Source organism: Stegodyphus dumicola, chromosome 8 (genome assembly GCF_044657685.1).
Source record: "Stegodyphus dumicola isolate Sdum_Otavi_A_Nest chromosome 8, ASM4465768v1".
In the NCBI taxonomy this organism is placed as follows: Eukaryota; Metazoa; Arthropoda; class Arachnida; order Araneae; family Eresidae; genus Stegodyphus; species Stegodyphus dumicola.
The window spans coordinates 157566956-157639044 of NC_140775.1; positions in this window are offsets into that span (position 1 = coordinate 157566956).

Sequence of the window (72089 nt, forward strand, 5' to 3'; positions counted from 1 at the left end):
AACAAGAGGTTTTTTTATCAATATTTATGAGAACGAATGGCACTATGGTTTTTACATACATACTTAAAAGAAATAAATGTGCTGTTATTCAAAACGCTCTACATTCTGAAGAAAAGTTGACACTTCAGGATTTAAAAAAACTGCAAGCAACTCTTGATTGCAACTTTGCGAGATGTGTTGTAGGCACTTTAAATAAAAAGATTTCATATTACATGTGTAGAAGAAAACCTAATGGGCGATTGTTCATTATATTTTCAAATGTTCGTCACATTTCAGTGGTAAATTCATATATACCTTTCCTGTAGTGCATCCTGATTTAGAGCAAAAATCACAGAGCAAACGACGAGTTTTCACTGAAGCACTACGTGTGGCGTTATTACAAGACTAGCATAAAAACATCGGCTAGCATAAACAGGACTTGTCTAGCATAAGCAGAAAAAGGAGTCGTTATTATGACTGTAAATCAAGCAATAAATTTTAAAATACATTCATAAAGCATGATAAATACATATATATATCGCAATAGCCCAGCGATGAACATTTTACGATATTAAATATATGATTACAAAGTAGTTAACTTTATCCATATAGATGTCATAAACATATTGAACTGAATGGTAGATTTGGAAGAAGCGAATTTTCTTTTGAAATGCTGAAGATAATTGATAATAGTGACACAAGTTTACCTTGTATAGCTTATAATTTTACCTTACATTTCTTTAACATGAAAAATTTAAATTTTCCTTATTTTTACATTTATTTTTGGTACCATCTTGGATGAAAAATGTATAAACATACATACAATTGTATTTTATTTTTTATGTAGAATACGTTCTTAAAAACCAGGAAAAATGTTTAAATAATTTAGTTCAAAACTATAAAATGAAAGTTTTATTATTTATTGAAATTAGATACATTTCAACCATTTGAACCCGAACACAGTGTATATATGTTCGAAATGAAAGCAGCAGCAAGATTAAGTCAGCGGAGAAAACTCGCCCGAAAACTAACAATTAGGTAAATAGCAAATGAGTTAGCTTAGGTTAGATTAAAATACAGGTAAATGCTAGGAATTAATAACTGGTAGAACTTTGTAATGGGCATTTTTGATTGCAAGGTAAAAATAAAGTTAGAAAGATGGAAACAGATGTTGTACAGAAAAAGTCGTCGTATTAGATAGGTATCTTAATGACAAAGAAAAGAGATGGATTTATGCTGGACATGTCTCATGATTTATCAATGGAATCAGCCATTAAACCCTCTAAGCGACATGATCGCCTTTATCATGTCATGAGATGCTTTCTCTCCTGGCAAATATTAATTATTATTTCAAAATATTTTGCTTTCTTACTTTCTTTAATGATATTTATATCATCTTAATGAATAAAAGCCTATGCAAACAGAGACTAAAGTAAGTAATTATAAAAATTTAGCTATTAAATGCGGTTTCAGTACAGATCTTTATGGATAGATTCAAAACCCCGTTCCGCCCAGAGGGTAAAAATAAAATACCGAGATCCTTATCCTTTTTAAACATAAAATTGAAACTGGTGATATATGACGAATTTAGCTCTTGAAATAACGTCCTCATATTTAATAGAAGTGTTGCGAACAGAAAACCAATATGCCCGATATTTTGTGATAGAGTTATATCACCTAAAAATGAACTTAAAATCTAATTTATGTGTTTACGAAAAGCCAAATTTTAATTTTTTAAACTTTGGGCAAAATTGCCCCGAATTAAACTAAGAAAAATTTTGAAAGAATAATTTAAAATCTTTTATATTACACAGAGTTACGCTCAGACGGAAAAGTGGTTCGTGACTCTGACTGCCGTACCAAAGATCGGAGCTCAAATCTAGGAGAAGGCATGGCTGTAATTTGTTTGTCCCTTTAAAAAGATAGCGTGGTCTATCTATTAGGTGACTCCATAATAAAGAGACTACATCTTTCGGCCCAAGTAGTAGCCAATGGCTAGGGCCCACCATTGAAACAAAAAAAAAATAAATAAATAAATAAATAAAAAAAAAAATAAAACTTCAGAGTTACTATGTCGTCGATATTGCGCAATTATTTACTATTGTAATTTGTGATTATACGAACAACTTTCACAGAGATTGTCATTAGAACTTGAAATAAGACAAGATGCATGTGAAATTATCAGGAAGCGTCAACTCCGATTTTTAAACTGGATGTCAGACAGTTGAATCGACTTTCTGGCAAATAAACCACTGCCTGATAGGATCCCTACCAATAACATTTTGTAATAGAAACCTAAAAAGAAATTATTTACAGATACCTAAGTTTTATTCTTCCGACTGGATTTAGAAGATTGTGAGATAATTTAAGAAAAGATCTTAAATCCGCAAATCATTCATGTAATTCCTTCAGAAAATGAAGCACTAATCCCAGGTTCTAACATAACAGTGCATTGGAGCTTTGGAACCAACTCTTAAATAACAATTGACTAGGATCTTACTCAGGATTTTCGTCATAGAAACGAGCATTAAATTAAGCCACTACTGAGAATTGTCTTCCTGTGTACAATGTACTGCATTAGGTTAACCAGAGTTAAGCACATTAACTTCTATTTCCATGAAATATATAGACTTCAGAAAAGAAGATTGGTAAGTACTCCGTTTAATCTTTTATGCGATTTATATACGAGGTTCACGCTTTTTGAACTGGTGTCAAATGACTGAATTTGTAAGAAAACGAAAAATAATTTAATTCAAAATGCGTACAAGTAGTTTCCTCTGAAATTAATACTTTCTTAATTAATAATTCGCATTCAGATGAGCTACACAGTGCTTTAATTCACTGTGTAGCTCATCTGAATGCAAATGTCGGATGCGTTTTATTTAAACCTTTGACTTATGCAAGTTTAGAGTCATTAAGCTATTTTTGAAGTAAGAGGCGTTAAAAATGTGAAGCATCCTCGTCAGGATTCGAACGTTGGACCTCTCGAATAGGCGTCGGATATGCTCCCAATTACATCACGAAGGCATACGAAAGGGGGGAGAACATACACCTTATAGTGCCATCGGTAACTAAATAATTCTTACAGAAGGTTTTAAATGGTGATTCGAATGGTTGGAAACGTAGAACTGAAAGCACTCGCCGAGAAGTCAGTACCCACAACTCTCTTTCGTCTCATCACCGAGAACTATGCTCAAGGTACTTTACCATTTTGCACCCGCGAGAACGGGAATGTTCTGCCTCAGTTTTGATCTGGAATATCTTGAAGACCGATAAGAAGCTTTTTCCACTCCTCTTTTCCTATCACCAGACCACTCGACAGTACCTTTGGTTCGCCAGTCTTTTAACTACTGTCAGGAAACTCAGACATTATACATTTAAGAAAAGTCCTAGCTTTCTTCCGGATTCAAACCCAGACCGAAGGATGCGGTGACCGGTAGCGCTAACCTTTATATCGATTAGGGCGGCAGTACTTGAATGTAAAACAATGCAGATTTATTCATTGGTTAAGGATAATGAGTAGTTTCTTTAAAATCCTCCCTCTTTCAGTATGGTATTAGCCAAGAAGTGAGACGGCCGAGCACTGGCATCTCAACTCAAGCTCAATCTCTGACAAAGCCTAACCAGTGGCCAGGTGCTGGGAATTCGATATGGATTCGATAAGAGAAGAATAGCTGGCTGCTTGGTTAGTTTTTGTGATTTCCCCATGTAACGTTAACACGAGCCAGATATTCTTAGACTGCTCCCCGTGAACGTATCCCTTTCCTTCGGCAAATATGTTTCGATTGCTTTGCCATATTCAAATAACCTAATCAAACCCTGGTATTCCAGACTTTACACAATGTATTAATCTCTAACTTGAATATGAGCCAGTTTTTTTTGCAATATCATCCACAAAGGCATTCATTAGGCAGAGCGTCGCCACTTCATTAGGCAGACGCTCTATTTTATTTTGTCGTAATCTAGATAATCCAACGCACTTACTTACCTTGGCAGCTACGTTTTTAAATCTATGATACATTTATTAGCTCAAAAGTAACTATTAGTCTTGAACTGGGATTTTGAGTCGAATCACTATAAATTTGTCCACTGTTCCTTTGAATCTGTTGCCATTCTGCAAAATTTAAGATGTGTGATTTTCTGACAGAATCTGCATGCTATGTATTAACAAACTAAGCTATTTAAAAAGTAATATATATATTAGTTCTTAAGAATAATCGCTTCTTACATCTGAATCAGATTGATTTAAATAATAAAAATGCATTTAATTTATAATCAATTTAATTAAAAATATTCAGTACTTACACAGAATGACAATATATAGTTTTTTATTATTTTTTTCACACTTTGTAAAACTTTAATTAATTTTTAGTTAACAAACTCAACGATTTGAAAGCGAGCAAACGCAACTCTGAAAGGAATTAAACATGTTTACCTCCAGCACGAAACTTCCTGTCGGAAGTTCTAAAGATTATGCTGTTTTAAAAAATTTCTTGATTTTATTATCTACTTTATTATTACTTATTATTATTATGATTACTTATGGTCGGCCTTTTACAAAATTTTAAACCACATTAAAATGTTTATGCCTTCAAAATAAAAAATTCTTAGAACTAACATTTGTTAACATTTTTTATGTGTATAGTGTATGCTGTCGCCAACAAAGTTTGTTTGGCGAGATTTTCACCGGCGAAACGGAAAAGTACCTGAAATTTTATTCATTGGCATATGAATTATTTGTTTTTGTTTCACAACTTTTGTTTCATAAGCTTGGGCAGTGAGACAAAATTGAGTACTGCGCTCCTTTAAATGTTAAGTAGAGTTGAAATTATATAAAATTTAAAGTAGAGGTAAATTTTCTCGAAACCAAAATTGATATCTAGAAAATTGTTGAATAATTATAGCTTTGGAATATTAAAACTCTCAAATTCTTCAAAGAAGAGTAACAAAAAAAAAAAATTACAATATTTTCTTAGTTTTAAAAATTTTAATTGAAAGAATATTAGAAATTTAAGTTTAATGAAAACCAAATTAAATTTAAGTTTAATGAAAATTTAAGTTTAATGAAAATTTAAGTTTAATGAAAACCAAATTAAATTTAAGTTTAATGAAAACCAAATTAAATTTAAGTTTAATGAAAAACAAACTTAGGAATAATAGATTAAAAATATATTTTTATTTATTAAGGGGATAAAAATGAAGTGCAATAAATGAAATATATTATAAACTGAATGTTTCGATTCATCTTTCATGCACTCTGTTAGTATCATTACTTGATGCACTGTTCTTCGGAAAATTTTTGATTATCATATGTGAGGAAGTCAGGGCTTCAGTAGTGGTAAGTGAATTTGTTAAGCATTGTTTCTCTGAATCACTATGCAATCGAGCCACGGACCTCCGGAATACGCTTCCAGCGTGCTGACCACTACACTACGAAGACATGTGAAGAAGGCGGGAGAAATATCTTATATATTCCCTCTTTCAAAGGGCAACTGGGGATTTTAGAGGACCCAATCGCCAAATCCTGGTGATCCGCCACCACCAGAAATTGGTGGATGTGTCTCCTAATCTCCATCGCCTTTTAAAAGGGGGAGTATTTATGGTATTTTCTCCCTCCTTTGAGCATTCCTTGTGATATGATTGGAAGCATACTCGGCGCGTATTCGAGAGGTTGAAATTTGGAGTCCTGAGGAGGGCGCTGCGTATTTTAAGTCTTCCACTTCAGGAAAAAGAACTTTACGAGGATATATAAACATGATTTCCTTAATATAGGGTGTATCTGAAATGCTTCAAGAAACTAAGATGCATGATAGAGCTCATCAAGACGAACAAAAAATGCAACGGAACATGGGGTAGCAAATGACGTTGAAAGGGTGAAAATCGAGAAAATGCGTCTGGAGATGGACAAATTGAGATAAGAAAGGAACACCCCAGAAAATTATTTATTGCACAGAATAGGTACAACACAGCTCGTGATGTGCAGAGAAAACAAACATTTTATAGCAATTGTTTCAAAGTGTCGACCGCGGACATTATCACATAGAGTACATCGACGGAGTAACGACTGGTCGACACACTCGATGATTACGGGAGTTTCCTGGATTTCTGCTGCAGCGGTCACAATATGTGCTTCTTCTGGCGTTTCTACTGGCGTCTCATAAATGCGGGATTTCATCTGTCCCCAGAAGAAGAAATCCAAAGAGTTCAGGTCCGGTGAGGGTGAAGGCCAAGCAACAGGGCCACCGCGTCGAATCCATCTTGCTGGACAAACTGCATTAAGGTGGTTACGAATGTCGCAATGAGACTACCAAACGTCTTTGGCGGATCATGTACTTACAACGCATGCTTGCTACAAAGTTGCGTTTATTGATCTGTTTCTAAGAATATGAAAAATTTGCATATTTGGATTCCTGCTCACAGATTATTTGTCTTTCTACCAGTTTTTGTTATCTCTTTTTCACCGAATATGCACAAAGTGAAAAGAAAACCAACTGCGTGCTAGCCAATTCTACAAAAAAGCAGCATGCGATGTTTCGATGTTTTTATAGTTTTTGCATTTTCGCCCTTTAAACGTTATTTGCGACCCCATGTTCCATTGCATTTTTTGTTTATCTTGATGATTACTATCATCCCTCTAAATTTGTTGAAGCATTTCAGATACACCCTGTATAATTTTCTTATTCCTCATTTAAATATTTTATTTTATTTATTATGATAAATTTGCTTATATTTCCCCAGGATAATTATTGATGTAAAACATGATATATTTATTTAAACAGTCAGTCACAAAATGGGTATAGTTAGTTAGAAATGGAAACTCAGTAATGTGCGAATCAGTTAAACTATCGTCAGTAATCATTAGAAAAGGAAGCTCAATTGAAACGAAACGATCATTTAATAATAGATTATAAGAGATCATGAAGTAGTTTCAGGATCTAATGTAAATTATGTTCTAAATTCTCTGTCTCCGCATATAATGACTCATTTAAAGAACAAAAATGAGTAGAAATATTATAAATTGATGATGCCCACCGTTAGAAAATGTCCCTGTATTCTGATTGGTAAGTATTCCTTTCTTGAGTCCGCTGAGGCGGAATGAAGGCATCAACTTACCTGGTTCTGAAGACATCTGTCTAATAATTCTTAAGTGGTATATTAGTCTCAAACGTAAAATATTTATACATTCTGTGTAAAAGCTTCTTACATCTGAGTTAAATGAACATTTATGCTTTAAAAACATTAAAAATATTTGTCAGCACTATTAATACCCAGCTAGAATGATTGATTTGGAAAAGTATGGATTTAAAGAATTTTATAGGAAATACTAAGATTTATTTTGAAAAATTGGAAATCGTTTTAGAAATATTCGGAAATTGTCTATTTTTTCAGCTAGGCGATTTTTGGAAGGTGACATTTCTACTAATTTCACATAAAAAAAATGAAAGGTTTCATATTTTAAATCACGTCTAAAGGTGCGTTTTTTAACGTTTTCTATTATTTATTAAATATCATGTTCTTTGCACTTAAACCATAAAATTCAGTTCAAGAGCAATATCGCAAAATAATGTTAAATTAAGCATATCTTTAGAATTTCCGATATACACAGTCTCGCGAGCTGGAGATAAAAAGGTTCCCCCCCCCGTAGATTGTTGCCATCGCTCGCTTTCAAATCCTTGAGTTTGTTAATCAAAATTTCGTTAAAGTTTTACAAAATATGAAATCGATAATAAACCAAATTCCAAATTCCAAATTTGGTCTTCCGCATGCCCATATTCGTAGGAGGATTACGTCATTCAAAATTCGATGGCTCTATGTACCGTTGTTTTATCACAATGCGAGAAATATACAGACATTTATGCAGATTTTTCATTATTTAATTTTTTCAAGTATAATGCAGGACTCTAACATCTGGTGGCAACAGTTTGAAAAGTGATTGCAAAACGGAAAACAATAGTCCTTCAGGGACAAAGCCCCTTTGGACTCATAATCTAAACTAATTAGATACAAGTCAGCTTCCGATTTGGTTTGCAGATTAGCCCTCCCTGCCTAAAAGAAAAACGTTTGTTTATTACAGAATGATGGAAAATTTATTATCACAAATCATCAGCTCCAAACAAAACAGTTTACATAAAACATGAAAATATGACAAAAATGATCGCGTTATAACACTCATAGCAGATGACATCATAACATCTGGAAGCTATTTTTATCAATGATAAAGCTTTGCAAATAATTTCTTTTATAGTATTTGCTCTTCTCGGATTAACTGCATTTTTAAGTCTACGTGGACATCTTCCCTAGTTTTATTTCTCACACACAACTGACCGAATCAGTGACAGTAGAATTTTGGCATCGTAAATTCTAAACTGGATTTAATGCTGACGTCTCGTTCACAAGCATGTTTTATGGACTGTTCAGCGTAGATCTATAATAACATGTTATCACAAATATTATATCAACCTGCTGTATCATTAAGAAACCCTACATTGCGCGAATTAAAATTTCTGATATAGTATTACATGCATATTTCAACAAAATAAAACGTATTATTAGATCATCCAATCCTTCCAGTGGAGGATAGTCAATAATTGCTTTCTACCAAAACATTTTCTCTGCCATGCGGGAATGTTTATATTAATAAACTAGGTTCTAACGGCTTATTATCTAGGAGAAACCAGATCACGCAGGAAAGGCAACATTCGATACTGGTAGGCGCATTCAGCTGCTTTGAGGCGTGAAAGTGTTCAGACGATCTTTTTCTTATTTATCCTTTCGCTATATCTGTCGCATAAATGTTAAGTTCAAACCGTACTTTAATATGTAAAAATATAATCAGTATTCAGTACTCAAACATTAAAACTGAGGCTTTCAGATAGAAAGGTTAAATGTTTCTCAGAATGATTTTTCATTTCGCCTTAGAATAGACCTCCTAGTTTAGTTCTATAATAAATAATTTTTCTGATACTGAAATATATAAATAAAAGTTAAACTTTTACCAAAAGGTATTTAACATCGACAAGGCATTATGTTGTATAACTAATGTGTCTAAGCTTTGGAACGTTTTCTGAATTTTTTTCCTTCTAGCCCAGGGGCCGCAACGCAGTGCTGGCGAAATAACTTTAAATTACCTGCTGTTCAAAAATCTAAAATCTAAATTTTAGGTATTTGAGTAAAACGCATTTGTAGTTGTAATGAATAATTTTAACAACAATTATTGTGTTACTCTTTGCATCCTAACCTCTCTTTGTGCATAAAATTCCATGGATTTGTCTTTCGAGGTGTAAGCAGAGTACGCATTCTTCTTTCCAAATTAAATGTTAAAAAAATATACAGGTAACACTAATTTTCAAATGGTTGGTATTAAAAAAAGCTGACCACTTAGCTGACTGTTGCGTGCGAACAACTTATTTCAGATGCAAAACAACCACAGTTTGCAGTTTTCTTGCTTAGCTAAATAACATTTTTTCATGTGTATTTTTCATAAAGTTTTACGTAATAGCAAAATAAATTGTTTTAACATTACACCTTTTACAATCCACATAAATTAATTCTCTTTTAATGTAGTTTTGTATTCATTATTAGTACTTTAATGATTAAACCAATGGGGCTTTATCCCTGAAGGACTATTGTTTTCCTTTAGCGATTTTGCGTCGGAACCCTATACACGACGTATCACTTTTCAAATCGTTGCCCCCAAATACTATCGCCCTGTAGTATATTTGAAGAAACTAAATAATGAAGAATCTGCATAAATGTATGTATATTTCTCGCATTGTGATAAAACAACGGTACCTACAGCCATCCAGTTTTTGAATGACGGAATCCTACTGCGAATATGGGCATCTAAAAGCCTCAAATTTGAAATTTGGAATTTGTTTTATTATCGATTTCATATCTTGTAAAACTTTAACGCATTTTTATTAACAAACTCAACGATCAACGATTTAAAAGCGAGCAATGGCAACACTCGACGGGGCCGGGGAACCTCCAGGGCGCGGAACTGTGTATCGGAAATTCTAAAGATATGCTCATTTTAGAATTATTTTGCGACATTGCTGTTGATGTGAATTTTATGGTTTAAGTGCAAAGAACATAGTATTTAATAAATAAAGGTAACACACAAAACGTTAAAGAAACGCTCCTTTGGACGTAATTTAAAATCTGAAACCTTTCAGATTTTTTTTATTTATATTTATTATTATCATGATTATAAATATATTGTTATTTAATATTTATTGTTATTAAAATTTTCGCCGCTCTATAGTACCGTTGTACACGCCGAACTCCCACGTTTCTGTTGTATGCTCTCTTAATAAAAAAATGTTGCTGACCTCAGGAAATAATAGTATAATAATATAAGCACAAATTTATCATCTTTAATTTAAATATAATTATTTAAAAATTACACATTTAAATGTAAATGAAAAATACAAACTTTCTATTATGGAAAAAGGAGAATTTCGAATAGAAATCCGAGTTATTAAGACGAAGAATGTTTACTAAACATAACATCATGTATTCCTTGTTCTCATGTCTATTGTGAGGCTTCAAATTTATGGATAATTCATATGTAATTTAATTTGTGTTTCGCTTTCAGATACAGCTTGGACAATGATTAAATTCATATTTAAGTTCATATTTTACTAAGAATCTTAAAACATATAAGAAATGAACTTGAAAAATTAAGAAAATGAGTCAACTAGTGCCATCATGAATATGAATCCTCTTGGGTCTTAATTCATGTAATACGCGTAACTTCAGAAAAACATAATCAATTATTCCTTTACTGCGGCATTAAAAGCTTTCATAGCTAAAGCGTTGTTAAAAATTGCATCAAAACACTTGATTTATCTATTGCTTTAGTGAAGAAACAAAAATGTAACGTTAAGAGTTCATCTGCTCTCAGTTCTCGTAAAATATTTCCCAAGCGTTAATTTTATTATTGTAGCACACGGAGTAATAAAAGCAAAGCGACATTTTGGATATTGCTAAAGGAATTAAATAAGCAAATGCCGGATTAAAACACCTTTTCCGATAAGTGTCTCTAAAAACAAGTTTTATAGTGTTAAATGCAATTAAAAAGTACGAAACATAAGTACAAGTTTTTTCATTATCGTTTAACATACTTTAGTTTAAGCGTTGAAATAAACAAAAACGGCATAAACAGAATCAGTGATACATTATTTTAAATCAGTCATTTAAAGTAGAATTTAAGTATTCGCAATAATATGAAAGTGTAGAGTAAAAATCTTTAAAAGCTTTTACGGTGACTTCCTCGCATCGATAAAGCAAAATAAAAGGATCGTGGACATTCATTTTGATTTAATTGGTACCTGGATATCTTTATTCAATTTTACTTAATTATTGCTCTGCTCACTTATTTACTTATTTTTGCATAAAGTAGTTGTTGTCTGGGTGTCGTCTAGAGTTTTAAATATATTTTATTTACAACGCTTCTTTCATTAGTTTAAAATGATCATTAAGAATTTGAGGAGGTTCTGGAGACCGTTAATTACAAATGCGCTAAATTTGTTGGGATTTCTGTCATTTTTCTTACATGTCAGTTAAATATCTGTATAATGTTTCATGTTTTTATCTTTTGATTAATAATTATTGCTTTAAAATGTTTAAATCTAATTTTATTGGAAGTGATTAAATGTGAAGTTATAAATCATAGCATTTATTGAGAAACGTTTAAGAGATGTCTCAATAAAAATAATTTTGTACGTTCAGTAACTAATTTTAATATTAATATTTACAGATGGTATTAGTTTTCAGGCTATTATTTTAATGTAGAAGAAATGAAATATAAATTAGTGATTTGAGCAATTTTATTCAATTTTTTTTCAGTCTGGTGGGTCACAATAGTATGGTTACAAATACTTCGAAATGTGCTGTCCATATACACTGGTTATCATAAATTAAGGAAAAATTACAAAAATCACGATTACTGAAAAAGTTACATGTAGAATTTTATGAAACTTACCCACAATATACAACACATAGTAAGGTATCAAATAACATAAAAAGAAATTACCAGACAATTATGGTAGTATAGAAATTAGCACATGTGTAAAATGAACAAATCGAAGATGTTAGTTTGCTATAGTAAAAGTACCTTCAATATGAAATATAATCGCCTCTAGAAGCAATACCGCACATTCAGCGATGTGTGATGCTTTCAATTATGCGGTCTATCAGTTCCATAGGAAGCGAGAGCCATTGCTCTTGCAAAGCAATTGCAAGCGCAGCAAGGGTCTAAGGAGGCGGATTGAGAGCAGATAGACGTCTTCGTAAAGCATCCCAAACGTGCTCGATATGATTCAAGTCCGGGGATCGAGCTGGCCACTTCATGCGCATATTTGTTTCCTGTTGAAGATATTCATCTACAGTGCGAACCCTGTGTGGTCTTGCGTTGTCATCATGTAACAGGAAAGCATCACCTATTGCCCCGGCACATGGGCGCACATAAGTATCAAGGATGTCATTTCTATAAACATGAGCATTCACGGTATCCCTTGGAAAGACATGCAGGTCTGCGCGTCCACCCAAAGAGGTACCACCCCAAACACAGACACTGCCTCTTCCGTATGCATCTCTTTCACGGATGTTTGACGGATGATAACAGGTTCCAGGTTCTCTTCATATCAAATAATGCCTACTATCGCGCTCTAGACCAAACCTGGACTCATCCGTAAAGAGAATAGCCCCCATTGCTCAGGCATCCAGTGGACATGTTGTCGTGCCCACTGCAAACGGGCCTTCCTATGGCGTGACCTGAGCGGCACGCAAATGGTTGTACTCCTCGCATACAGAGCCCCTCCGTGAAGTCTTCTACGCGCAGTTCACGTTGACACCAACCTTCCGGTGGCTGTAGCAAGGAAGGATCTAAGAAGAGTCTGAGTAGCGATTCCATTCCTGAGTGAACATAATGTCAAATATCGGTCATCGGCGCTCGTCGTAGCATTTGACCGTCCTTGGCTGAACCTCCTAGGTGCCGAATCTGTGATTTGAAATTGCCTGCAAAGTCTATGAACCACAGAAGGACTCACATTTAGCCATCTGGCCACTTCTATTTGACTTTATCCTGCCTCTAGCCTCCCAATGGCTTTCTATCGTAGTTCAGCAGGCAAATGATGCCTGGACATCATTGTTACGAATTGGTTATCTCAGATTTCTGATGTCACTATCACAGTTAAATATGTGGGCTTGCTATCAAACATGGACTTTTATGCTCCTCGCAGATGACGTATTCCGAGTGCAGCGCCACTAATTTGCATATTGGAGTTTTACTCAGCTACTCTTACTTGGCAACATATTCAAATTTTACACGGTTTGGCTTATTTTTGAGGGAGTTATCGCTATTTTTGTGATTTTTCCTTAATTTATGATAACCAGTGTATTTTCTTTTGCACATAACATAACGATTTAAAGTTATTTTTAACCTTGTTGATCGAAGTGTTAATTTAGGAGTATTGTTTGATAATAAGCTTACTACATGGAATCCTCATGTTATAAATATTGCAGGAAGAATAACCTGATGATTAAAAATCTTAAAAGGCGTAAGTGGCTGTCGATGAGGATGGGCTTGTTCAGTGCTAGAAATTACATAGAAAATGTTTGTATGTTCACTTTTAACGTTATGCTGTGAGGCTTTAAATACTGCACCTCAGAGTATTTAAAACAAATTTGATCAGTTGGTCCCAGCACTTTAAAGTCTACTCCCATAAACTTTAATTTATCTTTACTTCTATTACGATATTTAATTGATCTTCACTTCTGATATATTTAATTTAGCTTTAATTTTATTATTTTGTTTTTACTCTTTAGCCCAAAGAGCATTAGCCCAGAACAGCTATTGATTTCGTTTTGGCATCTTGCGTTGGTTTACTATAAATGTCGGTTCACTTTTCGAATTTTTGCCACCAAATATTAGAGCCCTGTGTTATATTTAACTAAATTAAATAATGAATTATCAGCATAAATGTATGTCTGTTTCTCGCATTGTGATAAAACAACGGTACTTAGAGACATCAAATTTTGAATAACGTACGTTTCCACCCGAGTATGTGTTTCTGGAAGCCTAATTTGCTTTATTATCTCTTTCATATTTTGGAAAACTATAACGAATTTTTGAAACTCAGCGATTTCAAAGCGAGCAATGGCAACACTGTACGAAAACAAAAAACATTTTTACTCCAGCGCGCGAGACTGTGAATCGGAAATTCTAAAGACATGCTCATTTTAAAATTATTTTGCGATATTGCTGTTGAACTGAATTCTATGGTTTAAGTTAGAAGAACATGATATTTAATAAAAAAGGGCGGCACACAAAACGTTAAAAAAATTTTAAAAAAACTTTAGGCGTTATGTAAAATTTGATAGCTGTCAGAATTTTTTATATGTTTAATTTATCTACTACTTTAATTTATCTTCAGTTATAAAGAGAAAAATTCACTATTTCGTTCTTTCCGGAGATAAATTAAATCACTCATAGAGGTAAAAAAACCTATTACTTTATACAAAACTAATAAATATATCCCTATAGATTTTACCTAGACTGGAGTTTAACGTGTACCACAGATTACTCAAGAACCGTATGGAATTCGTGAAATTTGTTCTGACAGCAACACGAACACTTGATGAAGGCCACAAGGAACGCCACAGCAACCTCATTACTTGTCAATTCACGTGAGACTGTCCCACATACACCTCTGTTTACATCTGGAGTCCATATAGTTTAAGCTTCCAGCAAGTGAATGAATGCATAGTAGTATATACACCTTTAGATTAATAAATGACGAATTTTGATTTTTAAACGTCGGTGCGAAGTTTTCAGCGAAGAGTTTGCGTTTTACATTCCTGTTAGGAACTTCACGGACTTAAAACGCTTGAAATGTACAGTGGTGGCCCAAATTGTGAACACTTTTGGAAATCAAAATCGTAAAAAACAACCTTATATTTAGCGTAGGTATAATGAAACACTCAATCGATTTCGAGGGCAGCTAAAGGTCCCTTCTCATCAGGAGAAAGAAATACATAGAAAGAAGAAAATAGGAATCACAGAAACACGTGGTGCTTATCAGCACTGCACGTGGTCTTGATGAGGAGGGACCTTTAGCTGTCCTCGAAATCGATTGAGTGTTTCATTATACCTACGCTAAATATAAGGTTGTTTTTTACGATTTTGATTGTCACATTAGCGTGTTTCTCTTCTAGTCTACTTTTGGAAATGTTTATGTTTTCGAACTTTGTATGCTTATAGAAAATGTTGCGTTTCACAAAATGCAAACTTGTATATATCATTTTAAAGAGAATTTATTACTGAATTCAATAAAAACACAAAATTCTATTATTTGCAATCAAAAACGTTAAACGATAATAGTTATCGATATACATTAGATAGTGATAATTGCAGTGAGTTATCAGTACTTAGTAGGGTACCCTTTATATTTGATTACAGCTTCACATCGATGTTTCATTGAGCTAACAAGAGTTTTAAGCTCTTCTTTCGTTATTACATGATACCAAGAAACAATTATAGCCCCAATTAGTTCCTTTTTATTTGATGGACGCCTCATTCGAACAAGAGTTTTCAAACGGTGCCACAAATTTTCGATAGGATAACTGCGACGCATCATTTGCTAAAATACCAGCATTTTCCAGCAAATATAATAGACTTATTTACAATACCAAACATTTGTAGTAGATTTATAAAGCTGTATGCTGGGATGCTACAGCTATTGTATTCTGGTATTATTTATAAGTCTATTATAGAATTTTGTGACAAGAATGCATTAATGAGAGATCAGAACAGGAAAACTCGCAGGCTTGGGGGTGATAGATGGAGTCAATAGTACCGACAGAGCACGGATATCGGACTATATAACATATTTATCAGAAATAATTACAGTAGTGGCCAAAATTGTGGACAATTTTGGAAATTTTTATGTTTTTGAATTTTGCATGCTTATAGAAAATATTACGTTTCGCAAAATGCAAGCTTGTATATATCGTTTTAAAGAGAATTTATTACTGAATTCAATATGAAACACCAAATTCAATTATTTGCAATACAAAAAACGTTATATAAACTTTAATATAAATAAAAAACACAGTTATGAAGTGGTTTGTTATTTCCAACTTTCCTGGCCAATCACTGTTCTTGTTCTGAGAACCAATCAAATGTAAGTAACTGCCAGTAGAAGCGGACATCATGTTTACACTTGAAACAATTCATTATCTTGCTTTGTTCTGTAGAAGGAGAACCTGTTTTTTATACACTGCAATTACAAGTACGAATTTTTGTAAAAATTTTAAATATTTAGTCAAGAAGCAATGACATCAAATAAAAGATTAGATTGGACACCTAGAAAGAGATGTAATTATTATTGTGTTACGAGAAAGTGGTCTTTCCTATGCTGAAATTGCAAGACAGGTGGGTGGTTCAGTGACTACATCTGGAGTCCGAAAGTTTTGTTTACGATATCAGGAGACAAATTCAATAAAAAACAAAGAAGAAAAGGGCCGAAAAAGGTGCACCACATCTATTGATGACAGAAGAATAAAAAGACTATGTCTCCAAGATAGCAAAATGTCATTAGCGGCCATCAGAAGTGACCTGAATGATGCTGGTGTTTCTGTCAGTTCAAGAAAAATTAGGAGAAGATTAACAGATGTTGCACTGAGAGGTAAAATTCCACGAAAAAAGCCTTATCTTAATTTTCAGCAACGGAAAAAAGACTACAGTGGGCAAAGGAACACATTAATTGGACAGATGATCAGTGGTCACAAATTATATGGAGTGATGAAACTAAGATATCGTTATTCGGTATTGATGGGCGAAAATATGTAAGACGTAGAATAGGAGAAGAGCTACATCCTGACTGCATTCAAGAAACTGTGAAGAACCCAGTTAGTGTTATTATTTGGTCATGCATGTCAGCAGATGGTATTGGTCGCCTTCATGTCATCGATGGGACACTGAATGCCAGAAAATACATTGACACTATTCTAGAACCAAAACTTCTACCTTCCATCAGAGATCTCTTTCCCAACAATGCTTCATTTATTTTTCAGCAGGATTCTGCTCCTTGCCACAAGGCCAAAATATCTAAAGAGACGTTTCGTACAAAGAGCATTAAATTGTTGCGATGGCCAAGAAACAGTAGTAATATTTTCTATAAGCATGCAAAATTCAAAAACATAAAAATTTCCAAAATTGTCCACAATTTTGGCCACTACTGTAATTATTTCTGATAAATATGTTATATAGTCCGATATCCGTGCTCTGTCGGTACTATTGACTCCATCTATCACCCCCAAGCCTGCGAGTTTTCCTGTTCTGATCTCTCATTAATGCATTCTTGTCACAAAATTCTATAATAGACTTATAAATAATACCAGAATACAATAGCTGTAGCATCCCAGCATACAGCTTTATAAATCTACTACAAATGTTTGGTATTGTAAATAAGTCTATTATATTTGCTGGAAAATGCTGGTATTTTAGCAAATGATGCGTCGCAGTTATTCAGACCCCAGTTATTCTTATCTAATTCCACGAATCAATACATAAAAGGACATTAAAAGCTTTAATTCTGGATTTAACTTCCAAAATTAAGACTTGTATTTAGGACTAGAGAACTGTTGTATTTTAGGCTGAAGATTTGTTAGTGATAGCCTTATGGCTAATAGTATTGCTATAACAAATGTCTTAACCGATCATTTAGAGAAAACAACCTTTCCATCTGAAAATTCTAAATTCCTTCTTTTGTTGTCTGTACCAAAGTCCAAGATATGGATTTTCGCTGTCTGCAAACATGTTTAAAGCTATCTGGACCAAAGCTCTGCGGTCGTTGCTGTTAAGCTAAAATGCCAAAGCAGTTAATGAAATTTCTTAGTCTCTACTTGTTATTGTATGTTCGATTATTTTATTATGTTTTTCTGCCTTCCGTTGGAAATAGTAAAATTAAAAATTACAATAGAATGGCAGAAAGTGTCGCTCGTGGAATGCCTTAATTTGTATCCCGGCTTTGATTCTAAGTTTAGTCTTCCTAATAATACGTTTTCAACCATTTGACCAAAATTTGGTAGTAGTAAATTAAATCTGACCTTATTCCTTTCCCAACAAGTGTGATCTCTCAGTTTTATTTCCACAGGCAAATCTATGAAAGAGGGAACTGGCCTTTAAATGCAATACGTGCAGCTGTTCAAATCTACAGAATGTGATTTGTGTCGAGATCTTTAACGCTGTAAAATCCAGATATAAGCTGCTATACCTAAAAATGTGTTAATGGTTGCGTGTAGTAAATCAGTAGCTGCTAAACTGCGTTAAGAGTATTTGATTCAAAATGAAAAAAAGTATCAAGGAATGCCAAATATCTGAAATCATTTGCTGCTTGAAATATTCTTTAAACATTTATGTGAGTGAATATTTAGTCGAAAAAGCAGCCTTAGCAAGTTAACCTAATCCTTCCCGTTTACATTTGATATCTTTGTTTTGAGAGAATTGCAAATGAAACGAAATTCTCTCCTGAACGCAATGTATCCATCATAGGCTGTTTAACAGCTTGTATTATAGAAAGTGAAGACCTTAAAGATATTCATCTTTAATGTTTAAGGAATGGCAAACAAATTGCCAAAATGATATCAGGTCTATTTCTGTCTTCGGAAGTGACTGCATATGACTCAGAATTAAAAGTCTGACTACCCAATTCTCTTCGTCTAAATTTCAAACAGACACGCGATATGAAATTCATCAATGAAAATGTTTTTTTTTTTTGCAGCTCAAAGTGCCTCTAGCTTTCATCTCTAGATAACAAAACATTTGAAATGAGAATATCCACAGACATACATACACACACATCTTCACATCACTTGAAAAACACAAATATGAAAGTTATTATAACAAGTATTCATGGGGGGATAGGCAATAAAACAGACCGTAAATAATTTTAATAATTAATAATTTCTCCTTTCATGATTTTTGCAAATGTCCCATAAAATTTAATTGTATGTTTCACGGATGCTAGAGATTGTGGCGTTTCTTAAACACGTGGGCTCACTGATTTTGTACGATAATTTTTTTCATTTTATAAATGCTTACTATTTTACTAGGGCTTATTATTTTTTTTAAATTTTAACAAAATTTCTTATTTAGAAGCAAAAAAAAAAAAAAAATACTGCTTTATTTTTCACAAATAAAATTTTTAAAGAAAAATTACTTCGAAAGATATTTAAAAACATTTTGAAAGTATTCCAGACGTCCTATTTCGCTTGATTTACAATCGCAGATGTTCTTGAAAAGGGGAATCAAGATAGTAAACGCGTCACAGGGGGAAGCGGTGCAGTCTTCTTAAAGATTTTAACAGTTTACCAAAATAGCAGCAAAATATGTTTTACATTTTATTAGTCTGAAATGTAATTAGTAGCAATTAAAATTATTGTAACTGCATAGTGCATATGACCTCACATTTAGCTATGAATTAAATATTTATGTTTTTTATATAAAATTGCAATATTGCTTAAGTCCATGTTAATTGTCTTTTGGAAAGGATGTTTAATGAAATCGCATTAGTAGTGAGAAAAGTTAAGGAAAAGGAAAAAAAGAGTAGTTGCAAGAACTAATAAAAATTTAAAATTTATATTAAATTTCTTATTTTTAATATTTAAAACGTTTTAACAATGAAAACGAAAATTTCTTTAATTAGTTTAAACAGCATAAATATTTTTTTCTCATTTGGATTTAAAAATTAATGAAGGAAATTCTTTTGTAATTTGTTCTTAAAGTTCTTGAAGACATTTAGTTTTCTTGAATGAGAACCCTAGTGAACTCAACAATTGATAAATTTTGACAATGCTCCAAATTACGGGCATTTATAAAAACGCATTTAAGTTAATTTTCTTTTTCTGTTACAAATAATATTCTACATACTTTGCTTCAGCGAAAAGTATACAAATATTTATGATTTATTGCAAATATAAACATGCAGTTACATGTTTCAATGTTTTGGTGTGAAAACTATGGAGTTAAAATATTAAATAAAATGTGGAATTTTAAGGGTTAGATATATCAGCATTCTGTGCATCTAATTTTATGACGAAAGGGTATGGTAATTTCTTTCTGATATAAATAGTGTTATGAATTTTGCATTTAGTTAGCTATTTTTAGTAGAAATGTAATTAAATTGTTTTATTTCCCTGTGCAATGCAGCGCGTCACGAGTTTTAAGAGAAAGCTACGCCGAAAAAGTCAAAATACAAGAGTACGTGCATTTGACATTTAATAAATAGATATCTCGTAATTGCTTTTGCTTTCCAGAAATCTCGAGAAAATAAAAATTACCAGAATATTCTCGTACATGATTAAAAAGTTTTAAAACGCCGGAGGTAAACATCTCAGTTCAGTTGTTTACTAAGTTTTTGTTGTTGATTGTAGCGAATTCGCGGTGAGATTAGCTTTCTCTGTGTTTTGGATTGCGTTCTATTTAACGTTTTAATAGTTTAAAATATAACTACTTTTGTGATATTGTACGAATATATCTGAGGAAAAAATTTCAGCATTTTGTTTTTATTCGTTGTGATAAGAATAAATTTTATTAACTTTTTATCAGCTTTGTGCAATCAATCTATTACAAACCCGTTAGCACGCAACAATAATATATTGCATCTGCGCCTCTTTATAGTTATGAATTTTTAACCGAATGAAAAATAACAAGATAATTTTAACTGCACCTTAACTCCAAATTTAAAGATTACACTTTATAAGATTTCATTATAAATATAGAACTATGTAGGTTAAAAAAAGAGAGAGAAATAAAAATAGATGCTTATAAACATGCAAAAATAATTTTGACTGCAAAAGTAATTTTGAATACTCAAATGAGCACTAAGGTCTTTTTTTCATCTTTTATGTCGAAGAGTTATGGAGCTTGAAAGAAACCATATGATGACAATGAATTTAGATGCTCTCTCTGCAAGGAATGTTAGGTACGGTAGTTTTTTCTACAGAAAGAGAGTAAGGGAGGCATGTTCATCCCATGCATTATTCTTACCATGGATAAATTCTTTATCCACAGTAAGAACAATTCGTTTTTTCATCACTTATATTTGTTTTCTTAAGCAAATATGAACAACATAAATTAATATATTTTAAATTTAGCGGATTTCGAGAAATTTGAAGATAAAAATTAAATTAATTAATTCATATGTATAATTGTATGTAATACCTGTTTCTGGCTTGCTTTGTGTAATGACTTACAAAAATAATAACGAACACAATTTCTAAAAATGGCGCTACATCAGTTTTTGATTTTACTTTCAAGCTCTTTCACGTAGCTCCTAATGAATATAAACTTTCGCTATTTTCAACTTTTCAAGCTGTCAGATTAGCCTCATTGTCAAGGATTAGGCGTCTAGTTGGATATGTCATCCCAAACTTATATTCATCTGTTTTTGGATCCTCTTCTTAGAAGGCCATCTCGAAGAGTTTCTGTTGGAGGTTTCCCAAATTTTTTCTTGTAGCATTTATGACTTCAGTATGGCAGTATATCGTATTAGATTATTTGTTTTATGTTTAAATTTAAAATCCGAATTTCTGTTTTGATACTTCATATAATATGTTACCTAATTTTGAGGAATATTTAATAGCTTCCAAAAGTTTTATTTTCTGTAGCCTTTGTTCAGCTTTGTTCTTTTTATTGAATGCATGCAACGGATTCAGAAATTAATTGCAGTTTCAGCCAAATATAATTTAAAGAATTTAGCGTTCAAATCTTCCGCAAAATGTTGGATATATTTGTTCTACGCTTTAGCATTATGATTATGAGATCATTGTGCATTGCGAAAATGAGCTCCGTTTTACTTTCTTTGAATTCATTTCCTGATATTGTCATAGCGGTATTCAAAGTTTTATTTTTATTTTGACCTGCTTTTGTTTCATTTCTTTTATTCATACACACCATTCATAAAGTCTGTTCTTCGCATACTGTATTTGTTCTTAAATTTAATATGTTTCACAAACAATAATCAATCAACAAATGGACTGTATTCCTACACTTTTATTAAATTACACTTGTCAACGATGTATAATTGATACAAAATAAGCGAGCCATTCTACATGGCTGTCACAAACACAATTCTATCAATCAATTATCTTGTTGCCACACATAAAGTTCAAAACTAAAAGAAGAAAAACAAAAGGAATTTACGCTGTTTGCAACAATAAAATGAAGCAAACGATACTCACATAAACAGTATTTGTACTTACAAATAATTTTGAAATCCCTTTCTTAAAAGTAAATGAATAAATAATTAAAAAATATATTTTAAAAAATTCATTAATCGTTAGCAAATAATATAGTATAACGGTATAATTAGATATTTAAATTATTTTACATTTGTTCATTATGTGAAGCAATCTCGAAACAATTATGAATACAGCTTGACTCATAAGAGTATGTCTTCAGATTTGAAAAGTAACGAGTGTGATCACTCAAAGCCCCGTTCAACCTACAAAGACTCTAACCCTTGAATGTGACAGGAGCTTTCGAACTGTGCTCTCACGTATTGCCAGCGGTCATATCATCAGCCTCTCATTCAAAGGAGGGAATGAAAAGCTTTGGCATATGCACCAAGTGTCGAGAACATCAGGCGTCTGCCAAGCACATATTAGGCTGGTACGGCCTCTCTAGGGAGGATACTTACTCCGTTTCCATCTTTGGGCTCGACTTTCTTAGAGTCAACTATCTTTTGGACCTTGTCTGACTTCGTCAGAAACCGGAGGAAAAGCAACAACAAATATAAAAAAACAGTCCCCGATTGGAAAGCGAGTGAATTTCTTCCCTAATTAATGGTAATTTAGTGGGTGAAATATTTCATTAATTATTAGAAACATATAATAGTAATACATTTTGCTTTCTTGTGAGGGAAGCTGGTATAGAATTTTCTGTCCACTCTTTCAGCAAAACATTATTATTTAACATTATTATTAGCAAGCAAAATCATGCCATATATCAAACTATGTGTTTGAAATCCTTGTTACAAATGATTGTTAAATGTTTCATATTTGCACATCTCTCCTTCATATAAAAAACATACACTATGCATGCACTGGTATTTATAATTTGCTTTTTTATTTTATTTTCAAAATAAACAAAATAGGTTTTTTATATCGAACTTGTATGAATTACCTATTTTGATTGTCAAATTCTAGGACGAAATAAATAAACCGAAGGAATATTAAAAATATTAAACTATTTTTCCTGCTTTCTGTGTAAAAATTGTGAAAGCTTATAATTACACTTGTAAATAAAATACCTGACTCGTCAATAACGAAAAAGGTAACAAATGGAATTAGCTTTATATTATTATATTTTAGAAAATAATGCCTAAATAAGCATTGTCTTACACTGATACTAGTAATCGCTTAAGATTTCAAACTGCTTCATTTCTACTCGTTTGTCCTTTTCTTTTTCATTTTTCTTGAATTGTGCCACTCCCTCCTATAATAATATAAAATAGGATGAAAGGTGGTAAATGATGTTCAAATTAACTTCTTGTAATTTAGAACTTAGGGAGACTAAACAGAATGCAGCTAAAGCTACTCCTTTATAGCAGAAAGATCAGAAACCTATTTTTGTGCGCAGATACCAATTGCTACGATATCTGTATACCAAAAATTCAAGGAATTATTGGCTTGAGATTTGCGCAAGATTTTATACAGAATTTTACTCAGTTTTGTTTAACTGAAAATTTAACCATTAGCTAAAATATATTAATTACATTTTGCTAGTATTTAGGCTTATTTAATGAGTTCAGGTTTCTCGAAAAGTAACGCGTCAGTGGTAGTCTGAGATTAATGAGGTAGAGGAATGAGTTAATTAATGAGCTTGAGTTTAGAGATATGCTTTACAGTTGTGTAACTACAGAAAATGGAACGTTTTGGCGATATATGATGGTATTTGATAAGAATTAATCATTTTCGTGGCGACAAAATCTTTCACTATTAAAGCCTTGATTATTCAAATGATTGCTTATCCAAACTAATTAATACAGGTTTCGATAACCATTGGTAATACGTATTTAAGTGACAGATCATATTTATAGGAAAGGAATATTTTGGAAATTATCCTTTTTTTAACCCCGATTTCAATAATTTGATCTTTGTATTTATTGGATTTCTTCCATAATTCATTCCTAATAACTTCTACTGAAATAAAATAATATTCCACTGGAAATGAAAACATCTTAAACGCTTAAATGAAACTCGAAGTGCGCCCCTGAAGGAGATGACGATACTGCTAGTAATGGTGAGAATATTTAGATTTCTACAGCTGGGTAGAAGTTTTGAAAAATAATTAAATGGGATGAGGCAAAAAAGCTCAAAATAGGCAGACTCAAGCCACTTCGAAGAACTGATTGGATGGAAAGTATTTGTTGAATAAAACAAAGAAAAGATTGCAACGTACTTAGTAAGCAAGGATAAAACTTGTACACAGAGCAAAATATAATTTCTCTAATTCTAGCTGTTAGATACAAGCCATGTTAGATAAATGAATTATTATTTTTATTGCTACAACTTAAAAAGCTACACATGTCTCATGTTTACACATTTTGTCACGTTCATGCTCAATTCTCAGACCAGAAACTACTTTATAGTTTGAAAGCAAATCGGCGTGTATGATGGCTGCGAGTGTGATTTATCAAAGTGTGTCCGGACACCTAAACAATTTGGTGATAGGTCCATGCCTCTTTCGCTTTCTTCGCTCACCGCCAACCTCCACGGAAGCACCGCAGTTGTAGACAGACACGGGCCAGAACTTCTATCCTACGTTGTCGAAGAAAAGCATGAAAAAAATTCGCCAAACCTCTGTCAAAATTTATTTATTTATATCTGCCGCTAGAAGGAGTATGCCCGACCATCAATGCTCAGCTCCAGAAGATTTTCCCTCTCCGTCTTTTTTCTTCAACTTCTTTTAGCCGTGCCCATGAAAGGAGTATAAAAGAAGTTTTATCTGGCTGTGATGATTTGCTTTCTCTTCTCTCACTGAAAACTCTTCCGGGTGAAAGGAAAGGAAAATAGATGTTCCTAGGTGAACTTTTTTTCCTTTACATTTCGCCAAGGAAAGCATGGATTCGTGTTGAAAAGATATTTTTTCACTTCCTCTCTCCGGTGAGAAATGATGGACATTTCTCCTCCAATAAAATTTGAATAGGTTTCAGACTCTTTGTAAATGTATGTGTCATACTACTCGAAATGCAGCGTTTGGGAGGAGGAATTATGGTGGGTTTCTTTTGTTAGCATGCCATTTGACATCTTTCTGTGATTTATGTACGGAAAGAGCTTAGTATTCAACTGAACTCGGACGCCTGCGATTGCGGATTCCAGAACTTTCGATTGTTTGGAAGGTAAATAACATTAAAAAAAAAAGCAGTGAGAAAGTGTTATTTTGTTTAAAACCTGTTGCCATTTCTTTGAGAAATTTTCTAAACTTTGATTAAATAGATGTAAAGACAATAATTGGATTATTTTCTAAAAATGAAGATTTCGGTTTGATGAAGGTTTAGTATTATTATACATCACAGGCTAGAATGTTAAAAAACAATCTAGTAAAATCCTAAAAATAATTAGTATAAAATGTAAAAACACGATGTAGATATTTTAGACAATGCTTAAAAAAATTTCAATAAAGGCAACCTCGCTGTGGCGTAGATTTCGAACGAAAGTCTATCAATTTCAAAAGCGATCATCCCTCTCCTTCAGGAGGAAAGAAAAATACAAACATTAGAGGAGTGGCCACTGTTTTATATGGACGGCAATGGGCGGGGTAAAGAAAAAGCGAATATACAGTGTCATCAATAGAGAATAGTAATGAGATGATAAAATCTAAGATATTAGAATTCTAAAAGTATAATAAAGAACTATAAGGTTGGATCCAATTCTTCCTAATACTTGAAGGCAGCCCACGAGTGGCCGAGCGGTAAAGTCGCTGAACACTGGTAGTTCGGTCCGAGGTTCCAATCCCGCGAACAGGCTGGCTGCATGGGCGTTTTCGTTATTTTCCCCATGTGTAACGTGTATACAAGCCAGTTTCCCTTAGAAAGCCCTCCACGAAGGCATCCTTCCGCTTAGGCAGATAGCCCTCGAGGCGTTGCCATAATAACACAAACCTAATACTTGAATGAGACTTCTGTCTGATCGCCTTAAAAATTTGTACATATTTATTCAAAATCTATTGCATACTAAGGTTTTTACTTTGTTTTCTTCTGTTTTGTTTTATTTTTTGGCTGTTTTTTGCAGAACAATATCATTTATAGCATCTTTCCTTTTAGACTAAAAGAATTTACGGTAATTTGGGCAAGCACGTAAAAACATAATGAACGGGAGAAATTCCTTCTCTGAAATACCTTTTGATTTCAACTGGTTGATACAAACATTTAATAAGAAGAAATGGTAGAGGTAGTAGAATGACTACACGACAGTTTACGACCATAACCAAACATGGGATGAAGCTACCAATGCATTGTAATTTCATTGTCTTGATCTGTTATTACACTAAGGAGGGTAACAGATTTCTTATTACTTGAAATTTGTTTTGAAACTTTAGTAAAACGCTATTCAACTATTCATAACCTTGAATAATTCGATCCATATGTATAAGAAACTATCTCAACTTGTCTTTTCAGAGTAAAAATAGCAATATATTTGCTTCGAATGATAAAAATCGAAGCTTTTACTAAAAGGAACAACGTTCTTTAGCGTGTAAAATCATGCATTCGAAATGTTTTCGATTAAGATAATTTTATGATGGAAAACAACAATTGCAAAAATTAATTGTAGGTTACTTAAAAATCCTAGAAATACAGTTTTGGTAATATTTTACATCGAAGTTTGATTTCCGAACGTTATCTAGGATTCAAAAGCCCATTTTTGTTTGACATGAGATTCATCGCCTGGCATGTAAATCCCAAGTCCTATCCTGAATTATCGATTAACTCAAACTTAAACTTTGCACTTCCACAAAAACCCTGACTCAAATCTTGATGGAAGCTAAATGTGAATTTCAAATAATTCATGATGTGGCATTACATGTCTTTTTGCCATTCAGCGCCATAGACTTATGTGAAATGACTTTTTCTCCTCTAACACGTATTAAATCCAGATAGCACTCTATAAGATATTTTCTTCTTCCTTCCAGCATGCCTTCGTGGTTTTAAGGGTAGCACACTCGGTGCATATTCAAGAGGTCCAGGTTTAAGTCCCGGCAAAGACATTGCCCATTTTTCACGTCTCCAGCGTAAAACAAAAGTCCTAATAACTCTACGGTGGCTTCGGAAGTAAAAGGTGGTAGAGAATAATTCGTCACTTCCGAGATTTGGTGATCGCGTCTCTTAATCACCAGTCGTCCTTTAAGCTTAATGACTCCACAACTCAACACTGAAAATTCTTTATGTCCAACAATGTCGATTATTGCACAAAAGTTCAATTTATTATGCAGCAAAAAACACGTCTCTCCGTCTCATTAAAATGTGTTTTTCGTTCATTAATTTCTTTATACTTGAAACAAAATCTAAAAATGCTTCGTTTCATGTGTACATGCATGCTCACTGCTTGCCAAAGAAATAAATTATTTATGAAAGAATGTATATTTTTTACATCCTGATTTTATATTTAACATCTGAGGTCGCGAAGAAAGCTCGATGTCAGAAAGAGGTTATGAATGAAAAAGTTGAAGCGCTAGCCTAGAGTAAAGGAACTAAACTAGTCTACTTCTCCTGTGTGCATTGTTTAGTAGCCTTTATGTAAAGTGAGAAGAGTGTATTGGTCTCTGTTGAACAATGCATAATTATAAATTCCTCACGAGTAAAACATGCGAAATTTACTGTATATTGCAGGCCCAGCTCGGCAAAGAAATCCTTTTGTGGTCAAGTGAAGATTTGGAGTAACAAATTCAAACAAAACCGTAAACCTGTTGCATATCAAGGTTATTTATGTGGTTCTGGCTGAATGAGATCAAAACTAATGACTAATGATTAAAGGATTGTGCGAGGTATCACTGCTCAGGTATTCCAAACTCAGTTTGAAGAAGGAAGAGCATTTTTGCATAAAATCGTCACCTGTAATATCTAGAGTGGATCACTACATACCAGAATCAAAACACGCAAACATGGTGTGGAGAAGTGATAAGCCAAAATTGACTGTCGGCAGGGAACGTGTTGACAATGATTTATCGGAATTGGAGTTTTACATGTCTGTACTCCTTAAACGAGTACTTTGAGACGTGCGATTTGAAACTGAAGATTCTGTGGAAACTTTCGTCGCAATTGGTTAAATACCGACCAAGCTTCATTCTGAGAGAACAGATTAAAAACTACCAAAATATCAGAGGAAATGTATGATATACAAAGATATATATTAGGAAAATAATTTGTAGAAATATAGATCTTTCTGTTCTTTGTTAAAAAAAAGGCTCATTCACATCTGATAAACTCTCGCATATATTTCATATATCATTTTATACTTAAATTTTATTAAATTCTAATCATTTATATAAAGTTTGGCCTCCTTTGAAACCAAATAAAAAATTTGGTTTCAAAGAATTTAGATCTTTTATATTTATTTTGTTATCAAACGTTTAGTACGAAAATAACAAATGTTAAAAAAATACTTCTAAAAACATTAATGATCAGGAAATGTCTTATGCACAGCCAATTGATGGTAATAATGTTAGCAATCCAAGGAAAAGAATTGTCACATGGAGAGAAATGATTCGTCTAATATTAACCGCCAAAATAGTTGTTCAGTATTCCTTCCTAAGCTCTTGTAATTACATACAATAGCGTGCAAAGCATATACATTCAGGTTGGAAAATAATAATGATAATGGTAATAATAATCAGTTATTGTTATACATCCGATGCATATTTAAACGTAATGGTTCTAAAATCTGATAAAAATTCGAAACACATGTGCTGGAGCAGGTCTTAATTCCCTCAAAATTATACTGTACAATTATCTCGATAGTAAAACATTTGTATCACGACGCGATTAATATTTTTGGAAGCAGTAGTTATTTTAGTAATAACAGATTTAGAAAAGGATGTACTTCGAATCTATGCACAGCGTTTGCGATGGTCAATGTTATAGCATTTTCGATAAATCGATTTCCTGCGGCATGACGCTTCAGACAGTTATAATCTTTCGCTCTAATCTCTGAAAATCTATATTTGACGCAAACATCTGTCACAACTCTATGATCACTTTACTAATTACTGATACATTCGAAGTTCTCTTAAAGATGAGAGGATATATCAGTTGATACGTTTATAGGTTTTAAAGGAATCGTACATTCTGTGACTTTTGATAACCAAACAAAAAGTCAAATGAAACGAACTTCATATTTAGATTGCATTTAAATTTCCTTTGCTTGCTTTTGTGGTGTAAATGGTAGAGCGTTCAGGTAGCATTTGAAAGATCCATCGTTCGAAGCTCGGCGTGCATATCATTGAGTTTTTAGCTATATGCACGCCATCAAGAGATAAGTTAAAACATTATGTTTTTACTTCGAAAAATAGAACAGTTTGCTTTTAACAGATGACTTGAGAGCGTTTATACATTTCGAATTACATACAGGAAATTAAGTAAAAAAGACTTTCAACTAAATTGTAATATCATATGCAATATCACTGCTTGTTATCCCCTGGCAGTACATATTCCGCAACTAATTTTCTTTTATGTTGATAACTTCTGTTAGAATTTTTTTATCTTTTTGTAATAAACAGATTGATTTATTCTTTTAAATACAAGACAGTTAATACTTAGTTCTGTTACTCCCCCACCAGCTATTACAGGTAACGGTAGCATGCTCGTTGACTTCGAGTTGACTGCAGTCAATTGACGACGTCAACTGCTTGTTGTTAATACATGTATTAACAACAGTTTTTGGTAGCATTAAAACCGTATTGATGGATTTAGCAATAATGATACCTATTTCAAAACTCAGTTTTACGAATTGAAATAAATGGCGTAACTATGATTCGTCCATCTGCGTAGCAGGCAGATAAAGTTTCTTCCTTTTTCTTTTATTTCGTCTTTCATTCTGCATTCTTTAATTTCACAGAAATGATCACAAGAAATGCTTATACCGCAGAAAGAAATAGTGCTTTCGTCGGCAAACACTGAGCAGAAAATTTCGTGAAAGCATCCCAGTTTTGATCATGTTTGACTCGTCTCATTCTGAGTAAATAAATATTTCATCCATGCGGGTGAAATTTCGGAGATTACACTAATGTGTTGTTTCTTTCAATGCTAATAAAAAGCGTCAGGTAGAATTCTTTCTTTTCTGTCTACTTTCTAACCATAGCAAACAGGAAATCAAGAAACGCTTTTTGAAATCTATATGTTAGCTTACCAGCGTGAAGAAGTTCAGTAAACGTATATAAATTATAAATTTAAATTTAAGGATATCAGTATTTATCAAGGCTAATTATTTCTGGTGACAATGAATTTAACGGTCACGTACAGTCGGCGCACAGTTCATTAGTGTGTGGCATTAGAGTAAATTTCGGTAAATTTTAAAATTAAAATTAAATCCAAGCACCATTGTCCTTTAAAGCGGTTGATAACCAATGACCTACAGGTAAAGGCCACTTGAAAACAATCTCTTTGTTACCATGAGGGGCAGTGCAGTAAATTTAACTAGATTTTAAAATTAAAATTAAATTGAAGATCGCGAATGCCTTGCAGGCCTATTGAATGTCATTGATCAAAAGCTAGTCGGCTATTGGTGGATTGATTGGTTTCTGGTTTACTTAATTATGGCAAAGCACACTAGGGCTATCTGCCTAGGTGGATTGATTGAAGTGGGGGAAAAATTCGCGGATTGAAGATAGTGCGGCTTGATTTTCAAACACATTTTATTCGTTATATATAGCTAAATCGCTTCCTAAATTTTAATAGTTCTGTGAAAAATAATTCTGCTTTTATATGGTTTTACTTTTGTTAACCAGTTATCATTTTGACTTTAATGTACTTCTACTTCCGACAACTTATACCGCATTGCAAATTAGTTTAACTTAGAAAGGCCTAGCTTGCGCTAACCTATATGTTTAAAATACCAAAACGCCCGAAATACCTTTCGAGATTCATAGCAATTTTCTCCCCTCCGCATCCATTAACGCCTAAAGAAATGTGAAGATTTAAAAGTGTTAAAGGTGCTCCTTTCTACTTCTTAACCAAAAAAATAGCAAACCACAAATAAATTAAGACAAGCTGTTTGCAATTGATACAATGTATTTGTGGGAAATGCCCTGCCAATTCATAGCCTAGGGGGAGGGAAAAAATCAACATCGCAATCTCGGCCATTTCGGGCAGTTGTGGTCGTTTGAATGAAAGGTCATCTCGGGAGTTTTGGTCGTGAAAATGTTAAAGTATAAATATGCGTCACGTATCATAGTTTAGTAAGAAACCATTTAGAAGCTTAGGCTAACACTTAGTCTACTTAATATTGAAATATGTTAAAATTGAAATATGTTTTCAACAGGCTTGCTGGCAAAAATTAGTTTGACATTAATTATTCTTCTCAAATGCTTATTCAGTAAGAGCGAGGGTTTAAAATAGGCTTTGAGGATATTATGTTCTCAGTTTTTCTAAGTCCATCTGTGTTGAAAGCTTACTTAATATGTAACCTTACATATTAAGTAAATTTTGATAATATGTTAGTAAACATTTTATTTCGGCTAAATCTTTATCACATTAATGTGCACATATAACTCCCCCCCCCTCAATGGCGGGCACAAGTCATCGTCATAGACGTCGGCCACTACTAAGGCCAGAAGCTGTGGTCACTTATTTATGCAAATTTGGGGGCCACATATTAGGCAAATTGGCGGGGGAGGACGGTAACTAAGGTATTCATGTTAAATGGGAAGTGTCACATATGTTTTCATCAAGTGGAAAAGGCTAGTTGTTTAACATAGATATGAATTTTATTATATTATGCTACATAAATAAAAATTAGTTTACTATTTAGATACATAATTTTTTAATGAAATACAACATTTAAAAGTCTATATTTATTCACATTTACTTTCATCTAGAATTCTCAGCAATAATTCATAAATTTAGTTATTTTATGTTGTTTTTGCAACTTGCGATAACTAATTATTTATTCTAGTTTCTTTCTCTTTAATTCTTCTAATAATTTCTCTAATAAAGAAAATTATGTGTATTATTGTTTTATTGCAACACATTTTTTTTACAGTTTACAAGTGATCATTTCATGAGAAGATCTAACACCTATATTTCTGACACATTAACAGCAGTCCAGTTCGCTTTAAAAGAGGTAAATAAGCCAGCATAAGCAGAATATATAAAAGATAAATAAAAGATAACATTTAAAAAGAAAATCTGATTTACTAGGACTTTTTAAAAATCACGGTTATTTTTATTGGCAATTCTTCCTTTTTATTTCTTTATGTTCACATGCCGGCCATGCAAATGGCCTTAAATGTACGAATCTAAGAGTTTAAAAGCTTTTTCTTGTCGAACGCACAAAAATCGATATCAGACATCTTCGATTTTTTTCCCTCTCGTAGCAATTTCCTTCTCTTTTAGCATAGCTGAAAGTAAATTTTTGCAGGCTTGCACAAACCTTAAAATGCATCCACCAAATCAAATGATAAAGCAACTATATATTTAATTTATCACCTGAAATTTTCTTGAAAGAGTTACTGATGTCTCCTTCTAAATTAGATTGACTATGCTTGCCGTTATGATTGAGACAGCAGTAATTGTTTGATATTTCTCTGATTCTGTTGCTTAGGTTTAAAAAAGGCAATTTTGTCCCATATAAAATAAAAGCTGTAAATATTATTGACTAATTTTTACTTAAATAAATTGTAGTTCATAATTTTAATCATATAAGAGAAGTTTAACCGTTGTTTGATAGGTTTTGTGCTTGCTTAAGGAAAGTGTTTTGTTATGCTGCGGAAATGCCTTGGATACTACTGCTTCAAATGGTGGTCATCGTTTATAAATGTCTCGATTTCAAACATGCGTATAGTTAACCTTCCAAACAGCTAAGCCGTATATATACGTTCAGAAATATTTGTTATTATAGCTTTCAAGTACATAGGTATAAGTCTTGAAAAGTATCCAGAAAATTAAAATCGTACATTTGTTGGAAGAAAGGAAGTTAAAGCGCAACCTAGAAAGTTGTATTCACGAAAATACAGTTTTCCCGAGATCATATGGAGACGTTTAATGTTTTGGGGCAAAACCCTAGTCCTCTTGGAGAAGGACGATATTTTAAACATTGAAATAAATTTTATAAACAATTTAAGAGTCCAGAAAATAGAAACGTGTGTTAACACTCCTGTCAAGAAACAGCTATTGGTGCTTAAAGACTCAGGAAAAAATTTTAAGGTTACAGGCTTTGAGACAGAGGAGGATTCCTGGGAAACCGTTTTAGATTACATGAAAAAAGCGGAAGTTTTGAAAACATTAAGAAGTTCAAAGGGAATTTAAAATTCATACCTGAATGAAAAGAAGTAAACAAGCAAATCTAACAGAGGATCTCATCACATATATCAAAACAAAAGAAGCTTCTGTTTCGATTTGACTACCTTCAGAAAATATATAATTATGAGGCAAATGAATGCCAGAAAAAAAAAGATTTCTGTATCTGATAATTTGCTGAAATATTTTTTAAATGAATCAAATACGATCAGATTTTTAACAAAATTTTAATACAGCAGAGTCCATTCCTTCCGTTCCAGGAAATACTTCACCTGTTGGAAGAAAATTTTTATAGAAATTAGAAGAATAATTTTAAATCAATAAAGCTTTTCTGTCATGTACTTAAACGAGAAGTTTATGATAATTATAAGAAGTTAAAAGTAAGTAGATCTAGTTATGCTGGTTGTTAAAAGGTTGCAGAGAAATGTAGTATGATCCTGGAAAATGCATTTTGTTGATACTTTTATATGAGATTTGTAACTGAAGTGTATTAATAAGATCAAGTTCTGTCATAAAAATACATTTTCTGTTATCATCCTTTAGCATGATTAATCCTCATCATTTTGTCCCATCACAATGTCCAATTTTCGCTTAAGGAAGCAGTGTCAACCTAACTTTAACAGAGTGATAAGATGGTTGAAGAACGACGTACGACAGGTAAGTACTACACTCGCTAACGTTATTAATCAAATGAACATTACTTACGGTAACACGTAGTGCGTTATGGAACAGAAATTAAACATGAAAGATATTTTGTTAAACATCACATTTAAGTAGATGCTGCTTCTAATGAAGAAGTGAAACTGCCTTCCCTACAATTCTCAACATAAGAACAGAAGACTTTTCTAATTTCGTAAATTCCACTGATGAGTTACAGATGTTAGGAGAAGTATCTGATAATGGGCTTCTAAAAGATGAATTTACAGATAAAAAATATCATCATACTAGGCGTGCAGATCGTCAGCATATTGAAGTTATTTTACTTGCAGAAATGTTTAACTCATACAGCAGTAATATGACGCCTTTTTAAAATCTCAAGTAATTCAACTTCTCTTCGTATAATGCACTGAAAAATAAAGTAATAAATTTATTAAATTCTGAAAAAAAATATCTAAAATAACTGATTATTATTTTCCAATCATAAATACAAAATCTATGTAACATTTCGAATTACTTATTATTTGAATGTTACATATGAATCATGCGTTATTATTTCGAATAACTGTACAAAGGACTTAGCTACAGATGTCAATTAAGTAATTATGTAAAATTTTAACATGGAATTTCTGTTGACTTAAATTCTTTATATTCTGTAAACATTTCCTTCTTTGCAGGGTATTTCATTTTGAGCATAAATCTGTACTTTATTATTTAAATTCTTTCATGCATAAATTACTTTCACCGTTGGAATTTAGGAAATAAAAGGATAATTTCTTTTCATGCAACTATACATATCCCGGTTAATGAAGACTTTCAAATATTGTATTATTTTCCTTTTTACAAAATGGCTATTATATTAAGAACATCTTATTGAGTTTTAGTTGTTCCGTGCTATTCTGGAGCACATTTTAACGGCCCCCATTAATATATTTTTTCCAAAGAAACTATGAAAACCATTAAAATATAAATATATTTTGCAGGTAGGTACCAGCACTGAATCTGATCACTTTTCTGATGCCAATACGTGATTTAAATCTCTCATAAAACTCTCATACTTATGCATTGTAAATGGAAATGGTGTATTGCTTAAATCTGTCATCGAAGTCGTTTTGATCTTATTCAAGGGAAACTTACGTATCTCTTTTAACATTGAAAATTCTAATTACTGAAATCAAAGCACATAATACTACTCATAACTTAACACAAGGTGTCAGAAGAGGTAGTCTGTATTATCTCAAATAAAGGTAGATGAGCCTTGGCAAAATTTTGAAAACAGACTGCTAATAATACCCGACATTCTCTCATTAAGAAGGATTATGTTTGAACTTATAAGGGTGCTGACAATTTTCGCTTTCTGTCTCCAATTCCCTTTGTGCCTTATGAAATTAGAATTCAGCAGACTCAACTTTCAATCCACGCATCGTTAAACCACAGTTGCAGAAAGTCTGCGAAATATAACACCTTCCCCTCACCATTGCGAAAATCGATTTCCAAAATACCCGTCTCCTCTGCCTACTTTTGCGAGAGAATGGCAGGCAATTCGCACTGTTCTCTGTGATGTCTCTCAAACTTGGTTTTTCCCTTTTCATCCACATCTTTCAAGGGAATTCTCATCACCATTACGGATTCAACTCGATGCCAAATTTTGCCTGTTTTATCTTCCAATTCGCTTTTTCACTTCCGCTTAGTTACTGGCGACTGACACACGTCCCTCCAGTCTCGGCATTTCGCTCTCTCGAAATGTTGGAAGACGGCCCCTTTTCCTACCAAATCTCTCTCGCATTAGCACGGAAATATTAGATATAAAAGTTTTATCAGTTGGCTGCGAGTCAGCCATCCCCGGCTCTTTTGGGAAGTTTTCAGAATACTCATTCGCCCAAAATATCATGGAACAACTCAGTTAATGGCGCTGAAATGGTACTTCTGCAAAGAACATTAAGGTACTGTAATTTTTGAAGAGGTTTGTTCCGTCTTCGAGCAATTTACCTGAGCAGTTTCTATTTATGAAAGTCTGTTTATGAGTTTAGTTATATTTTAAGAGCAAAAAAAGAAAACAACAAAGATAAAATAACAGCAAGATAGAATGATGAAAAGGTATTTTTTCTGGCTGCTAACCCAGAATAAGAGTTTTATTTGATCGAGAATTGCCTTTGTTTTTCAATGCCGCTAAAACAATTCTGCAGTTTACAGAAGGTCTCCAGAATCTAAGTTCCAATCCTCTTCTTTCCAAATCACACGGAATTATGTTCATGATACATTTTTTCAAGAATGTTTAATTTTCTGTGATTTACACATAAAATATTTATTTTGAAAAATCTATTAACTTAGAAGATGAAAGCACCCCAAAAATTTCTCACCAGATATGTAGAAATAGGTTATGCATTTTGGTTTATGAAAATTAAAATAAAAATTCTTTCCTTAATTTAGTACGAAAGAAAGAGTAAAAAGCAATATTATTTATTAGGTACAATCTAAGTTAATAAAACACGTTATAACTTCTTTGGCCTTTTCTAAACCAAAAATGATAAGGTAGGAAAATAGTTGTTGAAGGGGCAAAATTTAAAATTTTGTTTAAAATAATTCTCATTGATTTCACATATATGTATAAAGGAAAGTATTAATTTCATAATAAATATGCTTAAAGATGGACATTTTAGCTCAAATATTATAACAACGTTTTAATTGTTGTAAAAACAGTTATTTCTAAAATATGTTTCAGAAATAATAGCAAGAACGCCAGCATACTTGGCAAAGAAATGGCTGCTTTAGCCAATATACTTGGCTAAAGATTTGCTGAGATATTGTCGTATCTAACGGGAAAAAACGTAGATGTGAATGATTGTTTTGATTGTTTGTTTTCTAATAAGAATTCATTTTATAAAAAAAATATCGTTAGGAATCTGATTGAAATAATTAATGATTGCATTTCACATTATTCTGCTCATTAAACAAGACTCACGCTGGTGTATGCAGAGGCAGCTAAATCGTAAACCTGCCTGCTAATTTAAAATTCGATTTGCGTATTTACTCTTTATTTTACTTTGTTAAATCTTCATTATTAATGCCTATTTTGGAATTTTTAGGTAGATGTTAATAGATAGTTTTTTTTAAAATTTTATTTCATAAATATATTGACGTTTATTTGAATGTTACAGATTCTTCATGCTGCTGCGGATCCACCATTGTCGCTGATAACTAGTACTAGTTCGACGTGTATTCTAGTTCCGACGAACGGTCTGGATGGATGCGACTTTTCGTGTTCTTCCCATGTGTAAAGTGTATATGGAGCAATTTCCCTTAAAATGACATTTATATGCCTAAGGGATGGTATGCCTTCCCTCAGCCATATAATCACTTAGGTATATAAATATGATTTGCTGTAATTTATATAACGAAATACAGCAAATGTGTTGCAGTGACGTTTTCCGATGAATAAACATTAAAAAATATTTGTTGTCCTTGAAGGTTTATGAAACATACACTATATTCGGAAATATGCTCATATCCATACCTTCAGACCAACAGTGCTACATCACCTGTAAAGTACAGTGCATGTTTCTATAAAACTGCATGTAAGAAAATTTGTTTAATATCCATTTGAGTCGGGTTGACTAAATGGAGTTTAAAAATTTAAAAATAACATTTGAAAATACCGTCATTGTATTTCATCCTCAAAAGATGATTAGTAGAATTTAATGTTTATTAACCAATTACCTTATTATTTTGCCTTTATTGTAGCTTCCACTTTCGTTGGCTTCCACTAGTATGAAAATTAGTTAGTGCATTTAAACAAAAATTTGAATTCGAAATCTTATATTAGTTTAATACTTAAATTTTCTTTAACGTTGTTTCTGTTATTCCTCCAAATTGCAGGGGCTGTTTCTGTTATTACACATTTTTATTGATTACTACTAAGCTGAAGAACCAATTATTTTAAGTCTTTTCAATGAGGAGCGACATTTCGCCTATTCTCACGTAGCCAAATATTAATGTTTAAAGCAGTTAGATTTTGTACAGATTATTATACAATAAATATGGTATATCAAAGCCCCATCGACAGGACTATACACTGGATGGCATATCAAAGCCCTATCGACAGCACTATACAATTACTGGAAAAATGTAGGTTGTCTGTACTGTAATGCAAATGTCCCAAGGAAATACATTCTACTAAAAGCCAGTCATAAGCTTTAAAGATAATTCCAATTTCTCGAAAATATTCAAAGGTAAATATGATCTACGTTAGCCACGACTCAAATGTGAATGACAGAATACATATTTAGGATTAAATGCGGAGAACCGCCCAACCAGCAGGGAAAATACATTGGTTCAGAGACTTTCGACAGCTTCGGGGATCTAGACAAACGGTTAATGATTAGCTGCATTAAATCTTCCTGCAAGCAAGGCGGCCTTGTATGTATGTACACTCCGTTCATTTTATGACAAATGCAGACTCAGACAGAATATTGCACTGAACACTTTACTTTGATTTCACAACTATGGGTGGCAATGTGTTTACATCAGTTCTGTTTCTCCTATAAACTATTGGTTCTCAACGTGCGTATTTTTAATGCCTATTCAGTTTCAAATCTTTATATTACATTCAAGATTTTAAATTAATTCGAAATATCTCACCTTTTACGGATTCCGATGGCTTGATGCCAGAACCGTTAGAACAATCATAATCTAAAAATCATCTGCTAACATTACGGCTAACACACTTTACTACTACAACATATATTTTATTTCTAAATGTTTTCCACAGAGTTCAAAACCGCATAGCTGCAAATAACATTTTTGAACTTCTTTCTTGGATCAGTTTGCTAGATTTTTCAAGTACTTTTTTTTTCCTTTCAGATGATTTTACCAAACGCATGCATAGTGTTTCTTTTTGTATAAATTAAATTTGATGTCATTTTTGAATCTCATTACGTAACAGTGCTAGGACGGTTATATAAACATGTATGTAATTCTTCTTAAAGAATGTTCTCTTTGAGCTGAAACGCCAATTTGTTTTTAATTTTATCATCTCGGGGCTATACTTGTTCATGTGTTTTAGATTATACAGTAATAAATGAGGATGCTTAAGCTATACTTGCATCTGATCATGAAATTTAATATAGGCGACAATATACCTGGTGTTTCAGCAAAACTGTTACAGACTTTCAGGAGAGATAGATAGGATGGAAAAAACACAGTGATGTATGGTCGGAAACGCTTTCCTGACGGGGTAGTGACGACAAAAAAACACTATAAAGGAAGGACACAAACATGGTGAGAGTATTTGTTCATTATGCTGAGTGCAGCAAATCCTAGAAATAAGAAAAAAAAAACAGAAAGACAAGTGCAGAGGCTCCAAAACATCTCCATGGGCAAACGTGTTATCGCTCCATTTCACTAACCATCTATGGAAGGAAGTGCACCCTCACGAGGTACACAAACGCCAAGCTCGGATATTTGTTTACATTGCAGCATTCATAATAAATATATATTAATGGTGTATAATTTGCATTACAGACAAAATTGACATAACCTGTACTTTACACGGGCATTTTGCAATTGCACGGATGAATAACAATAAGTTATTTACAGGTGAACATATACATATTTCTTTTGTACTTCTGTTTAGAGCTTTGTTGGTGGAGGAGAAAGATTATAACACGTGGTTCGTTGTTTGGTTTTCTGTTACACGGTGTGCGCAGTTTATAAGTTCATTCACAGTACAGTTCATAGTTCATCACACAGTTTATGAATTCATTTCATGGTACATAGTGTTGACTGCGTAGTACTAGTGTATCTGTCACTCATTACACAGTATGAAGTCAGTTCGTAGTTCGTAGTTAGAGTAAGTATGAGAAAAGTCACGATTGCCTCAATAAAAGGATATATTTATGTGTGTTTTCTAAAGGCATTCCTGCATAGTATGAGGGTGGAGAGTGGATACTCTTATTGTTGCCTTTTCCGAATTTGGAGAATTATTTTTATTTGCCTGCTATGGATGACTCAGGTGCAGTCCTTGGCGGTGAAGGAAATCAATATTTTTTATGTTTTGGAAGACTTTACGGTGCTTAATAATGATGAGTCTCCTGAATTCTATTCCAGTATCGGTGGGATGGCGAATGTGATGGGATGACGTTAGAGGACATTGAAACATGTAATGTTCAGGGTCTCCGCTCTTCTAGCATATGCATCTATCCGAAGAAGCTTACATTGTGATTATAAAAATACTTGGTGAAGGGACCGTGACCCCAGAGTACTGGGGAAGGAAGTAGGTTGATATTGTAGTACTTTCGCCAGCCTTGGGAAGCAGTTCGAACGTACGTCGTCCTTGTGGTCCTCGATCCCATTGATGTTGTCAGTTTTCTTTCGCCAGTAGTTTTATTTTCTACATTAATGCTGATTTAGGCCATGGGATATGAATTTGAGATTTTGTTTGTTCTAATGCTGCCTGTCTTTCTAGAAAATTGGCTCATTGCTGTCACAAGCATTGTGCCTTCTGGTCCATGACAGGACAAATTTCTTATTACTTGTGCTTATGATATATTTAATTTGCCGGGCTATTGTGTGCTGTTGTTTGATGGCATGTATGGAGGACTGACTGTCGGTGATTGCATGGATGGTATCTGTTTTTATGTCTCTAAGTTGCATAACGGTGTTTAGTGTGGCTATGAGTTCTGCTTGATACGGCCGAATAGGAACAGAAACAGACGATTGTCATCAAAGAAGGTGTTCGAAATTACGTTCGAAACGTATCCTTAACATGGTATCGGCAGGGGTGGTCCGGTGCATTGGAGAGAAATATCGCCAGGCCTCAATTACATTAACTGCCTCTGGGAGGATCTCAAGACACTGATGTACGAAATCCGCGCTAGAGGTGCTGAGGAATTTGTACGCATCTTGGCAGTCTCTGGGGAAGTATGGGATAAGCCCGGTATTTTCCAGAACATCAGATCTTAAATATGCCGGAGATGTGAGGCCTGCATCAGGGTCCGGCATCGTAATTTCGAACACCTTCTTTGATGACGATCATTGTCTATTTTTATTCTTAGTTCTTGATTTCTGCTGTACTAAACATAATAAACGTATTTTCTCACCTTGTTCATGTTCACCTTTTCTTGTGTTTTATGTTGTTATTATCTTGATAGGAAAGCCTTTTCGATCATGCATTGGTGTATTATTTTCCATCGCCTAGGTATAATCTACCTCTCCTGAAAGTTTGTAATCGATTTGCTGAAACACCCTGTATATTCCAATCCGTCTAGCTTGGTAATACAGTGCTTAGAATCTGAGTTTACAACATACCTGGATTGACCAGCTCGCTCATTGAACAGTCCACGTTGATCATATATAGAATATTCCTTGCTGTTAACTTTCGAGTACCTCTAAATCATGCATAATGGTAACGTTCAACAGACTACTTTAAGAAATGAAGGCGGGAGAACGGGTCTCACAAAGCTGCTGAACAGTTTCATAAGCAGTATTCCGAATCATTTCATAGCAACTGTAATTTCCTTACCACGAGTTGAGTTACTGTACCGCCTGTTAAATGACTATATAGCAAATATAACTGCTAACAGATCTAACACATTGCATTAGGTATTTCCATAATCAGCATCATGGCATTCATGATAGAAATCTTATGACGTTAGAATCGACGGTACCATTTTTCCTCTGCTCATTGATAATTTTTGAAACTCACTTGCTCTTCAGATGATCTAAAATTATACTTCGTTAGTATCTGTTTCATCCATTCAAAAAATCAATCTTTTACATGAAAATGCAACTCAAGAAATTATTTAAGAGATTTATTAAGTAAAAATACCAGCACATTCAGATTTACATTTAGAGTTTTTAAAACATTCTAATCCATCTTTATCTGTATTTCAAGGAAAAATGATCAACGTGGTTTAATGCATATTACATGGGCATTAAAGCAACCTCCAAGTGTTCGAGAACTTAGCATATTGACTTTCTTGTGTTAGGTGCTCAAGAATCCATTATGAATAAAAATACTTTCTGTCTGACTATTTAATTTTATATTTGTAACTCAATGATAAAACTATTGATAAGCATTATCAAACTATTGATAAGCATACGGACAATGCTGTTTGTTCTCAAGTGATATAAAAACCATTGTCTTTCACTCTATTTAGCTTTCTTGTTCATAGGTTTGATACTGTCAATATAATTGCAATTTTATTTGAAGTTAAACATATTTAAAAACAGTTACAAGTTTTTGATTAATAACAATGAATTAATAGTAATCTGCCGACTTTTACTAAATACATTTTTTTATAAATTACCGGAAATTAAGCAATAAATTTAAGTTTTTGAAATTATTATTTAATAACCGATACCGTATTATATAACATTTTCTGTAAATCTATAATACTCACAAAAATACATTAAAATGTAGTAAATGCTGTTTTATACATTGTGTTGCGATGTAATGCGAATAAACTCGATACACGTCCTCGGTTTAAACACAAAACTTATATTAAATATTTGCACAATACAAGTACAAACAAGAAAATTACATATAAAACTTATAAATACCAGAACAGAACAAAAATAATGAAAAATAGACAACATTCCAGCTGCTTTGCGAATGCGTTCGTCTGAATCTGACTGTTCAACTGAATTCAATGTACTTTGGCATAGTTTCAAATGCGAAAGAGTCAGGTTGAGTTGTTCCGTTTCGGTGCACCGGAACACATTGCTTTTAAATTAATGATTTTGATGACAACACCATCAAAAATATGTGACGTTTTATTGTCTTGCCGTACACGATTTCACTTTTCTCGTCCATTCAATAGGGATTTTTTTTTTGTAAAAGCATAGCTACGCATTCAAATTTACCTGTATACAGAGTGTTATTAAAACACTTAAGCAGACGAAAAAGGTTATGCCCACTCCGAACCGTTTTGTACTACTTGAATGAACGTTTTCATAGACGAACACTCCCCAACATTATCTAGTTGTTGTTGTTGACTAATGCTCATTTGTCTTGCAAAAATCAGCCCAAGCCGACGAAATTTCTAGTAATGACAAGCAAAAGATTACGCCTGTCGTAGCAGTACGATTTAGCTTAATTCCATCCATAATTTTGATGAGGTAGGCACGGGTTCGAGGGTCTCTCCCCTCTTCGCCTAAAACTAATCTCTCGAGATGACTTTTGGCTCCCCGCATACCTGGTGTTCCCCCATGCCGCATGTACACTATCATTTACAAGCATCCATGCCTTCTTCGAGATTCAAACCCAGGCTCTTCGGCGCGGTAGTCAGTGACGCTAACCACTGCATCTGTTGGGCTACCCATATTATCTTGAGCGATTTAATAACTGTGTATAATCCTAAGCGATTTACCAACCGGATTCGATTTCCTGTCATTATTAATATGTCTTGGGATACATGGAGGTCAGCGCTTAATAAAACATTGAACATTCGACTGATGAATTAATAACTTTTATTATAGTTGTCGTGAACATCATTGCAGGAATACTGGTTTTGTGGTACATCATTTTTAAATCGACGTTTGTGAAGGATATTGGTAGATCCACCAGTTACATATTTACAGTACAGTATAATATATTAAAATATCATGCTTTGATTCAATATGCTATTTCAATTTTAACCCGCGAGCACACGCGGCGGGTATGTCATACACATGTACATTTTTCTTTTTGTATATTTCTCGCCCATTCTTTCATAAAAGGACGAAACTTAGTGTAGCTGAGTTCAAGGTCACATACTTAAATGGGGGAAATTCCTGAGGTGTCGAGTGCAACGGTTTTTTAGGAACAGCATTGTTCGGCATGTCATACCCGCGCGTGTACTGGCGTTTCTCAGTGAGTCACTTCGCACTTCTCGTTTTCAAGCTTTTAGTATAAGTTTTCGCCGTATATTCCTTACGATGAAGAGATGAAAAGATTGAGAAATCTACTTGAAACAGTTTCTTCTGATGAGGATTCATTTAGTGAAGAAGAGGAAGATGTTGATGACGAAGAATATAATTAGTAATCATGATCCATCCATATAGAGTAGTGATTCAGATACAGAAACAGAAAATGAAACTCTGGAATGTAGCAATGAGTTCTATGTTGGGAAAAAATGGAGTAAAATGGAACAAAAATAAATTCCGGACTAATGTTAGAATTGGCGCCAAAATATTATAACTAAACTCTCTGGAAATACATTCTAAAGACGTCTCAACACCTTTAGAGTCCTTGTCATTGCTCATCGATGAGATATGTTAATACATGTAGTTGACAATACAAATATTTATATTTATTCAATACGAGAAAATTTCACACGTGAACGGGAAGAGTACTTTTCTCAAAGCCTTAGGGATGCAGCTAATAGAAAATGTTCGAAATGAACGACGACGAGCATCTGTGGTTCCTGATTCTGGACGAACACTGACCACCGATGAACATGTTAACAGTGGACCGCCCTCCAAAAAACCTAAAATGACTTACAAGAGGTGTATAGAGTGCTCCAAGAAAAAAGATAGAAAGACTAGATTCATTTGTGAAAATTGTAGCAAAAGTATATGTATGGAACATATAACCTCATTTTGTAAACAATGTTCAAAAAATTGTAAGTAAATAATTTTTCCTCACCTTATTGTTTCCTATTTTGTCTAAAATGAAGTATTAACTTGGTTTTACATTTTAATTTCTTTTAAAAAACGGATTAATTTTTTTCGGCAAATTTTTATTTACTATTTTTTTATTCGGGTATGACATACCCGGAGCGTGTTCTCGTGTTCGTCGGATCGGTGCGTGTGCTCGCGGGTTAATAAAAGTTTTGAAACGTTTACAGTTTTATCATGAAGGCGGAGGCGAATTTGTGAAAGGTAATTTGACGAAAAGAAAGAAATCGATATCTATTTGTGACACGTAGTACCCTTCAATAATGTTTTATATTGCATTTTTATTTATTTAACGTAAACTAATTAAAGATCAAAATAACTTTCCGATTGACTATAGAGCATTTTATAATACAATTTCCCTTTCTAGAATTTTAATGAATTTCTATTATTAAAAAAAGCAATTACAGTGAAAAAAAGCGCGATATAATATCATTGCTTCAAAGAAAGGCCAGGTGAATTCTTTCCTCAAAGCCATCAAGAAACCAAATTCCTTTCCAACTTATTCTTTCTCTAAGAAATGGAATTTGGAGAAATGATCAAATTTCCCGATTTACTAAGGAGTCTTAAGAAGCACTCCGATGGAATCTCCGGTTGCATGTAATTATCGCATCTTTCCATCTTGAAAATATTGATTGCATTGATTATCTTCTTCCGGATAATTGTTTTTTTCTTCTTCTTCTGTCTTCCGTCCATGATCTTACTCTTGGTTTCAAACACGTTGTCAGGGAAGTTTGTAATTTTAATAACACACGTACCCTCGGAGGTGGAACTTTATCGAATTTCTGTCACATTTAACAACACCATTGTGAATCTCACTTTCTTTCTTTATTTCATAAAAATTCATGGAATAAAAATCGATAAAAATGTCGGAATTACGAGTTTGGTTTAAAATTTGAATAATGCATTGTAAGATATTCATGTAATCGATTTTTTATTGGAGGTATTTATATTTTGGAGTTAATTCGTCAATCCCTTATTTACATTTAAGAGAAGTGTTTGTATTTAGGATTTCCTTGGGAAATTGTCATATATTGTGCAGCTGTTGTAATTTTGTTGCTGTTGTTTTCAATGTATGTTTTGTTAATATTAAAGCTTATTAATATTATTAAATTGTTAATATTAATGCTTAAAGTATTAGTAAAATGTGCATAGTATGTTTATACTGTAAACATTTTAATAATATTTTGACATTAACAAGTCGCAACAAGATCATTAGTAAAATATATGTTGTTTACATGTCATAGCATTGAACTTTTAAAGAAATTTAGTGTTTTAGTAGATTGGTTACTTTCTAAGCATTTTAAATGGATGATAAACACATAATTTAGTATAATTACTATTCATCTTTCTAAATAAAGGCTACAGAAATGCTTCGTAAGGTTTTCTAGAAATCCGAGTATAATATCTCAGTTTAGTTTCGTGTTATCTTCCATTTTTAAGTAGACATGACTAAATAAATGACTGAGGAACTCTGTGTTCCCTTCGTGAATCTGGAAAACACACGAGTAAAGAACATTTAAATACGTGTCCTGCAGTTAATGGTTTTATTTCTGTAACCCATAACTAAGGCAAGGCAGATAACGGCTTCCAAATCCAATTTGTAAATATTAATTAAATAAATAAAACCTGAAAACTGACGTTTGTAGCAAATGCAAAAGCATTTCTCAGTAGTTAAATTTGAATTTCTAGTATTATTTTGCGGCATTTTCATGTAGTTTAGTATTCAGTTTAATATGAGTTTTAATTGTCATTAGTTTAAATCGTATAAATTTATGCTTAATTTTCATACTCAAAAGGAAAAGCAAGACGAAAGTAAATTAAATAGGTGAAACTATTTATTGCCATAATGAAAGTTTTTAATTCATTAGATAACAATTTATCATCATAATCCAATGCATATGTAAGAGGGAAAAATATATTTAACTCATACTTTCTTTCCAAATTTTTACTTGCATCCCAACAGCATTTTTTGTATACCTTGTTCTTCAAAGCTTGGCCTGAATCTCGTGTGTTCTAACTTGCAGATTATCGATTGGATGCGTTCAATTAAAGAATGAATGTGAAACTCACAAAGCAGATTAAAGCTCATAATTTAAGAAATTCTTTGGCTCATAGTCAAGCAGATTATATATACTTTTTCTCAGGTAGTAGGCGACTATACAAACGCAACTGTGCTGCTGTTTACGTATGGGAAGCTAATGATTTGATGCGTCTTAAGTAGTATAATTTGCTGTTCGCACGTGGCTGTAATGTAGAAATCGCAGTTGGACGAGGGGTATTCTAACATCGTCGTCACAACGAAAGTTTAGAATAATTTTTTTATGGCAAAGATGACTTCATGGAAAATTTTAAGAGAAATGGGTAGGTATTCAAGTTGTACACAGGTGAAACTACGTAAACTATCCTAGCAGCCATACCAATTGTTGGGTCTTCCGTTACAGGGAAAGTTCATTGCCGTGTCTTTTTTAAATTAAAATTAATTTACATAAAATAAAATTAATAATCATGAACGTTTCGTATCGTATAGTGATTAGTATAAACATGCAAAAATAAGAGAGCTTATTCTAAAATAAAACCGAATCAGCAGATCTTCGAAAATAAGTACAATACTTACACGTTGTAGAAATATTTTATTTTTGTCCCTTAAATAGTAGTAAATACTAAATTCTAGCGCTATAGGTTACTTATTAAATAAAAAAGGATACTAGGCTTAATTATCAAATGAATTAAAAATATTTTTAAGAAAGGTACAGTCATAAATTTCTGCGTAGTAAATATACAAATTCACATACTTCAGATAACATTATAATGATGATGGGATCCTAATACACTCAAGTTCATGTGCACATATAATCCTCATTAAGAAGAATTAGAACACGGTTCACTAGCCTGAACACAGGGCAGGGTGTGCTGCTCCTATTTCCATGCTGATTATGTCCGAGTTGATTTCTTCATCTGTATGTTCGGTCAGGAATTTTCCATCTTTCACTCAGGAAGAAGCTCCAAACAGCACTGCTAACCCGAATCTCGAAGTGAAGAAATCTCCCCTCAGCTTCTGCTTCTCCCACACAATCCTCTGTGAACGACGAGGCCTTTTGGAGCCCCCATTAACACGCTGCTGGTGCCTTCGGATATTCTAACCCTATTGTAATCTCCACTTGGCTTAACAGGGAGTTTCGAAAGGGGTTTAATCACACTTCTTGGTTTTCTCAGTTCTCTCTCTTTTTCTTCAAAATCGTGAGTGTTTAAGTTTCTTACCCAAAATTTATTTTTGCTTTCTTCGTCCTCTATTACACTCTCTGTCCTCTCCTTTGTCGAAACGGGGTTGTTTCTTCACTACTGAGTCCAACGCTATGCTTAAGAAAGGGTACATGCTCAGTCTACGTCAAGAGAAATGTTTCTTTACCGCAAAAGTCTAACTCCTCTTGACTAAGTTTTCATATTCATTATATGGAAAGTACACTTTCTACAACTCCAAAAACTGTAAAAATATAAAATAATTCACCCTCATTTCTAGAATGTTCTCCCATCTTCTTTGCTTAAAGCAATGTTAGTTTGACTTGCTTCACAATTTTGTATAAATTGTTAGAAACCAGTTCTTCCAATTAAAAATTTAAATAAATGGGAAATTATAAATTATCCGTATAATTAATCATCACTAAAATGAAATAAAAATTGAACTTAGATCAATTTACTGAGGGTGCTAAACCTCGTAGTTCTCTGCATATATATTTATGTTTTGTTTGTCTGAACAGTAAAATATTTTCAGTATGCATGTGAGGCAATTTGGAACCTAACATAGAAAAGAACAATAACGAGATGGTTGCAGGTAGAAGTGGGATAGACACCAGAATTTAACCATTGGGTCGTTTAAGTTTGCGCTGCCACACTAACTGAGCAATTCCACCCTAATTTTGAGAGAGAACAGCCTAGGGGGCTCCAGTCTCCTACCCCTCTTCCCCTTCCATCAAACTATCGACAGATTATTCTGCTCGCTGTGTGTTCAACAGAACTTAATTCAAAACAGCTAGAGAAAGCTAATCCACGAATTCGCTACAATCAACAAGAGCAATTTTCTAAACAAACTCCTAAAACAACAAGAAACTAACTAACAACAACTGAGAGGTTTTCCTCCTTTTATAAGCTTTGTAAATCACGCGCGATTGCTCTAGCAATTTCTCGAAATCGAAAAGAGATATTTATTTATTAAATGTTAAATGCACACGCTCTTGCAATTTTAATTTTCTGGCTTAGCTCTGTTTTAATATTTGTCACGCGCTGCACTGCATGGGGAATAAAACAATTTTATTTATCATTCTACTAACATTAGCTATTTAAATACCAAATCCGTAACGTTGCCCCCTTCCCAAGGACTGCACGTCCCGGGCAGTACAATAAATGGGCAGGAAGCCAAATTTAAACTAAGGCATAAATGCAATAATAAACATTACATTACAATAACAAACAACATGAAAAATAAATGCAATAACAAACTTAAACAAATTAAATGCTATCAAATACTAAATGCAAATCAAATACTAAATACACATTTAGAAACAAAAAGGACCATGGTCTTACACTATTTACAATTATTTACACTACGTATTATGGCCATAGAAATGAGCTAACCTGAATGACTAACCTGAATGTAATGAACGACTTTAGGTTTAGAGTTCGAAGACTTACGGATACGAACCACGACGTCATTCAGCCTATTTAGGACTGTGTACGGACCATCCCAAGGTGACTGTAATTTATGCTTGAGTCTTCTTCGTCGAATCGCGTTCCACAGCCACATCTTGTCTCCTTCCTGGAATTGATGTCCAGTAGCTCTTGTGTCGTACTGGTCTTCACCTTCTCCGTCGCCAAGTTGACTCGCTTTCGTGCAGAACAGGGCATCAGTTCAAACCGGGACCGAACATCTTGGATGTATTCCTCAGGCAATGAAGATGTAACCGAAGGGCGACTAAACAAAGGATCGCATGGAAGATGAAGATCACGACCGATGAGCATCTGAGATGGAGAATAGCTGGTAGTCTTGCGTTTCTTTTCGACCCTAGTATGATTTCGGCAGCTTTCTGAGCTGGGTCTTTCAGACAAGGCGTCGGCGTTTCGGAGTGAGGATCCCTCCTAAGGATGGATAGTCATGTCCTCAGATGCTGAAAGCAGTTTGTTGTTTTTGAAGTCTAAGGAAAAATTGTATTTCCTTTACAAGTCTAATCCGAGTATGCATGGATCTGTAATATCCGCCACATAAGCCGTGTGATGGTAGGCGGCACTTCCAAACGTGATATTCACGTTTGACTTCTTAGCTATGGAGATTTCTTCGCCAGACACAGTCTGGATGGTAATACAGGACGATGTCCAAATAAGTTTATCTTTAAACTGTTCAGCTAAATCTTTCCTAATGATGGTAACATTAGCTCCTGTGTCAATGATCATATTTGCAAGAAACTCCATCGATATGCCCATTGATGGATATTCCGTTACTGTTGCCACTCACTGTATAAATCTTGAGCGCTTTAAAACAAGGTTTTTCATTATCTGGCAACCTCCGTTCCTTGATATGGTCATTAATTTGTTTCCTGCGTCGTTGCTGAGAAATGCTGTCAATTTTCGTACCCTGGGGTGTTCTGCAATTCTTTCGTACGTGGCCTTCAGCTCCACAGTTAAGTTAGTTTTTTAAACATTTCTTGCCGAAGCGCAGCTCTAACGCGCCGGATAGAGCTTCGAACTCAAGTCTTTGGTCTTCTGGAAGCGTCTGCAGGATATCCGCTGCGTCTGCTCTCAGAGAAGCAACGAGGTGACAGGCCTTAGTTTGGGAATCCCACCCATCCGCTTACGCTACTATAGAAAATTGTGTTTTATACACTTGCCAAGAGCTCTTCCCATCATATGTAGATAGCTTCAGAGAGGGGCGAGCAGGCATGGGTAAAAATTTAAAACTATGAGAACTGCTCCCTGCCGTCGCTACGATCTTCTTTAAAGTATCAACTTCTTTCGCAAAGGCTGAAACCCTATCATCAATTTGTTGTTCGACGGCAAAGACTCTCTGTTCTGTATGTTCTTTTACAGAAGAAACTCTTTCTTCTATTTCTTCTTTCGCCGAAGAAACTCTTTCTTCAATTTGATCTTTTACGAAAGAAATTTTTTCTTCAATTTGTCCAACTTTGTATTCAACCATGTCCATTCTGTTTTCCATAGCCTCAAATTTGTTTTCTATTATGCAGGTAATTTCTCTTTTCATTTCAAGACCGGCTTGAACGGCTTTCATCTCTTTCTTAACGGATACTTGGCCCAATTTCATCTCTTCTTGACCGGCATCCATCTTCTCTTTCATTTCTTCATTAAACGAGGCAAAGGCTGATATCAACTGCCTTATTTACTTTTCCATCGCTCTTGTTATTGGCATTCAAATCCCACTTCTGACACCAAACAGTGTTGCGTGCGCACGGGTTCGTTCTGAACTGAATGCACAAGTCCGATGAAAAATGAATAAGATTTATTATTATCACAACAAATAAAACAAAACTCTTAAATTTCCTCAGATATTCGTACAGTATCACGATAGCTCGTACAGTATCACGATAGCAGTAGTTATCTTTTAAATACTCGAACGTTCAACAGAACTTAATTCAAAACAGCTAAAGAAAGCTATTCCGCGAATTCGCTACAATCAACAAGAGCAGTTTTCTAAAAAAGCTCTTAAAACGACAACAAACTAACTAACAACAATTGAATTGAGAGGTTTTCTTCCTTTTATAAGCTTTGTAAATCACGCGCGATTTTTCTAGCAATTTCTCGAAATTGAAAGGAGATATTTATTTGTTAAATGTTAAATGCGCGCGCTCTTGTATTTGTAATTTTCCGGCTTAGCTTTCTTTTAATATTCATCACGCGCTGCACTGCACGGGGAATAAAACAGTTTAATTTATAATTTTACTAGCATTAACTATTTAAATACCAAACTTGCACTGAGAAATTTTAATACTACACATTTCACAACATTTTTCTATTATGGAATCAAAATATTTCTCCTCGTAAAGCGTTAAACATATCCTTCAAAAATTGCTGGAATTTTAATTCCAAAACATATCCTCTGTTTCATTGTTTATCTAAATTCTTCGAAAGATGAGTGAACACCTACTATAAAAGTTATCTGTTCTTATGATAAAATAAATTTGAACCTTTGCTTTTATTTAATCTATAATGTCGTTTTCAATATATTCATGATTTATTATGAGCTAGTATATAATCTGATACACAAATCCACTAATTTAATACTTGTTAAATATTTTCGTCTTATTCACTTAAATGTACGGCAGTCTATTCCTTAAATCTTTTGACAGCTTCACTTGATTCTTGTGAGATTTTTATAAAAATTTGTTATTGCTAACTATAGAATCCTCGTGAATTTAATTTCCGAAAATAATAAAATAATAGTGAAGAAGACAGAGATTCATGTGGAAAGGATTCAGAATTTATTTAGCATTAAACTTAGTGACGCCTTAAAATTTATAATTTTCAGTTTGTTGCCTAACAGACAGCAGTGTCCTGTAAATAATTTACTTAAGCCTAAAAGGTAGATTAGACATTTGCCTATTTGTCCTCCAATGGCAAATTGTGAATACTTACAATGTAACACAGTCCATCTCTACATATAATAAAAGAAAGAGTCTGTCTGTGTGCCTTTCGTTCGCGCCACGCGTAAGTTAATAGACCCACAACTACGAAATTTGGTACATAGCTGCATCTAGACAAGAGCTAGTGCACCTCGAAGCGAGTTTTTCGCAATTCGAATTAGAATTGTTTTATTTTATGTTTTGTGACGAAATCGCGTCATTTTGAGACAATGGGTTATAGGAAATTTTACTCTACACACTCCATTTTCACACCGTCATGAAACGTAGGCATTTAGATATTTTACGAGCTTAAAATAAAGTTCGTGTTTCAATAAATCGATTAAATACAAATTTATTTAACAAAGGGAGCATAACACCTTTTCAGCGGGATTTTTTCTAAAAAAGTTCATTTTTAAAAATGTACAATTTATTTTTCATTGATTTTTGGACACGTTAAACATTCATCCTAGCGACTGCTTTTGCAAAAAGACTTTTGGAAAAATGATAATATTTTGTATTTTTTAAAAAAAATTTTAAATGAAGCTTCCAAGTACACTTCTCCATCTCGCATCTTTAAAAATATGATTTTGGCAACAATTTTCCTTGCTTATCGTTGTTGATAGATTTTTGATTAAATCGCATCATTTTGAATAGTTTCATTCTTTTAGAAATCGTTTAAAAATATGGATTTGGAAACAGTTTTTCATCGTATTTCTTATGTCACTGTTTTCAAGAGATTGGCATATTTCATTATCATTTTTTTATATACATAATGCATTTTTTCGCTTTTTTTTAATAAAGTTGTTCTGCAGAGTAAAATTTTGAGCAGAATTTTTTGTTTTTTGAGTTTATTTCATGTTATTTTTTGCTTATTTAACTATTTGTAAGATATTGAAATGTTTTGCATGTTTTTTTTTTCTTCAACGGAAATTTGGTTAATTTTTTTATTAGGATAATTAATATTTGTATTAAGGGATATAGCTTATTTCATTGTAATTTTGAAAATATAAGATAAAATATCATTAATTATACTTTGCTTTTCAGAATTTTTTGTTTTTTCTATTCTTTTATGTTATTTATTGCTCATTTTACTGTCTTTAAGATATTGAAATGTGCTGAGTGATTTTTTTAGGAAACAAAGTTCTTAACCTCCTTTATACCATTTGAGTTCTTAAGATTTTGAAAAGGGAAGTTGGTTAATTTATTTATTAGGATAATTAATATTTGTATTAAGGGATATTGCTTATTTCATTGTATTTTTTATACGTAATAACTTTTTTATGAAGTTGTTCTGCAGAGTAAAATTCTACGCAGTTTTTAAATTTAACGTTTGATGTTCCCTTCAGCCATTTTTCCTGTACATTTAAAGCCAGTTGAAGGCTGGCAGCGAAGCTGCTAGTTAATCTATATAGGGCCAGATGTGGTGATCTCTTTATTATGGAGGCACCTAATAGGTGGGCCACCATCGCCTCCTATGAAGGGACGGATATGCGACATGCAACGGAGGACGTGGGCACCACCCCTCTACTAATACGGTTAATCGGCATAGCGCCACGTCCACATTTATCTAGATAACCATACGTGGTAATTATGCTAATACACTATTACATAAACATACATACAAATTTGGTACTTAATACAGTGGCGTTAATACTAATTTTTGTATTGTAATTAATACTAATTTGTAACATTGTCGTGTTACAAGGTGTATGCAAAAGCATGGATACGGTAGCATCTATACATAACGTGTGTACTTATATGTTGAGTATACTATGATCTGAAGGGACGGACAGTTACAACCATGCTTTCTCCGGGATTCGATCCCAGGCCCTTCAGTATCGCAGTCAGGCTTCCCTAACCACTATATCATCTGGACGGCCATTAGCCTATTTTGAGTCAAAGAATTTAAGTTTGCTTACTTAAGGTGAGAAAAGCTCGCCTTGAAAGGGCGGAATACCTTCGTGAAAGACGTTTTGAGGGAAACTGGTTCATACTTTACTTACATATAGGAAAAGTTCACAAAAGCATTCATGCAAGCTGTCTATTCTCATGGTTTCAAAACCTGGTCGAACTACTAACGTTTAACGATTTAACTATTTACTTACTGATGAGCCCAGTGACACAGGTTAGGAAATGCCAAAAGTCAGTTGAAATCTTTAAAGTCTTGCCTTTTGAAATGACAGATATGTGAGTTAAACTAATAGATAAAAACTACCTTCCTAATAAATTTTTAAAGAAATTTTGCTTTGAAGAAATACTTAAAAGAAGATCGGACTTTGCTTTTATTGAACTGAAATTAGAATCTGAAGAAGTAGTTTTCTGTTTTCAGTACTTAAGGTAAAAGTTCAGCAAATCTGAATTTTAATTAATCTCAATACTTAAAAAGAATGTTAAGAAAAGAAAACTTTTGAAAAACAAAATGCGTGGAAATGCATAAAAACTGTACAAAATTTTAACTCATTACATTCAAGTGGTAAATTTTATTAGAAACCCTTTTGCCATTACCCGGGAGTAAAAAAAATGTTAAAAAACACATCAAGTAATTTTTTTCTCCTCGATGTCACATCAAAGCATTTTTCTACTTCGCAGTAGCTAAAACCTTAACTATGCATGTCAGGAGATTTTTTTCCGCTTTTTATTACGTTGTGCATTAATTACGTCAAAGTTTAACACATTTAGAAATAAAAATATGTATCTAAAAAAGTAAAACTCTTAATATGTTAATTGGAATAACCTAGGACCTTGCAAAAGTAATAAAAATAAATTAGTAGTAAAATATTCATCCCTTATAATTTTCATCTCAGGCAACTTGCTCTTAATTTAAGTAATTTCCTTGTTTTATGTAAATATTAAAAGGCTTTCATGCAGCGCTGAACCCATTCATGTAAATTATTTCTAAAACTATAAATTAATTTTTTATTATCAGAAACATTTTCCTCTAGTTTTAGAGGTTTTATCCATTTCAAAAGTTTGATGCAAAATGCATATGGTAATTTTTTCCTATTTATAGTGCACGTTGCAAGTGGATATCCAGCTACTGATGCTGAGGATAGAATGGTTAGAATTTTATATTAAAAGTTAATCAATTTTAGAATTCTTTCAGCCATGTTTTTAACATTTACGTTGTATTTGCGTTTTTATTTTTAACGTTTCATTCAACTATTCATTTCGAAAATTAAAACGTGAAACATTTAGAAAAGTATGCCTTTTTCTTCGAAATTTTCAACTATCTTTCATTCTACCATTAATTAATTCTGTTATGAAAAGCTCAAATATCTCAGATGAGTATATAAAATTTATTAACCCATATCATGCCAAGCATTGAAAAAATAATTTTTTATAAATTCTTAAATATGTGTTTCTTTAAGTCTATGCATACATATAAAATCAAGAAAACCTGTCCTATTAATAGGACAATGATTTAATCCACTGTTAATCATTCTTACTTGGGTGGAATGGTAAAAAGCATATTAAAAAGCATAGTCCATTGTTTTATTTTTACAGATAGTTGTTGGTTTTGCTGTGCAAGCATTAAACTGGTACCTTCTTTGTCTATTTTATAGGTTTTTCACAATAACATGTTAATTTTGAAGTTTTAGAAAATCTTTATTAACCTTGTAAGAATTATGTTAATTTTATGAACAGTTAAATTTTAAGTTCCTTTCCTGTCAAATTCTTAACTTTAACTTACTACTTCCGGCCAGAACGTAGTTTTAGAATCACGTCTGAATATATAATGAGGAAGAGCGGTATTTAACTGCGAAGTTCTTTGATCTTAGCGAGAGAGAATCAGAGTTTCTGATTTAAGCGCGTCTGGTCACTCTCTCTCTCAAAGCTGTTATTACGCTCGGCCGTACTCAGGCCCTTGATAAGCTTTGTAGTCAAATAGAGTTAAGGGGCCAACTAGTTCAGAAAATTGATAGCTTCGGCTATATTTCTTTAGTTAATTTGTTTAGTTACCTTGAATTAACGTAACATAAGCTGCTGCATGGTTATCAAATACGTCAACTTTGTTTTTATATTTATTATAGAACGCATTGCATATCCGTATCTTTACAACTGATTTTTGCCACCTTTTACTCTTCTTTCTACGGTTGATACGCTTTTTGTTTCTTCGAAATTGGACATTACTGAAACAACACGACTGTCCTTCTATCGAACTGCTGCAAATTTGTTTTTTGAATAAAAACTGCTATCGGAAAAGTCGCGTTTCATTTTTGACATTGTTTTAGCAGGTATAAGTGGGCATTTAGACATTTGTGTTCTCTAACAGTACCTGCAGCGAGGAAGATTTTATTTGCAAGAACGAATAATAATTCATGGGAAGTAAAGAAATTATCCGTACAAATCTTATATACCTCAGGTTTGTAGTTGTCAACAGGAAACTCTGGACAACTGTACTAGATAAAGGCTCATTCACGAGTTTCTTACTTGGTTTCTTCTTTTGTGCCTTTGGAGTTTTATTCTTCTCAAAAATTCAAGCATTCAAAAACAAGAGATTTTTACTCTACTTCGATGAATTTCAGAATACAAACTGACTTCATGAATAAATGTTTGAAATATTTACTCAACTTTCTCGCTCAAATTTCACACACCTGTATCTTACGTGATATACACTTTCCAGCTAGACTAAAGCGCCTGGATTGGTTGTTTGGAATAGCAATGTTTGGAATGTAACAGAGAAAGAAAGGATTATCTCCATTGCAAACTGATAAGGATTTGGTAATAGTGGTTTTCCCATCGTCCTATTTTTTGGACAGTTAATAATGCAAGGAAAATTTACCTTTTAGGTAACCTTTTTTTATAATATTTTTACTGTTATAAAAGTATGAAATATTATTTCAGTGAATTTATATATATGTTTTTATTGGAGCTCAAAATTTTAATAAACTTGTGCATTGAAAACATAAGCAAAAATACCTGCAAAAATCCCCCATTTAAAATAAATCATTTAAAAATATCTAAATTAATTCTAACTTGCGATAAAAAGTATTTTTAAATAACTCTTTAATAGTAAATCGTCTTTAATTTGAATTAATTTATTCAAAGATTTTGTACAAGAACCATTTATGTGTGTTGTTCTATTTTTAGGATGATGACAAAATATAGGTTAATGGCATCAAGAGACGAAATCATTCCTATTGGATCGTTGAGGAAAAATTATCTGAGTATCTCAGTGCGAAATAGCAACTTCACAGACGAGAAGAGAATAACTCCGCCAGAGCGCATATGTTTATATAATATATTATTATATAAACGTATGTGCTCTGGAGAAAAATATCCACTTGAAAACGTAGACTATGAAGCTTCATAGAATACCCTATTTTAAATATTTTTAAATTGCTCAAAAGCATGCTTAGCTTAGGATCCTGTAACATCATTAAAAGCAAAATCTGTTTTAAAAATAAAAACGCTGACTATCACATTTAATTCCATGAATATTATGTTCGATGTGAAAAACTAAATTATTACATGGATACACACTTTTTGACAATATAAAACTAAAAAAAGTTAAGATATCCGACTACATCTGTATTCGAATTCTTTTTTTGAGAAACTATTTATAATAAACTATAATAATTATTTATCATTATTTTAGTCATCTTCAATAAAAATCATGTAAAATTCTTTTTTAAAACTTTTCAACCTTTTCAAAAATATTTCCGATTTCGTAAAATTACAGCATTTTGAAATATTCTTCATATTTAAATTATTAATTTTATTCAAGATATTTCTTCTTTCATGCTTTAGTCTGGTTTTTGTTGAGGGTCTAAATTAGATTTTTTTATGTATTTGGATTAACAGCTGAGTTATCACTAACCCGAAAGGGTAATATACGGATTTTAAGTAAAATTTAATGTTTATTTAAAAGTCCTCAAATTTATTTTATTTTATTTTATCCTAAGAAACCTCGTTTAGGCCTTTTTGCATTTTACTAGTCGAAATGCGTTATAAAAGTTGCAGGTTTTGCATTTTAAAGATACATTTAAAGTCAACCCGATATTTCAATTTTCAGTTATTTATATGTGTGCCGATAAACACAACGAGCAATACAAAGGTTTAAATAAATTTGCCAGTATTTGAATGTCAATAACATGATTTCCCGAAAATTCGATTTATCGACCATATTTTCATTTTTCTGTATCTATATTATCAGCATCAGTGTTTGATATACGAGTACGACAAATTCTATGTAATCTTTCCTTACGAGTCACACACCTTTTTTGCGTTGCCCATGTTTAAAATAATTAAAAAACAAGAAAAGCAAATAAAAGAGTAAATTAGATAACGCACATAAATTTCAATAAATAAGAAAGACCAGAAACAAGACTGGGAGCCAAAGCAAGAATTGAAACTTAATGGATTCTCTTAGATTATGCCAGAAAAAGTCAACAACTTTAGGTACTGGTACTCAGGCACGTTATAAATATATCTATTATTGCAGAGCTATCAGAGGCTTATTTTTCGTGAATACCGGGTGGGGCAAACCTGAAATACCTTATCCCGTCAATGGATCACCTTTTTTGTTAAACAGGTGTCATGATCCTGAAGCCACAGTGATCATTCTTCCTTTCCTTTTAGAAGTTTTAGGAATTAGTAATAAAAGAACAACGTTGTTTGTTATAATGAATTAGCACTTCTATGTCTACATTCAACATAATGCTGTTACAACTGAATAATTTCTGGAATTGCAGTAAAGCAAAGCATTACAAAAGTAGATAGATTATTACAATGAACTCAAAAATGCCAACATAGGATTTTAAAGCCGTTAGGACGTTTAGAATAGGAAATCAGCTATGCTTTTAACGAAATTCGGAACACGGATCTTCCGGATAGTAGCCGGACATCCAACCAGTAATATCACTGCAGCATACACGGATAATCCCTATAGTCTCTTCCACTTAAAGATGGGCTAAAGAAAAGTGATATCTAGTCATCCAATATCTAAGTGACGAATTATCAGTCGTCATATTTTGGAGTCACTGTAGAGCTTAGAGTTTTTTCGACGCCAGAAACATGAAAAATCAGCTATGCTTTCGCTAAACTTGGAATGAACTAATTCCGATTGTTTTTACTTATAGACTGAAGTACAAAGATAAATTGCTAAGGCAAGCACGTGGCAACACGATGATTGCATTGATTTAGGTGAATTTTATTAATTAATGAAGAAAACAGCCGTCCAGATAAGAAAGTGTTTAGCAATGCTGACTGCCGTACCAGAAAGTCGGGGCCCAAATCTCGGAGAAGGCATGGATGTTTGTAAATGTATAGTGCCTGTGCTGCATGAGGGCACTCAAAATATGCGGCGAGCAGAAAGTCCTATCAAGAGGTTGTGGGTTGGGAAAAAGGATTGGAAGATTTTCGAGGTATAGATTGAAAATGAAGAATTATTTATATAATATTTCAATAATGCATTGACTAAAACATTCATAAATAAATTTTCTGTTTTAAAGCTTTGCACGAATTTTTGACATAATTTATGAAAATTTGTAACATTGTTTTCAGCTTTAGTAAAAGCATAATGCACGCAAAATTTTAAAATAATCTATAATAACATAATACAGTAAAATAATCCTAACTTTACGGTATATATGTGCTCTTATATTTTCTAAGCACGTGCCTGATGACGTTACGCATTTTGCTAATCGCTTCCTCATTTATTTTGTATAGAATGCAAAATATGTTTCCACGATAGTTTTTATAGCTTCGCCGGTTGCTAAAATTGAATTTATATCGACAGAAGTCTGGTCAGAGCTATCAAAATATTTTAACTTCTCAGAGAAGTACCGTGTTAAATTAAATTACGTGAACCGTTTTGTATGCGTGGAGGGACGATGGTGTACTGTGCTGATAGAGATATTCCATGTAAGGAATGGTAACTAACTAGTTGCGTAATTCATACTGCATACAGAACTAGAAATAAATCTATTACAAATCTATGTGAAGCTCCTTAACACGAGCATTGACAATTAATATTAAAGGCACAGAAACAATTGTTTGTAAGTAAAGTTATTGCCTTGATTATAGGAGAAGCTTGCTAGAAGCAAAATTTCTCCAGTCGAGAGTTTAAGAGCATTCTGATATGTTGCTCTGTCCGAAAAGGTTTCCAGACTGAATCCGTCACGCCCTTTTAGTGTTTTGGTTGTACTTTAGGTCGTCCTATTCGTTATAATTCATTCATATATTTAAGAGACGTAGACAACGCTTCGGTGACTCTATATTAATTCCATAATTTATGCAAATAAACAACGATTTGAGAATTTTGTTAGCCTAGAATTTTAATTTCATTAAAGCAAGAGAAAATTATAATGGTGGGGAAAAAGTAAAGGATTACCCATAAAAAGATGTTCTATGTTAAACCGATAGAACCAGTAGAAGGTGTCCTAATTCTTTTCTGTCTATTCTAATCAATGAAAGGTAGTTAGTTATTAGCTGAAGTTCAGCGTTATCACGTAGTTCAATGGGATATTCATCTTCGCAACAGATAATATGTAAATTTTTGTGCCCATTATTTCTGTATGCATAAAAAGTACAAGGAGGTAATTCAAATCCCAGTTTTAAGGATTTTTACGAGAAGCAAGGATAAAAGTATCGTACGTATATAAGGTGGAAGTTGTTGAGAATGCATTTCACGTATTGGGAGAACAGATGAAAATCAAACACTGACTCAGCTTTATAAGGACACAAAAGTAACCAGAGCTTCATGTCAAGTATATGGTATCGATTTAAAGACACTGGCGATGTATGCATACAGCCAGGTCAAGGTCATAAATGTACCACAGCAGATTTTTGGGAGCGCTATTTGTCAACACTTGCTAAAAGAAACAGGTAATTGACATTAGCCCAGATTCCAAGTGCGTTCGTAGCATCTATAGGAAATACACCATCCAGATATACCCTGAGTGGTAAGCTCTATAAAAGAGACCTATACGTCAGGAAACACACGGTTTAAGCCCCACTAATTCGGGCTGCTAAATATTTCATTTGTAGTGATACTAATACCATCGTAAGTAGAGTACCACGGGCAGACGTACAGTTATCTTTCCTGGTGAATCTCACTTTTGTTTGGCGAATAATTCAAGACGTATTGCAGTCTTGAAGGAGCAAAACAAACTCAATAAATCTCTTTGAAATATATTTAAAAGAGGTCCGTTAAAAATGATAGCATCATGATGTGAACGGACATCATTCTGAAAGGCGGCATTGACCTACGCATTTTCGCCAGTACAATAAGGAATGAGCGCTCAGTAATAGATTCTTCCTAATGGACTAAATGCTCATTCATAAGTCTCTGTCCTAGTGACTTCAGAAGATGGAGTTGCCTACGTATTCTTTGGAATTAAATCCTACATAGTGTGTGGGAGATTTTGCATCACTGCTTCCCTACCTAACACTCTCCAGGAGTTTCAAGGCGCTATTCGTGAATACACTTTGTTACCGTAGGAATTTTTGGGCAATCTAATGCATGGCATGTAAATTCGCTTTAAAGCTTCTTCGCTCAGAAGTGATCATATATCCAATTATTTTTTTTAATTTATCTCTAAAATATTTTAACATCAAAGTTTTCTTATCCCGCTTTATTTCGCGTTACTATGTTTTTATTTAGTAAAAATAATCACTTCTGCATTTTGAAGATACGTCCTGCATGGCAAACTAAATATCTTTTGCAAGTTTGATGTATAATTATTTCTAGTTGTATAATTATTTCTAGGGTATTAGGTATATAATTATTTCTAGTTGCAACAGTATTTATAGTTTATTCTTTAATTTTTTCAGATAGTACGTTTCCAGTCAATTTCTAATAAGAATTCAAATTTTCGGTAGAATACATTTTCTTAAATCATTTGATCAGTGAAAACAAATAATATAAATTTGATTCCAAAAGTTTGATTTTCATGCAATTCGTCTTTCTATCTGCCAATCTGTCTTTATTTAAAGTTAAATTAGTAGTCTTAAAATATCAGTAAAAGTTTGTTCGACTTTAAACTTTGATTTTTAAATACTTTAATTTACTGTTGCCAGTTCAGCTAGAAAGTATCGGAAGTTAAAAAAAAAACTTATTTAATTGCTGTACATTATTACAAGTATTTAGTATTCTGATCCCGGTACTTCATAGGCAATCTAGAACTCTAGGCTAGTACTATACAATTAATGTCATTATTTCATATATATATACATTTTCACTAGAAATATTTTTATCATAAAAATTCAAAAGTATTCAACAAAAGAACAGTTGCAATTATTTAAGGACGTACATTTGCAAACGATATTCTCTTCCATATTTTTGAATTTTTGCTTTTCCTGTTAGGAATGTAACTAGTTTTAAGCTTTGGTTGCTCTTTAATTACAGCAAATAGTCAATATCTCTGAGCACTGGCTAGAAATACCTTCTGTGAAAGACATTTTACTTCAGTGGATATTGATTCCACGAAGACGGTAACAATGTCACTAAAAGGACAGTTCTTTCGGCCTTTCATTAATAAAGAAGCTAAAATATATATAGCAAACTGATAAGTTAGCAACAATACGGATATACAATTGTTTTTAATCTGCTAAGTGAAAATTATTTAAATTCATTATAATAGTACAACAAATTAATTAAAACTCATTACAGACCATTTATCATTTGAAGTACCATAACATAATTTCATTCAAGACTATCACATCTTACTCTTTCGATCATTTCGGTACCACTTAGTTGAACCCCCCCTCGTTTGTTTGCATTCCATCCTTCGCTCCAGAGTAGGGAAAACGGAACCTCATTTGTCTCCAGCAGTTGTAGTTAAAGAAGGAGTGGATAATTGTATTTACTTTCGGGATCCACGAGGAAAGGACTGAAAGATTTCGATGCTGGGGATTCTCTGAAAAATGCCAGTGTAATCTAATTAATATTGCAAGAATAAAAGAACAAAATGTCTCAGTTAAACAATTACGTTGTCGTCCTCTTAAAGCAAGCTCAATTACAAAGAGAAAGATATCCTTGGTTCCATCAGAGAAGAAGCTTTTTCTGTTTCTTATAGTTTTCTTTACATAAACACAAAATTAAAGTTTTTTACATATTCTAGTAATCCAAAAAGGGAAAAGCTCTAATTACGCACCGTACTTCATTCTGTCTAACCTGAATTCTTCTTTCAATTTCAAAGGACAAACTTCTGGAGCAATGTTGGTTGTAAAGTTTAGATAATTAGACTAAAGTTATAGGCTAAAAATAATATATCTTTCAGTATTATTTATTAAAATGGCATACATTTCATTATGTATAAATCATGTCTTAGTCAGATAGCGAAAATGCAGAGTATCATAAAGGAAAATGCTAATTTAATCTATTTGTAATAACTCGTTTTTAGTAAATATAATTTGGCGACATATTTTAATGCAAGAAATATTGTTCAAATAACAACTGGAACTTTGTAAATAGCTTCTACGCAGTTGGAGGTATTGCCTGAATAAAATGAGTGTTTTTATTCAGACCTGTCAATTCCTGTCGTTCAGATAACAATTGAAACTTTGTAAATAGCTCCATCTCACTAATGGATGTATCACCTGAGTTGCACGACCGTTTTTATCCAGGCATAGAATTTTCTGCCACTTTGCATAGTAACTTAATATATCTTACTTTCCTATCTTCATTGACCTAGATGCCACTTTAATTAATGGAACAAAAAAAAATCTGAAAGGTTTCAGTTTTAAATTACGTCCAAAGGGGCGTTATTTTAACGTTTTGTGTCTTACCTTTATTTATTAAATATCATGTTCTTTGCACTTAAACCATAAAATTCAGTTCAATAGGAATGACGCAAAATAATTTTAAAATGAGCCTATCTTTTAGAATTTCCGATACACAGTTCCGCGCGCTGGAGATAAAAAGGATTTTTTCCCCGTAGAGTTTTGTCGTTGCTCTCTTTCAAATGGTTGAGTTTGTTACTCAAAATTTCGTTAAAGTTTTACAAAATATGAAATCGATCATAAAACAAATTCCACATGCCCATATTTCTTAGGAGGATTACGTCATTCAAAATTCGATGGCTTTGTGTACCGTTGTTTTATCACAGTGTGAGAAATATACATACATTTATGCAGATTTTCCATTATTTAATTTTTTCAAACATAATGCAAGACTCTAACATTTGGTGGCAACAATTTGAAAAGTGAAACGGACATTTATAGTGATTCAACGAAAATCGCAAAACGAAAACAAGTCTTTCAGAGAGAGAAAGCCTCTTTGGACTAAAAGGAATTAAGTAATTCTATAAATCCATTAAATAAATGATGTGCAGAAATTTCTGGCGGATTAGAAGATTAAATATTAATTATAATTTGTCCTAACTTAACTATTTAGTTAACACGTTAATTTATTTTAAATTTGAAATTTAGCTTTCTGTTCGTACAATTTACTAAATTTACACCGAAGATGCTTTTTTTAATAAAACAACTGTTTATTTTCAAGCTATTATCATTTCTCTCCGAGTTTTCTCATCTTCTGCTTTTATTATTCTATCCGTGGTATGGAAATTAATGTATCATAGAAAATGAAAATGAAGTAGGGCATAAAACAAACAAACCAGACTTAATACTATACCTATGACTTGCGCAGTTATTAGCTGCTACTTTGTACAACAGTTGAAGATCTAATATTGTGTGTATCAGTTATCTGTTTTTCCTGTAAGTAACATTTATTTTAATTTTTTCGTTGGTTAACAGTTCATGAGAGATACAATGCTTATTGTAAACTTCTAACTAGTTATTTTGATGTTAGAAACAGATTTAGCATACCTTTACTGACATTTTCAAGTGTCATATTATATGACATTATGCTACTGAGTATATATCGTAAGCTACTCGGAAAAGTATTTTCACTGCAACAACACCATATAGCAAAATGCTGAGGACTAAAATCCCATAAATCATTATACTGGTGGCATCATTAAACTTTTGGCTGAAAGCCCAGCAATAAATTTCGAAGTCTCTGGTAACCTTGGGTTTGACGATCACTAGTGGTTCCTAGTTACGGTTAACGGTGTCCTCTGCTTTCATATGTAATTTAACGAATTTATCTACATTTATCACTGATACATTAGTCCGTATCAGTGATCTTATGGAATGACAGCTAATAATCATCAATCGCCAGGGATCAAAGTGTAGGTTACAAGTAACCAATAGTTCTATGGGAAATCGTATTCTTTTTATACATTTTAAAAACAACTTACAATTTTTCCACTGCTCCCGGGGTGACATATGGATTTGCGTCCCGTGACCATCAACCCATATACCATTAGTGATTAACAGCCTTGACATCTATAAGAAGATGTCAAGGCTGAATATCAACAATATTTCTTCATTGTTATTTTAATTTAAAATTCTATCTAAATTTACTGCACTGTCCAGTAACGTTGATTCATTGGTAATGATATAGGGCGGTGATTGTCAAACTGTTGGTCACTGGTGACCAGTGGTCTTACCCAGAAGCATAACGTTGTCATATAATTTAATATATTGGTATAATGAATACCGGTATGGTGAAGTGTGGTGGGCACCCATTGGTTAATTATTGGCAATAAGAGCATTGTCCAGAAGCACTAATTATACAGTTTTTTTCCTATTTGTAGAATTGCACAAGCATTTCCGAAGCTTTGCTCCTAGAAACATTTGCTCCTAGAAATTCAAATATGGAATTTTCCAAAATGATGCAAATTTAACGCGAAACTTACATGTGCCTCTCTTTAGGTTTGCTACGCGTATCTCCAGTTCTAACTGAGCCATGTTTGCAATTCAAACGCCGATCTGTTTAGAATAACGAGTCTTGTGAAACTAATGAACCAAAAAAATCTGAAACATTTCAGATTTTATATTATGCCCAAAGCGGTGTTTTTTCAATTACTTAAAATTTGATGGTTCTAGGTACCGTTGTTTTATCACAGTGCGAGAAACATACACACATTCATGCACATTCTTCATTATTTAATTTTTTAAACACTATACAGGGCCATAATATTTAGTTGCAACAATCTGAAAAGTGATTTAACGCTTTTAGTGATTCGACGCAAAATGCCGTTTCGAGCCAAATAGCCCTTCTGGGCCAACGTCCCTTTGGGATAAAGGTGCTTGCAATAAGCGATTCCTAATTTTATCGAACTAAAGTATATGATAAATTTATTATATAAATATGCACTAAATCAATAAATAACTAAATGCAAACAATAAGTAATAATATAAAATCATATTAAGAACATAAGACATTTGAATATTTATGTAAATAAACAGCAAGAGAAATATATGTATAAAAGTGAGTTTGCTCATGTAATGCTGTGATATGTCTTTAGTCTCAGATCATAATTGTACCATGTGTTTATACAGAAAACATAATAATGATGTTTTCTTTATCAATCGTGACAATTGCACGAAACTTTTGATGAGTCTTAGACTTGGAATGGGGATTGTTCTAAAAGTTCTACATTAGTTTGAAAATGTGATGGAACGTTATAAAGTATTCCTTTTCGGCAAAGGATACTACTGTACTAATTGATTCATCATCGATAAAAATAGAATAAATACATTCAATGGAATTTTCAAATATTTCTGCCTTCATGCAGTTTTAAATACTAATTCTTCAGCACTACATTGTCATTCTATTCAGACTTACGATTTGATACTTGGTTATGTAAAGTTTGCAGCAAACGTTTCAGCCGTGCACTAAGTGTATAAGTGCATTTTCACAAAATCACCGTATGTAAAATAGCCTGATGTTGTGGTGAATCAAGGTTACTGAAATTTATTAGTATATCAGAAATGTTCAGCACTATTTCAGTTCTTATTTGTTTTGATCGCAAATATTAAGTAAAGTTCTATCACTTTGAATAAACCAGTATCTTTCGGGCGGAATTATATATTAAGCAATTTTAAGCAAACTGTAATTCACGTTGCAGACTAACTCTCTAAATTATTTTAACCCATTGGCAAGTAATCGCTCTTGACAATTAATAAAATGCAAATGCAAGATCAAGTGACATTAAATCCAAATATATATATATATATAAAGTGACTCTTGAAGGGTTACCACCCAAAATATTGAAGCTAACTAACACTAAAGATAGATGAAGCTAACCACGGTAGTTACCATTTCAATTTATTATAAATTGAAATTCTAATTCAAAAGTAAATAACGAGTCAGTTAAGAATCTCTAAACTTTTAAAGTTAGTAAGATCCCAGTTATTAATTTTTCAATTTTTTTAATTATTAATTTTTTTTAAAGAATCAACAAGAATTATTTCCCGGTGATTCAGTGATGATGCGACGAATATTCGAAAATACTACTCTTAAGATTAAACTATAAGGTATTTCTCCCGCCTTCCTGGTGTAGCGGTCAGCACACTCGACGCGTATTCGAGAGGTCCGTGGTTCGAGTCCCGGAGAGGGCATTGTTTATTTTTCATGTCTTCTGCTTCGAGATAACCTAATGTATCTACAGTGGCATCCGAACTAAAAAGGGGGCTGAATGATGATTCTCCTCCACCAGGATCTGGCAATTGGATCCCCTATAACCTAATGTCTCTATGAAACTTCTATTTTTAAACTAGCCCTTATGGCATCAAATTAGCATAATTCAATGAGGCGAGAATAGTGATGGGCAACTTCGGTACTTTCTTGTACCCGGTACGAGAGTAACGGGTACAGACAAGTACCCGGTACAAAATACCCGTTACTCAAGTAACCGTTACTTTGAAAAGTACCGAAAACCGATTTCAAGTACCGAGTACCCAAATAACGATTTGGAGTACCGAAGTAACGAAAACCGGAGTAACGGTTTGCTGTACCGTAGTATCCTAGTAACGGTTTGGTGTACCGGAGTACGCTAGTAACGGTTTGCTGTACCGGAGTACCCTAGTAACGATTTGGAGTACCGAAGTACCCTAGTAACGATTTGGAGTACCAAAGTACCCTAGTAACGATTTGGAGTACCGAAATACGCAGCTAACGATTTTGCGCACTGAAGGAACTCTGCCACGTCACCACGTGTTTGATTTTATCTGTACGGAGTAAGATTTTGAATATTAGAAAACATGTCAACTACGGAAGTGTCTGAGGAGCAGGCCATTCATGGACACAAGGAGCGCATATCACCATTTCGCAAATACAACCAGATACTACTGTCCTCGTACCAAAACCGAAGTGAGCTGAATCCTCATCGATCCTCCAGTAACGAATACCGAAATACCGAGAAGAGACGCATATTTTCGTTACAAAGTAGCGAATACCGAAAAGCACCTGTTTCGGTACAGAAGTAACGAATACCGAAAAGTACCCGTTTCGGTATAGAAGTAACGAATACCGAAAAGTATCCGTTTCGGTACAGAAGTAACGAATACCGAAAAGTACCCGTTTCGGTACAGAAGTAACAAATACCGAAAAGTACCGATTTCGGTACTGAAGTAACGGGTACTTGGATGTACCGATTTTCAGTACCCGTTACAACTAAGTACCCGTTACAAAATACCCGGTTCGGTAGTACCGACTCATCACTAGGCGAGAATGAATGATTAAGATAGAGAAGAATAACCACCATCGTTTTAAACCGAAAGTTCAATGTTTTGTTATTTTTCATTTGCAAAGTTGTTAGAACCGTGATATACGACTATTTGCTCAACAAGTTGTAGAGGTTTATTTTAATTTTCTAATGGTTACTTTTATTTCTGAACAATCCTTTCTGTTACTTTCTCGTTTCCCTGCCAGAATGAGTTTACAGGCTTGCGTTTTACGTAAATGCAGTAGAAACAAATATTTGACCTGAAGTCTGGATCACTTCACTAGAACAGCATACAAGATTTAGGAAAGGTACAGGTACAGGTAAAAAGTGTGGGGGACACCAGCGGTGTATCATGGGTCAGCTGGTAATGTTTTCCCCATACTAGCTATTAAAAAAAATGCTTGCTTTATAAGAGTTTACAAAGAAAGGTTGGGGAAGTGAACAACTGAAGCTTACGAAAAGATCTTGAGGTTACCTATTATACTACATCGTGCAATCCCATCGTACACCTCGCGTCCATTATTTATTAAAAATAATGATCTAGGAGATAGAAAGATTACAATATAGTCCCAATACAATTTGAAATTCACGAATTAAATTGAACATCTGGTTTGGTGTAACAAAAATAACAGATAAATATAATTAGTATACAGGCAAGCATAAATGAGATAACTATAATATTGGGGTGTTTTTGCTTTCCGGCCACATTGTTGCCAATAGTCTAATCTTGCTACTATTCGGCCGTATTATTACATGCCTGCTAGTATCCTCCCGCTATCTTAAATAAGGATCAAATTTAATTAAGACAACAATAACACGCCGAATAAATACTAATTCAGAAGTCAAACAACAAAAATCAGCGTTTGAACTGTGAAAGTTTTGTAAATTAACGCTGATTTTTGTTGTTTGACTTCTGAATTAGTATTTATTCGGCGTGTTATTGTTGTCTTAATTATAGAAGCTCTGTGAAAGTTTTGTAAATTAACGCTGATTTTTGTTGTTTGACTTCTGAATTAGTATTTATTCGGCGTGTTATTGTTGTCTTAATTATAGAAGCCTGTGAAAGTTTTGTAAATTAACGCTGATTTTTGTTGTTTGACTTCTGAATAAGGATCAAATTTGTTAGCTAATTCTGTGCCGCTTCGGCTGATTTCATTTTAATTTGTATTACTTTAGTTTCTTATTTGCTGTCTTGAGTTAAAGCTCAATTGGAGACTTATCGGAAGACCAAGAAGGGTCCATCTGTTCATTTATTTTGAATTGGAATAAAGGATAAATTTAACATTTGTTTGGCCTTTTTTACTTTTTACCGGCTAGAACTCTGCGATAAGTTGCTACATAGTTCTTAAGTATCGAAGGACTTAAATATTCCAGGACTAGCTGTCAAGGACTTCCAAGTTAATTACGATAGGATATTACAAGGGTTTCAGTTATGAAATTGATTTCAAATACTCTGCATTTTAGTTAGCTAGTTAGCATTCCAGCTTCAGAAATTGCAGAAAAACGCTTCAATTAAAATATTCAGATCCAGACGAAATAGAAATATACATTCGCTTTATTCAGAAATGTGACATCTATGTCTATAGTTTAGTATTATTGAAACTAAGTCTATCATCATAAATATTTTAGTATTATATTTTTATTTAAAACATACTTACATTTCCATTAAGTATGCCTTATAATGGTAAGTGTTTAAATGAAATGGTACAAGTAAACTTTTTTTTTTATATCCAATGTTTAATATTTTAAGAGCTTGTTTCTCCCTGGAGATACATTTCAGCGTTAATAAACTTCTTGGAACAATTTTATTAACGGTGAGCGATTAAATTGTGTGTTTTGAAGCAGAACATTTGTTTGCAAATTTAACATTTTTTAATAAACAAATTTAACATTTGTTTGGCCTTTTTTACTTTTTACCGGCTAGAACTCTGCGATAAGTTGCTACATAGTTCTTAAGTATCGAAGGACTTAAATATTCCAGGACTAGCTGTCAAGGACTTCCAAGTTAATTACGATAGGATATTACAAGGGTTTCAGTTATGAAATTGATTTCAAATACTCTGCATTTTAGTTAGCTAGTTAGCATTCCAGCTTCAGAAATTGCAGAAAAACGCTTCAATTAAAATATTCAGATCCAGACGAAATAGAAATATACATTCGCTTTATTCAGAAATGTGACATCTATGTCTATAGTTTAGTATTATTGAAACTAAGTCTATCATCATAAATATTTTAGTATTATATTTTTATTTAAAACATACTTACATTTCCATTAAGTATGCCTTATAATGGTAAGTGTTTAAATGAAATGGTACAAGTAAACTTTTTTTTTTATATCCAATGTTTAATATTTTAAGAGCTTGTTTCTCCCTGGAGATACATTTCAGCGTTAATAAACTTCTTGGAACAATTTTATTAACGGTGAGCGATTAAATTGTGTGTTTTGAAGCAGAAAGAAAAATGTTAGAAAGTAATATCAGGATAACATCACCGCTAAGCTACAGAAAATTAATCTTTACATTCTGACATCGTGTATTTTTAAGATGCAAGATAATTATTCACGAAGGTTAACCTATCGCTTTTATTTATTTATTTTATTAAATTAATTAATTTTTGCATAAAATAAAATAGCTCTCAGAAAATAATTGCATGATTTATTGTTTACAGGCGTTTTGAACCTAAGCAACATAAATGATATTACGCAGTAATTGTTTGACAAGTAGCGGTAGTTAATATGTTAAAAAAGCAAGATTTTGCTTTTAATACATTAAAGGTGAATTCAGACATTAATGACGGGTGGTAGAGCGCGTTAGAAGCTGCTGTTATGTTTTATCATGTATTTAAACATTTTACAAGATTTGAATGGTTTAAAGGAGCAAAATACAATAAGAAAAGCTATCTTGTCATAAGAAACTAACATCGAATTTGGTTAGAAAAGGAAACAAAAATATAGTGTCCTTTATTTTGTAAAAAGTGTAGTGCATATGAAAGTTTACTTTCATAATAGAATATAAATTGACTGCATTGTGAGTTTTAAAATAATTTAATAATTCGTTGGATTTTCTTCATTTCTTTAAAATATTTTGTGCTCTATATCTAAAGTAAAGGAATTCCTAATTTTGATTTCTAGGACC